Source organism: Gopherus evgoodei, chromosome 2 (assembly GCF_007399415.2).
Source record: "Gopherus evgoodei ecotype Sinaloan lineage chromosome 2, rGopEvg1_v1.p, whole genome shotgun sequence".
NCBI classification, from domain to species: domain Eukaryota; kingdom Metazoa; phylum Chordata; order Testudines; family Testudinidae; genus Gopherus; species Gopherus evgoodei.
Window position 1 is genome coordinate 208,534,622 of NC_044323.1, and position 72,089 is coordinate 208,606,710.

A 72,089-nucleotide genomic window follows, 5' to 3' on the forward strand; every position below is an offset into this window, starting at 1 on the left:
CTCCTTTTTCGGGGCTTGAAATCATTTTTTAAAGGAACTGAAACAGATGGCAGAACACTTCCATCATTTGCAAGATACAGAGATAGTTACATGCCAGTAATGCATTATGGACCCAGTTCTACAACCCTAACTCACACTGAGCAGAACTCACCAATAGTCCCGGGGTGACAATGGGATGACTCCCACACCACCCAACATAAGGATGGCAGAAACAGATCCTCTAGAAAAAGCCATGGATGAAGTTGTCCAGCATCCCAGGAGAGTGGACAAAAAAAAAAGGCCAAGTTCACCACTGGTGTAATTCCACTTCTGCCAATGGAGTGACACCAGGGATGAATTTTATCCTTTATCTTATTTAACTGGAGATGTAATGTTTGATGTCACATATACAAGGAGGAGCTTGGTCCAGTGAGAAGGGTATTGGACTGGAAGGCAGGAGATGCAAATTCTATGTCCAGCTCTGCCATTGACCTGATGTGCAGCCTTGGGCAAGTCATTTACTCTTGCTGCCTATTACTCCTCCCATCTTTTGCCTGTCTTGTCTATTTGGATTGCAACCTTTGCAGGACGGGGCCTGTCTCTTACAGTACATTTGTACAATGCTGTGGCAGCCCAATCTTATTTGGGGCCTCTAGACACCAGAGTAATATAAAATAACTATGTAGAAACAAACTTAAAAGAAGATTAAGGTTGTAAATTCAAGCACGGAAATATTAGAATTATGGTTGTCTGTGCAGCCTTAATTCTGCCCCCTTGTGTGCCTGATGATGCAGTCTAATATTTTTCCTATAGCCTTTTTCATTCGGTGTCCTCTCTATGCCTGTTCTCTAGACTGCCCTCCTTTATCCTGTTCCCCATTCCCCTCTGGTGGCACTATCCCTCTCTTCTTTTGTCCCATCTTCATCTTACCTACCCCTCTTTCACCCTCCCTCTGCATTCCTTCCCCTCCACTCTGCCTGGGCACCAGAATGTGCAGAATTGACAGCACAAGAGAGTCTCCCTGCTCTTAGTTTCAGTGACAATCAGGGCTGGTGCAAGGAAGTTTCGCGCCCTAGGCAAAACTTCCACTTTGCACCCCTCCCCCCAGCACTGTGGCAGCTCCCCGCCCCCCTTTCTGCCCTGAGGCACCCACCCTTGGCAGCTCCCCCCCTGCCCTGAAGCACTCCCCCGCAGCAGCTTCCCCCCACTCCCAGAGCCATGCGGCACCTCTCCACCCCAGCTCACCTCTGCTCTGCCTCCTCCCCAAGCACGTTGCCCCTGCTTTAATTCTCCTCCCAGGCTTGCGGCACCAAACAGCTGATTAGTACTGCAAGCCTGGGAGGTGGGAGAAGTGGAGCAGTGACTGCGCGCTCGGGGAGGAACACTGTAAAAAAAAATTGTGGGCACCGCTTTTTGGCACCCCCAAATCTTGGGGCCCTAGGCAACTGCCTAGTTTGCCTTAATGGTAGTACCGGCCATGGTGACAACCACAGCAGCCACTAGGAGCAATTCCAGGAAAAGTCCAGTTCAGTAACCACAGGAGCATGCTCAGTGCAGAAGGAATGTTCTGAAGACTGAACTACCAGTCTTTAACAATCTGCTTCTGACCAAACAGTAATTTACAGAGGCTTATATCTTGGCTACATTTGAGTGTATTTTCATGGGGCCTCTGTCACTCTGACCTTTTCCCTTTGATCTTGCCAAACTTCAAGTCTCTGCTTTAGAACGTCAAGATGCTAGAGCTTCTCAATGGAATGGTAAAAAAAATTAAAACTTCTGGCAGAACAATGTCTTTTTTAACTCTTTCTCCAGAACAGCTGATTTTATTGATGTTTTAAAAAATATATAAAACAAATCAGCCTGAGGCAGACACCCAGAATAGAAAATTTCAACCTGAATGGTTAAAGTTTGGCAAACTTTTAAGCAGCTGAAAACAGCAGCTTAATGTGCATGTTAGGCAATCTGAATTATATGCAGTTCTGGCTAGTTCCTGCTATAAATAAGACAACTGCAACATTTACTAGTATTATTCTGTGGTCATCTGTGTGTTACACTGCTCAGCAAGTGAAACATTAAATTTGCTCTGGTTAGGATGAAAATATTATCCTAATTTCCAAGAGTTCAAAAGGTGAAGGAGCTGTAAAGGAATGAATCCATTCTATGGAACAGAAGAGAATTGAGAGGTCATAGATCACAACTACTCTGATTTATTTGCAATAGGCGAAGCATTCAAGGTGAAAAGAAACTAAGATAGATAAAAGATCAAAAGCTTTTACAGGTAACTATACTTTTCCAGAAGTGTGTTTATATATTTCAAAACCAATGGCCCGAGAAAAAACATTTTCTCAACACTTCTACAACCTATTTAAAAATGCAAGAAAACACATTCTTACAGGAAAAAAAAGAATAATGGTGCCTACAGATAGAGGATGTATTGTGATCATAAACTAATTACAAGTCAGATATTACCCTAGGTCTTTATCCAAAGATAAGGCTTTCTAGAAGAGTTTACATCAAAGCTGTGATAGATTGGCTAGTAGATTGCCTATAATGAAAGGCAGAGAACTAGCATGGTATCGCAGAGCTAAAGTAGCCCAATACTCACTTTCAAATATTTCTCTGATGTCAGCTTTAAGAAAGGGAAGCTCTGCCATTAGAATACATTCCTCACTTCTTAAGTGATTAACTGGAAGAGACACAAAACAATATTATAGCCTACAAATTAAGAAAGCTGTTAGTTACATGCACACAACTGCTGAATAATAGATTTATGCCTACATGCGACAGGGTAAGCGGATGGTGACATGATATTACCTATAACTACACACTCTTTCTTCCTGTAACTCAGCTCAACTTTTTGCTGAAGCACAGAACACAGTTCTGTCTTAAGCCAACAGAGTTTAGCCCTGAGGTTTTTCTATAAGTCAGCTTCAGGGAGAGTAAACAAACATTTAATACATACAAAAAAATTGTAAATATTCCAAATTCTGTTATGAATAACTTCTTAAATAAAAGCTACTAGGTAGTAGATTTATTACACCAGTAGAAACACCTTCTTATTAGTGCTGCCATGCAATTAAAAATCATGATTAATCACGCAATTAAAAAAATTAATAGTGATTAATCACACTGTTAAACAATAATAGAATGCATTTATTTAAATATTTTGGATGTTTTCTACATTTTCAAATATATTGATTTCAATTACAATACAGAATACAGTGTACAATGCTCATTTTATATTTATTTTTGATTACAAGTATTTGCACTGTAAAAAAACAAAAGAAATGGTATTTTTCAATTCACCTAATACAAGTACTGTAGGGCAATGTCTGTCATGAAAGTGCAACTTACAAATGTAGAATTATGTACCAAAAAATGCATTCAAAAACAAACATCTAAAATTTTAGAGCCTGCAAGTCCACTCTGTCTTACTTCTTGTTCAGCCAATTGCTCAGACAAATAAGTTTATTTACATTTGCAGGAGATAATGCTGCCTGCTTCTTGTTTACAATGTCACCTGAAAGTTCTCATGGCACTGTTGTAGCTGGTGTCACAAGATTTTACATGTCAGATGTGCTAAAGATTAATTGTGTCCCTTCATGCTTCAACCACCATTCAACAGGATATGCGTCCATGCTGCTAACAGCTTCTGCTCGATAACAATCTACAGCAGCGCAGACTGACGCATGTTCATTTTCATCATCTGAGTCAGATGCCACCAGCAGAAGATTGATTTTCTTTTTTGGTGGTTTGGGTTCTGTAGTTTCCGTATCAGAGTGTTGCTCTTTTAAGACTTCTGAAAGCATGCTCCACACCTCATCCATCTCAGATTTTGGAAGGCACTTCAGATTTTTAAATCTTGGGTCAAGTGCTGTAGCTAGCTTTAGAAATCTCACATTGGTACCTTCTTTGTGTTTTGTCAAATCTGCAGGGAAAATGTTCTTAAAATGAACAACGTTCACCATGTCACCATCTAAGACTACTATAACATGAAATATATGGCAGAATGCGGGTAAAATAGAGCCAGACACTAACAATTCTCCCCCAAGGAGTTCAGTCAGAAATTTAATAAACGCATTTTTTTTTTTAAACAAGCATCATCAGCATGGAAGCATGTCTTCTGTAATGGTGGCCAAAGCATGGAGGGGCATACGATGTTTAGTATATCTGGCATGTAAATACCTTGTAATACCAGCTACAAAAGTCTCATGTGAACGCCCCTGTTCTCACTTTCTAGTGACATTGTAAATAAGAAGTGGGCAGCATTATCTCCTGTAAATGTAAACAAACTTGCTAGTCTTAGTGATTGTCTGAATGAGAAGTAGGACTAAGTGGACTTTTAGGTTCTAAAGTTTTGCATTGTTTTGTTTTTGAGTGCAGTTATATAACAAAAAAAATCTACATTTGTAAATTGCACTTTCACAATAAAAAGATTGCACTACAGTACTTGTATGAAGTGAATTGAACAATGCTATTTCTTTTATCATTTTTACAGAGCAAATATTTGTAATAAAAACAACACACACTTTGATTTCAATTACTACACAGAATACAATATATACGACAATGTAGAAAAACATCCAAAATATTTAATACATTCCAATTGGTATTCTATTGTTTAACAAAGTGATTAAAACTGCAATTAAAATCATGATTTAAAAACGTAATTGTGATTTTTTTTAATCGCATGAGTTAACTGTGATTAATTGACAGCCCTACTTCTTATACAGACTTTCCCATTTTGTTGCTGTTTTACATACATATATTAGTTCCAAAATAATATTTACCATTCTGTACTTTAGCACATACATCCGAACACATTTCCCTGTGATCTTCTTTCAGAGATCATTTCTCAGTCTTTATAGCATGACCATAATACATAGTGTCCTGTGGCACCTTATAGACTAACAGACGTATTAGAGCATGAGCTTTCGTGGGTGAATATGCATCCAACGAAGTGGGTATTCACCCACGAAAGTTCACGCTCCAATACGTCTGTTAGCCTATAAGGTGCCACAGGACTCCGTGCTTCTTTTACAGATCCAGACTAACACGGCTACCCCTCTGATACATAATACATAGTCGGCATCATCTGGACTCTTCAGTGCTTGAGAAGAAACGCAGCATCTCAATTCTTTTCTCAACACTTCAGAACCCTGTCAGCTAACCAAGTTCTATAGGCTCTGTAGCCTTTAGGGATAACAAATGCTCCTGTCCCTGATATTCCTCTAGTTCCATCAAATTCACCACAGCAGATCAAACATTATCCTAATGGATAAAGTAAGTAAAGTTGGAATAGCACTTACCTGTATCCAAAAGGCTACAGGTATTGGGACCCAGCCTTCACAATAATCCAACTGCTCAGTCCATTAGGCTGTCTTTAACTCCTATATTTATAACCTTCCTCACCCTATCTGAGCTTTGATTGGCTCCCCTCTCAGATAGTGAATGTGTGGCACTGCTTGCCCTCAATGTAATACCTTGCATAGCTTCAGAAACCGCTACTGAGTTTGTCCTACTTCTAGATATTTCTGGGCCCTTCTAGCCAAGTTGTCATGCTCTGCACACTATTAAATCAAAAAATGTCTGTCTCCTCCCTACTGCTGCCCTCCCTTTCTTTGCACTTAATCCAATGCTACAGAATAAGGCATGTAGGTTACATACATAATTAAACTTTATTACTCTAAACTTAGGTTTGTTTAGTGTTGTCATAAACAGATAGCTAAGGGTTAATGTCTCTTTCACCTGAAGCACCTGACCAGAGGACCAATCAGGAAACCAAATTTTTTTCAACTCTGGGTGGAGGGAAGTTTGTGTCTGAGTCTTTGTCTGCCTGCCTGCTTTCTCTGAGCTTTGGAGAAGTAGTTTCTGCTTTCTAATCTTCTGATTCTAAGTGTAAGGACAAAGAGATCAGATAGTAAGTTATATGGTTTCTTTTCTTTGGTATTTGCATGAATATAAGTGCTGGAGTGCTTTGATTTGTATTCTTTTTGAATAAGGCTGTTTATTCATATTTCTTCTAAGCAATTGACCCTGTATTTTGTCACCTTAATACAGAGAGACCATTTGTATGTATTTTCTTTCTTTTTATATAAAGCTTTCTTTTTGAGACCTGTTGGAGTTTTCTTTTCTGGGAAATTTCAGGGAAATTGAGTCTGTACTCACCAGGGAATTGGTGGGAGGAAGAAATCAGGGGGAGATCTGTGTGTGTTGGATTTGCTAGCCTGATTTTGCATTCCCTCTGGGTGAAGAGGAAAGTGCTTTTGTTTCCAGGAGTGGAAACGGAGAGGGGGAGTCACTCTGTTTGGATTCACAGAGCTTGTGTCTGTGTATCTCTCCAGGAGCACCTGGAGGGGGGAAGGGAAAAAGGATTATTTCCCTTTGTTGTGAGACTCAAGGGATTTGGGTCTTGGGGTCCCCAGGGAAGGTTTTTCAGGGGGACCAGAGTGCCCCAAAACACTCTAATATTTTGGGTGGTGGCAGCAAGTACCAGGTCCAAGCTGGTAACTAAGCTTGGAGGTTTTCATGCTAACCCCCATATTTTGGACGCTAAGGTCCAAATCTGGGACTAAGGTTTGACAAGTGTGAAATTCATCTCTACACTTTTGGTTGACAAACTGCACCCGCTGTGTCAGTATGAAACCGTTGCATGTTGGAGAGAAATCCATCACCAGGAGCAGGTAGGCAATGTTTACACTGACACCCTTTCTAGAAATTCAGCCAGTGGTCAATCAATTTACACTGTAGTCGGGACTCCTGGCACCCTGCAAGTGGAAGCTGTCCAGGGAAGGTACTGAACTAGCCTATCCCTACGAGGCCTTGGTCACCCTTGAGCCCCAGCCAATCCTAGCTAGTATCAACTGCCTTCCTGGGCAGACTAAGCCAAAAAGCAGCTTTTATGTGGCTACTCTATGTCAGGTCAGACAGAATGCTCAAAGCTGTTTGGGTTACTGGTGAGACAACCGTTTGCCTGGCCTAGTGCCTGGGGATTTAAAGAGCTCTATTTAGCAGGCCTAGAAAGGTACCTACACTATGCCTTTTTTGCCAAGGGTTTCCTATTGTTACTACCACAGTCTCAGCTCCACCAATGGTAGGAACAGTGGGGCAGCTAGAATAGGAAGGGTTCCAGGTGACTGCTTGTGTTTTAAGCATCATGTCAACTTACCCTGTTCAGGGCATGCCTCAATGACATGGGGAGATTTTCCAAGATACAAATAGGAGTTAAGCACCTAACTGCTCTTTGTCTTTTTGAATTTCTTCCCTCATGGCTGCCTGGAGTCCTGTCTATACTAGTATCCCACCAACTCTGGGGAAACAAGGAACCAGGTCATGCCTTACCTCCCTGCCATATGGCCTTGGGAAAATATTGTAGAGAGGAATCAGCCAGAGACTGGCAACCTTTGGCACGCGGCCCGCCAGGGTAAGCACCCTGGTGGGCCTGGCCAATTTGTTTACCTGCCGTGTCTGCCGGTTCGGCCGATCATGGCTCCCACTGGCTGTAGTTTGCCCCTCCAGGCCAATGGAGACTGCAAGAAGCAGCGTGGGCCGAGGGATGCACTGGCCTCTGCTTCCCGCAGCCCCCATTGGCCTGGAGCAGCGAACCGCGGCCATTGGGAGTTGCGATTGGCCGAACCTGCGGACGTAGCAGGTAAACAAACTGGCCCAGCCCACCAGGGTGCTTACCCTGGAGTGCCGCATGCCAAAGGTTGCCGATCTTTGGTCTAGCCCATAGAGGTAGCTGCAAAAGCGGCCAAAGCAGGGATTGCTGCTCTTGGGGGAGAGGCAAAATAGGGCCACCTCCTAAGACTCCAAGCTGGGCAGGAGAAACAGTCGCCGCCGCCCCCGCCCCGCGCGCGCACACACACACACCCACACACACCACTTGGGGGAAGCTAAGACCTAGGTGGTGACTTCCTTTGGTACCTTTTAAAATCTCAATTACATATTATGTGGCATAGGGGAATGATGCCCCTCCCCCCAGCCATGTGGCCTGCAGAGACTCTAGCAGTAGAAACAAAGCAGGGGCCTTTGGACATATGGAGACATTCTACAGTTTTAACTGAACTTTCTCTGCCCTATGCTGATTGGCTGTTTGATCCAACCCTCCCACTCCTCTTCCCTCCAGCTCTCTTCACCTCAGCTTTATTCCATACTGGATCTTTTTACCCTCTTCTCCCTGCCCTGTCTCCCCTCACCCCTTTTCCCAACAATGTCCCCTCTCCTCTCTTTTTTCTTTCCATTTACATATCACATAACTAAACCTCTTCCCCATAAAAAACAAAAGTTGTGGCACCAACCTGGTGTTTGCCACCATCGCATTGTTCTCTCTGCTTGTGTATTATGCCCCTTTCCCCACTCCACATCTCTATTGTCTATTTAGAATGTAAATAGAGGTAGAGACTGTGCTCTAACACAATGGGGCCCCATTTTTTACTAAACGTAATTAACAATAGTCATCACTAGTGAAGCTGAAATGGTGAAAACAATGTTGAGAAATCTTAGCAAAGCCAAAGGTAGGGAATAACCGAGTCAGGAAAATAAGCCATTTTCTGAAACACTGTTGGCCTCTGTCAGTCCCTCGTGGATGGTCCAAATCATGCAGTATTTGTATGACTCATATGATACCCACAGATGGGAGATTAACATATATTTTAGTTTACAGTCTAGGGAGATACTTTTTTTCTGTATTTGTATAGATAGGGTCCTAGTTTTTTCAAGGAATTTTTACAGTGTTACATTAGATTGGAAGTCTAGTAGGCACACACATAATATGTAATTGATTTGTCAAGATATTACAATTTTGATAGTCATATCCTTTCCTATCAAAAAAAGGAGAGGTGGGGGTTAGGGAACCAATTGTTAATAGTCTTTTAAATTGCATGTTTTCAGTACTGAGTTCTGTAGTCCTCTCTAATTCACCACAGTAGGTCACAAAATATCTTCCATTTGGTTTCCATTTAAACTTAAATAGAAGGCATGTCAGCAGATGTGAATGCAGAATATTTGTGAGAGAGCTGTTAATAGTTACTAGTTTATTTCATCCTGAGAAGAGTGAAAATTTGTCACTGATAGACAAGACCTGGTATAGGAGAGAGGAACTGGGGAATTAAGCTTAACAAAATAAGCCAGCAAGTCATCTATACATAATGGAAATTTAGAATTTGTTTTACCACTCATAATGCCTTCTAGACCTTTGTCATTTCTTCCTGAGTTGTCAGGGGATCCAATATCCAAGTAAAAAAGAGTAATAAGAAGAATCTGGTGTCCCTGACAAGTAACCACAATGAGATAATCCAACTCAGTCTATGTAAAACTCAAGCTCCCAAATTTGTATGTAATACAGAGATTTATTCAAGGTCTAAGCCAAACCATTTCAGGATGAAGACATTCCATAAATGTCTTCTCTGTTATATGGTAATTGAGAGATACTGAAAAGAGGTTCTTGATGGTCCCATTTTAAGTTTAGTTCCTTTCCACTCATATAAAAGTAATAACGTATACCATCTTATACCTCTTATTTTCAAATCTATATTGTACTGGAGTACATCTATATTTGCCAGATTGCTAGTCCAAGTAACAAATGCATAATCTGTTCTAAATTTCTATTTAATATAAGGCCACCAATTAATTACAGTGACAGCCAATTTATAATGTTTGTTACCTGCTGTTTAATAGAAGTGGAGCCCTGAAGAAAATGGGGGTTTTGAATACAAAGAAATAGAAGCTATAAAGAATGAAGATTCAGCCCAGTAATTAAATTATGGTTGGTCAAAAAGTGTTGAAATCAGATACAACAGGCCTACTGCAAAGGCAACAAGTACTTTATGAAGCCAGTTTTTCCTCCGTGACATATTATAATGCAATGCATTATTAGACCACACTGAATGAGCTGATCATAGAGTACCTTTTAAAGACATATAAAGCTTGACTTGTATTTAATAATGCACCACGTAACGTATTGATATCTGAACAGAACTTTAGCAGTTTTATATTGATACAGTAAACATATGATGATTATTGTTTTTAACAAAGCAGAACAGTTTAGGACATGATGTGAAGAATACCCATATCCTCTTAAAATTGGACAGGCAATTCAGTTATTAGCTTTTAAGAGATGGCAAGTAATTTGATTTGTCAGCAACTGTTTCAATACAAGTATTGAGAGATGTCAGATGTGCAAGACAACCCATCTTCATTCAGTTCACACATACTCCTTTGAGTTACAGTAAGATTATGTAGTGTTATTATAGATGTTTGTCAGATTTCTTTCCACAAATTAAAACATGTAACCATGATGCCTGTGCTATTTCTATTTTAGTAAAAACAATACCCCCTTTCCATTGAAACAGGTACTGCAGGCACTACCTACTTTCGCACAGGCCACTGAACAGCTATTACATAGCAATTATCTTTGGAACTAGGCTGGGCTTTAAGTCATGACAGAGGCAAAGGCTCTATATTTCATCACTGATCCTATGAACCATCTATTCCTTTGTTATTTCATTTTTAAAATAAAGTGACACCTCTTGGTCACAGCTGTAACTGATATAATATTGCTCATCTGAGGTTTAGCAATATCGTTCGACTTGCTCTAAGATGACAGTCTTAGCCCAAGAGAAATTTAAGACTATTTGCATAAGAAAGTCAGTTAGCACACACCTGAGATTATGCTAATATTCTATATTTAAGACACTTGTATAACTCAGTATCATTCCTTGAGAGAGAGGGAGATTAACATACTTCTGGTATTTTAAGGAATTGAAACAATAACTGCCCTCTGGAGATTTAAAAATCAGCTACTTATCTCATATGATTAGAGCTCAACAGAACAGCATGCCGTTTCCTCAGAGCCAAAATGTTTTGCAGAGTTGTGCTGGTTTCCAGAAAACTTTCATCAAGAAGATTTTTGGGCCCGGGGGAGGGGGAAGGGGGGAAACAAGGACACACACACAATAGCTGGATGGTTAGGGTACTTGCCTGAGATATGGGAGACTCAGGTCTAAGGTCCTGCTCTATCTGATTTGGAGCCATCAAAGATGAAAAACTGCTCTAAATAAGGCAGTAGAGCAGGGGACGGCAACCTTTGGCATGTGGCTTGTCAGGGTAAGCACCTGGCAGGCTGGGTCAGTTTGTTTACCTGCCATGTCCGCTGGTTCGGCCAACTGCAGCTCCCACTGGCCGTGGTTCACAGCTCCAAGCCAATTGGGGTGGCGGGAAGCAGCGTGGGCCAAGCGATGTGCTGGCTGCCACTTCCCACAGTCCTCATTGGCCTGGAGCAGTGAACCATAGCCAGTGGGAGCCATGATCGGCTGAACCTACAGACACAGCAGGTAAACAAACCAGCCTGGCCTGCTAGGGTGCTTACCCTGGTGATCCGTGTGCCAAAGGTTGCTGACCCCCTGCAGTAGAGACTGAACCCGAGTCTGCCACCTCCTAGGTCAGTGCTCTAATCCCAGGCTATATAGACAGACTGACAGACACACACTCCTATCTCTCTCACTTGACAATTCCCTGTTTTCACAGGATTGGCTTTTGTTCTAATTCAGAATAAAAACACATCCAAAACCTCAGAAGTTGCCACAAAATGGAATTGTCATCCTCTGGTCAGCTCTACGTACAATACATTTTTCAGAGGATTTCTGCCTTTGTCTTTATACTTTGAGATGAACTAAGAGTGCTGCGCTTTGTTTTCACACCATAGAAAGCCGGCCTTTTTTAAGCAGGCAGAAGTATAATCCAGATAACATCTGCTAGATGCTCTATTTCAGACAGATATTCTTACAATTTTAAGGATTCCATTATGTCAGTAGTTTTTCACAAACCAATAGTATTACTGCTATAGGTGTTTCATTTCAAGCTGTCTTTTAAAGACATGACCTTCAAGCAGAAATAAGGCATGAGCAGTAGCTGAAGTGAAACAGTTTTATAGTCTTCATTGGAACTGGCTGCAACAGTAATCTGTAATCTAAAGGATTTACTCTAATGGTTCCTCATAAGTACCAAATATCCCCTCTGCAAGGAGCATCTAAAATGTGGATTACATATTCATTTTATATATTTAATTCTTCAAACGCATAGAAATGTCTAAGCACCCATTGTTTTATCTGGGAGCCACATGTTAGAACACAATACATCTAAAGAGTCACTACAACCTGTCAGTAAATATGCATTTCCAAAGCTAGCTTAAATACTAAGGTCCATATACTGCCAGACACTCCACAGACTGTGCCTGCATGGAACATCATTGATTTCATTTGGGGTCCATCCACACAAATCTCATTGAAGGATTTGGAATTAAGCTTAAATGAATTCAGGAGCTAAAATGCTCAAGTCATTTGTGATTTAGGACATTGGCACTTTTGAAAATTTTACTCTAAATGTGTACTTAACTGGTTAAAGAATATAATTATCAGCTGCCGAGAAAAAAAAGGCCAATGAAGTTTTCCTGGGATAGTCTTCCTAGATATTTACATACCCAAGAGTCAACAGATTTATTGAGCAAAATTTCCTAAGTGGCCCTCAAGCTGGCCTCCAGTTCTAGCTGGCATAAACATTAACATGTAGTAGTTTAACTCTTGATTCACAAGAATGAACAGGTAGAATTCTAAATTCTAGCACTGGTGCCTAGCTGATTCATATAGTCCATTAACCTATTGCAGAGATGGGCAACTTTAAGGTAGCAGAGGACCATAAGATCCACTAAAACCCTTCGGTGAGCTGTCCTGACTGAAGAAGTAGTGGCCCTGGCTATCCCGAGGCAGCTTGCCTGGCTGCTACTGTGAGAACATACACCAGAGCAGTGAGTCCCACACCAATACCAACATGCTGCACTGTGTCACATATACCTGCCCACCCACATTCACCCCCATGGTCTCCAGGTCAGCAAATGAGCCTGCACCCCCTGAATACTGCCTCTGCCCTGGTCCCTACTGCTAGTGTCACATTGGCCCATTGGTAGTCAATGGGTGCTGTCCACCAGCGCCATTACAGAGCAAATCTGCTGCAGTCAGGGAACTGACACCTCCTGCCCTTACTCCATGAGGTGCCAAGTAGCAGCCTCCTCTTCTCCTCCTGGTAGTGGGAAGAGCAGCCTCTTGCCCTCATTTGCCATCCTCTGCACTGGCAGAGCTTCTCTCCCCTGCCCTCCTTCCAGGGGCCTGCAGAGCTGCCTCAGTCTCCTCTTGTTGGTGCGCCAGACAAAATGATCTGGCATGCCAACTGCCCGTCTCTGACCTTCTATATGCTTTGTGTAAACCCAGAACCATCAAAATCTGAGATCCCCAGGCCATATGCTGTTAATTCATCTACCTAACACGGTAAACTAAGAACAGAGTAGGAAGCAAAAGATAAATTATCAGCCTTCACCTTGAATTTCCCAATTTGGATACAATGTTCAACCTTGTTTTAAGGAGAGAAGCCTAAAATTTGTAATATTTCTTTAAAGTAATATCTGCCCTTTTAAAAAAAATATGCAAGTGAGCATTTCAAATCTTATTCTCTGACAAATGAGAGAAAGTGAAGGAGCTTGTGAGCAAAGAAAATACCTTGTAAATTGAGATCTGTGGGCATACTTAAAAGGAGTGAAAGGTGAACAGAATAGAAGGCAGAGTCTTGCCCAAAGTTCAATGACTAGCAAGTAATTTTGCCAGAGGTAAGATTTTTACTTATTTTGTTATTTATTATTTGTATTAAAGTAGCACACAGAAACTATGCAGCTTTGGGACCCCAGTGTGCAGACGGTTATACAAACACAATAGAAGTCAATCCTTACACTAAAATGTTTAGAGTGTTAGGTCCTAATCTTGCAAAGATTTACATACAAGCTTAACTTTACACATGTGAATAAGAAGGGATTTGCTCCAGTATTTATTTTTTTAAAGCATATCCGTTCAGCCAGTCCCAAGAGCTTTAAAGATAACAGTGAAACTTCATGGAGTCTGGCTGATCCTCAGTGCACAAGGGGTTCACTGCAGCTTCACTTTCATCTCACTTTGTACATGTACTCAGGGGAAGAGCTGTGAGGAAGGCAGCTGAAGAGACAGAAAAGGGAAAACTCCTGATGCGGTAGAAAGCTGTGCTCCATAATCAGGTACAGAATGAATCTTAGGATGGGGCAAGTCCTTGATCAGCTTATTTGTCTTTATGTATGCTGATAACTGCACTTTTATTTCTGCAGAATTACCCCCACTATTTTACAAATATTTAAAAATAATTATTTATCTCTTTGGCCAACTCAAGTCAATTTCAAAACCTGTAAGTCTCTTAAATAAATCCTGCATAGTAAGAGTTGTTTTAGATATTATGCATTTTTTCATTGTATAAATCAGGGGTGGGCAAACTTTTTGGCCCGAGGGCCACATCCAGGAATAGAAATTGTACGGCGGGCCATGAATGCTCACAAAATTGGGGTTGGGTATGGGAGGCGGTGAGGGCTCTGGTTGGGAGTGTGGGCTCAGGGGTGAGGATGAGGAGTTTGGGGTGCAGGAAGGTACTCTGGGCTGGGCCTAAGGGGTTTGGAGGGCAGGAGGGGGATCAGGGCTGGGGCAGTGGTGTGGGAAGGGGTGCAGGCTCTGGCTGGGGGTGCAGACTCTGGGGTGGGGCTGAGGATGAGAGGTTTGGGGTGCAGGAGGGTGCTCCAGGCTGGGACTGAGGGGTTTGGAGAGCAGAAGAGGGGATCAAGGCTGGGGTTAGGGTGTGGGGAGAAGCTCGGGGTGCAGGCTCCAAGCGGTGCTTACCTCAAGTGGCTCCTGGAAGCAGCGGCACATCCCTTCTCCAGCTCCTATGTGGAGATGCAGCCAGGTGGTTCTGCATGCTGCCCCATCTGCAGGCACTGCCCCTGCAGCTCCCATTGGAGTGCCAGAGGGTATCACTGGAGCGCATATGAGCCAGAGTGGGACAATGTCACAACTTCTGGGAGCAGCATGGTGCTGCCTCCAACCCAGCGCCCCGGCCAGAGCGAGGCCAAGCCACATGGTGCAGCCCTGGCTCTGCACCCTGGCAGAACATCAGACTGGGCTAAGCCGTGTGGTGCAGCACCCTGGCTGGAGCGCCGGAGAGGAGCCAAGCCATGTGCTGTGGCCCCCAGCCCCACTCCCCAGTGGGAGCTCATGAGCCAGCTTAAAACGGCTTATGGACTGGATCCGGACCAAGGGCCGTAGTTTGCCCACCCTGGTATAAATCAAAGATGTGTCAATTATTCATCTAACCCGAAATAAAAATAATCCCAAATAAAATGTAAACATGCTGAATTTAAGGAGTTACATTAGAAATTAGATATAAAAGATTGCCAAGGTCTAACATCTTTATAAAAAAAATTGTCAGTGCCTCAAAGATTTTTCTGCAAAGAGAGCACAAAGGAAGATGAAATATACAAAGGATGTAACCCCTTTGAAACTTTGCCTTCCACATCAGTAATTTAAACCAGGACAGAATATGCATCAACTAAAACAAACATTCAGAAAGATATTACGTCAACATTGTGTATGCATTACACACACATTTACTTGTGAATGTTTTAGAGGTGTTTGGAGAGATTATGGAGAGATGTTGGTTTCTAGCAGCATAGCATGCATACACAAATTTAAACCACTACTTGGACATTTTTTTCACCATATAAACAAAAGCTTCGGCAGTGCCATACTTCTGCTGCAATTCATCCTGAATAGGCCAATGTCTCCCCTATGGCAATTATGCAAGTTACTGCTTTTCTACAATAACTGAGCACCGCTCCCCTCCCCACACTGCCATCACCCATGCCCTGTGCTGCTCATAGAAGAGACTAGAAAAATCAACGTAAAGGTTTCTTATTCAAATTAATGATGCAAGTAATTGCTTCTGGTTAAAGAAACAGGAATACTGTAGATACTGCTGGAGTGCATGGTTTTTGTCATTATTAAAGGAACAGAGCTCCTTTTTCCAAATAAAAATATCTGCACTGTGAGCAGAGAGTGATGGAAATGTGATGGAAAAGACAAATGCAGGTGAGAAAATAAAAGCAATGGGCCTCTAAATGTCAATAAAAGCAACTGGCAAACTTTGCTTTGTTCAATATATCAAGGCACAAAGACTCCATCTAAAAGTAAACACCAAGAGCTGCTATTTTATTCTCCTCTACAAAGTGATGCTATTACAGTAGTATCTTTTAAAGACTGTGCAGCACAATAAACGATTTTCTTTAGTAAACTAAACATAAGCCTTTCCATTTTTGGTGCAAAGCCAAAACAAGTGACAAAAGACTCCAGACTGCAATGAAAGTACATGATTATGTAGTACAATTGTATAACACTGCAAGTGTAAATTAGAAGCTTTGATGGTCAATTTAAATGTAGTCTTTGAACCCTGTGAATATCTAAATGGGGAACTGAACAAAGGAGTGTGTTTTGTGACAATAGTTAAAAAAATAAAGTGAGCTTCTCTTGACACTGAATGAGCAATAGCAGCAAAGAATCCTGTGGCACCTTATAGACTAACAGACGTTTTGGAGCATGAGCTTTCGTGGGTGAATACCCACTTTGTCAGATGCATGAATGAGCAATGTTAGCAGAAATAAGGAAAACAGGATTATCCCTAAAGCTACTTTCTCTCTTTGCTTAACTGTGGAAAGCTGCTGCTTAGAACGTTTGTCAGACCTTCCTGTGTGATTTCCTGCTATAGATTTAAAGAGTATTTACACATGAAGTTTGCCAATAACTCTGGCTGAAAAGGTTAAGATTCATTGTTCTTATTTCCCCATGGATTGTGTGCACCTCATGTTTCCATCACACCGTTTGTTAGGTGTTTTTTATGTCCTTTTATTTGGAAAAAATGGAACTATATTACTTTAATGATGACAAAAGACATAAAAACTATCTACTCATGTTTATCAGTACCAAAGCAGTTACACTTTGATAATAAATCTGAATAAGAAAACTTTCTATTGATTTTTCTCATTGCTCCTGTGAACAGCACAAGACTGAGGGAAGGAAGAGAGCATGTGGGCTCACCTATTGAAAAGTAGTAACCCTCACAATCTGCATAGGTGATCTTGACCTGTTTAGGATGATCTGCACTGGTTGTGTAGCAATGCAGAGTTGCATTTGTTTACATGATGGAAAGTTATCCCTATCTCACTTAAAATTTGCATTTTTTTTTTATTCGGATACAAATAGTTTTACTGCACAACCAATACATGGAAATAGGGAGATATGTGTGTGTGTGTGTACTCTGCAGACAGTCTTCAGAAAAAATGAGGAACCTTTTACTGCACCTCACACATTCCAGGAGGGATCACCTCAAATGAGAAATCACCACAGGCTCCCACATGCTGGAAGTAAAAATGCATGGAAAGTTATCTGGAAACATGCAAGAAATCCAAAACAGCGATTAAAAAAAGACCCTGATGGCATTCATCCTGCTACAACTACTCCACAAGGCACAGAACACCACCTCCAAGAGAAACCATAGCACCAGTAACCACCACATAGACATTACATGACACCCCATCATCATCAATTTATCAAGACTACCCCTAACTAGAGCTGAATTATCCACACTCTCTACGGGACTGAACTTCTGTTCTGCCACAGAACCTGAAACTCTACTAATGGAGAGCTAGAAGAATTCTTCCACCAACTACACCTCAGAGAATTCTTTCACAATGACAACACCACTCCTAGTTATAACAGAAGTTGGTCCAATAAAAGACATCACTTCACCCACCTAGTCTGTCTAAGAATGTCAGATTCAGTCAGCAGCTTCTAGGGGTCCCGCCACGGATTCCAGCCTCTGACAGTTGTCAAAAGGACTTCACCATAACCAGGATCAAAGCAGTTGCCCTGGGGTGCCACATCACTTGGCCAAGTAATATTTATTTTTTTCCTCCACAGCTGAGGATGGAGGTCATAGCACTGAAAACATTTTCCACACATGATAATTGTGAGCATGACAAAATTAGTTCAATGCAGTTCAGAGTTCAGTTCTGTTCAGATCAATTTCAGCTACTGGAAAAATGTTCTTTGGCATCTCTTTAAACAAGCAGTTCATACTTGCCGTGGTTTAGTGTACATCCAGAATGCTCAGATGCACTGGCCTGGATAAGCATGGATAATAAAAGATAGCACATACATCATACAGTTCTTTTCCATTTACTATGCCCCAAATCCTCCTATGCAATTGTAGAAGCAAATCAGAGAGCTACACTAGAAAAGTCCACTAGCATCTCAGCCAGCTGCACCTCATCATATATGAACCTCCATATATACACCTCAAGGTACAACAATGAGCATAGTATATCAGAAGGAAGACATGGGAAGATCCACAGTACTTGCAGAAGTGATTACAGTGTAGGTATATCCAGTGGGCTATGTATGTAATCCATTTTGGATATTATGACCTGTCCCTTTGGATGTGCGCCTGAGAGTGGTCTAGACCTTTGAACTGGGAAGCCAGTTTCCATAAAAAAATTTTAGCAATGAACTTAAGAACATAATCATTTACTGTCAGGAATGCCCACAGGGACTCTAAGATGTTAACTAATGTCAGATAAGCTGTTACTAAATGGTTTGTGCAATACCCATTCTGAATTCCTAGGGACAAGTAGTCTCACTGGCCACAGATGTTAACAGTTGTGCCCATCCAGTCAAGAACTACAAAATCCACCACACACAATACTTCAAGTGTCCAATCAAAACAAATGAAGTTTTGAATATAAATATTCTCAATGAGTCACTCAAATGCATGACAAAAAACAATTATTTACAAAAATTATTCAGCCTTAGAGATTTTTTTAGAAGGCAGTACATACTAACATATGATGGATGTAATTCAGCTTTCTGCAAGAAATTATCGGGGGCATGGTAGCATAGTCACATAAAGCTATATTTGCACTATTAATTGCAGAATATAGGATTAAAAGGAATGACTCTGTCCTGTCTCCTTTTGTTCTACTGGTTTTTGACAAGTAAGTTGATTAAGATGTAGGAAAATTAAACCTTTCCATCAACATCCTAGCCTGGATTAGATCTGAGCTCTAAATAAACCTCTATTGATTTTTGATGCAACTGTAGCAAGAATTGAATAGATTTATGGGCATGGAATAATCACACAATCCCAGACGAAGGACATATAAATACATATGATCAGCAATTTCAGAGCACTCCGAAGAGATCTATGACAGAGGCATTCACCACCTAGAGTTGAATTTTAACATGTGTGATAGGATCGAGAGACATGGAAAACTACAAATACAAGAATACAAATTTGTTAGGCAAAAAAGCTGGATGAATCTTCTGTGGCCTTTGTTCTGCGTTCAACATTTCAAGGCAATGTTTTGATACTGTCTGTTACAGCTATCCCCCTATTCCATTTTGTTTCTTACAGCTGTCCCCATACTCCATTTTGTTTTTGTTCGCCTCCTGTGGCCACCCTTCCCTGGCTGTTAAGTTGTTTACCAGGGCCACTGCCCTTCTCAAAGGGAGGGCCCCTTGAGTTGTTTAACAAGAGCCACTACCCTTCTCAAAGGGATTGCTACTTGTGCTGCATGCTAAATGGGACCACTACCCTGTTCAAAGTGTTAGTCCTGTTATCACCTCATTGAACCTGGGCTCGGTGTAGGGCAGGCAATGTCCAGAGCTGCAAGACCTATTGCGTTTTTAAGATCCTGGGCATGAGTCATAGGCCTCATGTGCTTCTGAGTCACCTGTTGCACAGGACTCTGCCCAGACATGTTTCTGTGCTCACCTGCAGTCTTTTCCCTGTGCCTCCTCCCCTGTGACAGAGGGAGCCTATCAGGATTACTGGCAGAAACTGCCTGAGTTTGCCTTTGAAAACAGACATTTTTGAAACAAACATCAGAAAGGTTCCTGCATTGCTGCCTGGTCTGATCAGCCAGGGGTTCTGAGGGGTCCTTTCTCGGCTCTCGTTTTATTTTGTGAGCGTACCCTCGTTTTTTGAACTCCCCCCAGGAAGAAGGAATTGCTGCCTGAGAGATCTCCTGATTATCAAGACCCTACCGAGCCTTCTGATGGTCTTGCTGCTTCTGCCTTTGCTGCTGCCTTGGGGACTGGTAAGAATCCCTCTGTGAAACTTTCCCTACTTTTATTTTATTATTTTAGCTGCTGGCTCTGTTTCCCCAGCACACAGACTCAAGCTAAACCTTGGTCTGTGTCTTAACCTCTCTTAAGCTCCGCGGCACTTTGCTGCTAAAAATAAATTTGTGCCGCTGCTAAGCTCTGCTCCTGTGGGCTTTGCCTCGGAGCTCCTTGCTTTCAGCTGTATCCCTTGGCTTCAGCCACTATCCCTTGGCTTCCTTGGGAGCTGTATCCTGGGCACATACCACTCTGCCCTCTGTGACTTCCCCATAGCATAAGGTGCACCATAGGTTTTGGTTTTTTTAGTTTAATAAGTCATAGTTTGTTAAGAGTGTAGAGCTTGTAAGTTCACCTGCCTTGTTATAGTTTACTGTTTTGTTGCTCCGTATAGTTGCTTGTTATAGTTTTGCTTAGAATTGTGATATTTGTTGTTTTGCCTAGTCGTTGGTTAAGATAGATAAGGTTTTTGCTGCTTAAATTCGTCTTCCCGCTGTCCCGATCTCTCCCTGAACTTTCCCGTGTCCGTTTTTCCCCCACTCCAGTCTCCCCCTCTGTGTGCTTCTCCGTGTCTCCCTGTTATAACCCTTTGCTGCTTTTCCCCCCGCATCTGCACTCTCTCCGAACTTCCCAACTCCTTGCTGCTCCCCCCCGTGTCTGCATCACCCTCCGAACTTCGCAAACCCCTTGCTGCTTCTCCCCCTGTGAGACTTCCCAAACCCTTTGCTGCTTTTTTTCCTTTGTTTTTGGTGTCCGCTTGTTGCTTAAACCTCTCTCCAGCCCTTCTTTACACTTCTCCGCTGCCCTTCCCCTACCGAAGATCACCATCATGCTGCTCCGTTGTCCTTACCCTGCAGGGCTTCAGAGTCTCTCGCTGCTTCCAGCCACACTCTCCTCTCATCAGTTGCCACTAATCATTCACTCCCCCCCCCACCTCCTGTTCCTTGACCCAGCACAAATTAAGCCATTAACTTTCTTTTAAACCATTGCATTGCATAAGTTCACTTATATTCACATTTTACTTGTAATTATAACACCCCATTGGTTGCTTCCACTTTTCTGATATACTTTGTATTTGCATTGATACCATTGTGTTACATTGTGTATAAGGCCACTAACCACTTAATACATTCTATCTAAGATTGTTGACCATTTTATACAGAAGCTACCATTTTATTTTGCATTTCTTTTTGATACGCTTATTGACTGTACTGTATCCCATTGTGCTGAACCCCACTTACTGTACCCCACTGTTAGAACTCCCTACACTGTTCAACAACAAGAACCCCCCCATCATTGTCTATTGTAAACACCCTATACACCCATCCCATCGTATTTCATTGTTAAATTCCCACCACTTCCTTTTTCCTTTAATAAAGAAATTAATTGGCACCCCACCTGTGTGGTAATTGCTCCCCAAGATCCCATATACCTGTAGGCAGGGACAGATACCACTGTGTACAATGGATCAGTCCAATGCAAAGACATCATAATGATCTCATGAATCTAACATTTAATAAGGAAACATAAGTAATTTTTGGACGAATAGTAAAAACGGCATTTCAACTAACACTTGAATAACAGAGATGCTAAAATAAAGACAATTTGCTTAGTAATAAGAATATGGTTCAAAAATTATCAGTGCAGCCCCCACAAGAGATGCATAGTAAATATTATTTACACCAATCAACTGATGTGGATCAAATATTTCCATAGTATAGTGAATCCACTGGTTCCAATAACGATTGGAGAATTCCTCGCACATCCTTTCCTACATGCCTTTTAATAGAAACTGCACAAAAAGGCTACCAACAGGGAAAGTTTTGAATCATACAAAAAGACTAATAAACTTTTTCATTTGTAAGATGTGCTGAAAACCCTACAGTCACAATGGTATAGTACAGGGGAAGAGCAGCTGGCAGTTTTAAGAAAAATGAAGCACCCTATCACAAAGAAAGAAATTATAATTGCTTTTGCTACTGCTGTAGGAAAAGAGACTGAAGGAAAGTCATTGGCAATTGACTAGGATTTTGTTCTAGAACTGGCTGAATATGATCCGCAAAAAAGATCAGATGAAGGATAGTCATGGAGATGGGGGAAAAACTAAGGCTAGAGGAGGTTTTTATCTGCAATAACTTTGAGAGAGCAGAACACTCGCATTAAAGCCAACAAAGGGCATGGGAGTGAGGCAGACCTATTTAAAGCTATCTACTAGCATTAGGGTAGCAACTTATTAACAGTCAAAATGATCAGCAATAAAGCACTGGCATAAATCTCACAATTGCTATATTCCTAAACATTCAAAGAACAACCAAAGGAACAAAGTGATTCAGTGCATTAGTCTTTCAACTCTGTAAAACTATGGAGTTGACTACACTGGGATACTCAGAAAAATTAATGAGTTAGAACAAGATGTGAATTCAAACTGGATTAGTTAAAACACAATAAACCCTTTAGTGGACAGTCACATTCAGAATTACAGTGGATTTACTTCAATTTCATTTTAGAATTAATTAGTGACTTGAATTCTGAAGGAGAACATCTACACAGGAATTTAATACCGTTTAACTAATCCACTTTAAATTCACACCTTTATTTAATTTGGATGAATGTTGAGTATAAACCCTAGATGAAAGCAAGCTACTAGATAAGATTACAACACAATTATATGTGCACATCACAAAACTATTGGAGAGTTTTGGACAACTCCACATAAGTGGTGGCCTCTGCTCAATTTTTTGCAATTGGATTTAAGCAACTCTGTATTTCCTGTCTTCTCTTTCTGTTATGGATTTATTATTTCCCCTAAAATGCCCACAATTCAGTCTAGCAAAATACATTATTTATACAAAAGGCAGTGGCTGCTTGGCTACAGGTATCAGAGACCATTCCCAACCTGCCCACACACTGCCTCTTAACCTCACCCCTGTAGCATGACCAAACAGAGTAGATACATTTTAGGGTCAGTCTAGAGATTGTCCCTCCAGATCTGGATTGTGGTGTGTTGGCAGGGCAATTTGGGGAGGTCTGTACCACTGCTGCTCATTCTGCACTTGTTCTGTGAATAAAGTAAGGACTTTAGACTTCAGGGCTACCAACCCTGCATTTTTCATGAGTAGTTCAACAAAAGTTATAAAAACTAGGACATGTTTGGATAACATAACTCTCTTTTTCTCACGGTTAGGACCGTTACTTCAGAAAACCCAGCAATAGGTAAGGCTCAATCACAAAAGACAGAGACGGTTGAGAATAAAGCAATCTTATCAGGATTTCACAACAGTGAAAAGCTGAGGGTGTGGTACAGTGGAGATGGGTGAAAGGTAGGAGGAAATTTAAAGATTTACCTGCTTTGGACTCATTTTGAATACCCCATCAAGTCAGTGTCTACTACCCACAAGCTCTTATATTCTGTGCACCTAGTATTGTGCTGGGATACAAGGGGACACCATCTATCCAAAGGCAGAATTGGATCCTATTTGCAGATAGATTAAATTTACTGCTCATTTGAATGCAATAAGGAAATGGCATGTTTTTCAAATGTAGTTTCAAATGACTCATTTATTGATCTCTGACTTGCGACTCTTAAAAACAAGCTGTTTTTTAAAAAAAAAACTACTAAAACTAAATGCATAGTAGCCCAGTATACTAAACATTTACTTTTTAGTGGGTCAGCTTTCTATTCTTATTTGTCCCAGTTTTAGTCTCCATCAGGTTTTTAAGCTCACAATAATCAACTTCTAGGTATACGCTGTATGGCTGTGGTCTCTCAGTGACAAGAACTGTTGTCTTAGATGGTGGGTGGAAATGAGAACAGAACAATGATGTTCTTTATCATCATTGGTCTAGAACATGCTATTGATTAGAAGCAAATATTAGCTAAAAAGCAGTTTAAGGGAATCCATAATTGCTTCAACCCTGTTCCTCCCAGAAGATGCCAGCACCGTTTGAGAGACAGGGTTAGGAATTAATTTTGGGGGTGGGGAAAAGGTGGGAATTAGCCAGAACCACCTTAAAATAGCCAGTTGAATGACTTTGACATATGTCCTTGACGGACCTTTATACTATGTGGTGACAACCACAAAGTGACTCTTAACAATGGCATATCACTATTAACAGTCTTTGAACACTCAACATAGAGCATCTCCTGGTATCTAGCTTGCTCCATGGGTAGGGCAGAACAAGGCAAAGGTGGCTTAAAATTATCCTTGCATATTTCCAATTACAGATCTGTACTGTAATTTGCTATACTACCATTCTGATAGTTTTGTACTGTATGAAACACCCTCTTTTCCCAGTTTGCTATATCAGTGACAGTTTCTTAAAATAAAAGTTACAATAAAAATTGTGCTGGAAACCATTATTAGCAGAAGCTTCAGATAGATTGTTGCCCAGGGAAGGTAGATTTCTTTCTGGGGTTTCCCACTCATTCCTGTAGTTCTGTATCTTGGTCTGCAATCTGCTCAGTGCTGACTTCATCGATTCTCTAACATATAGCAGGGACTACAGTTTACTTAGTCTTGAATAATTTATTGTAAAGTGCTTCTAATTGTCGGATCACTCTTGCGGTCTCCTGGACTGTCCTTAGCAGGAAAGGTGTTGACACTTAGTGCAAGGCCCACAAGTGGCATAGCAGGCCATGATTTGAAAAAAAGGCTTATTTATCATGTGGCATGTCCCAGAACAAACTGCACCTTCATCTATATTATCTGGAGCTCTGCACAAAGTGTCCTTCTGAACGACTCACTCTCAGTGTGTTCTGATACATTAGAGTACAAGATTTGTATTGGAACTGGTCAAAAAATGAAGGAAAAAATGGCGACACCACCATTAACTTTTGTTGTTTTTCAGTGAGAATTTCAAAATTCAAGAACATTGACTAATCTCTCTTTACTAGCATACACCCAGGAGCTAGCCCACTTTGCAGCCAGTCTATGCTACATTCTCAACTCATATAAACAGTGTCAGCTTTCCTATTTGCTGAGGCACTCTATTTAAGAAAAGAATCTATTTCTACATCATAGCCCTCTTTAAAAAGAGAGAAAATTTAACTGAAATACACAGTACTAAGGGTGTCTAAATGTAGTGCTTAGCTTCAGCAGAATTAAGCCCCATAAAATCTACATTTATAATACAAACATTGCTTATTCCAGTACTAGTGGCCAGCATTACAATACACTTCATATTTCAAGGAAGACACTCTAAGGGGATCTCCCCTTGCAAAGGAAAGCAGCATACCACACCACTTAGTATCATATCACACATTGCTGAACTCAGAAATCAACCACTGACCAAGTGATAGGTTTTTCCAGGCTTAAAAGGTCCATTCAGTTCTAGATAGTATCAAGTCATTTGTTAGGCCACAACATTTTTCAGTGAAATCCTACTAGTCTTAACCATTTCCCAAATAATGTAAAAGTAACTCTTGTTGTGAGTTGCATTTTTTTTGTATGGAGTATGTTTGTATAACCACATAAAGTTCCTCTAGAGACAAGGGCAGTACAAAGAGGAAGTTATAAAGCTACCTAAGTGCTTGCTTAACTACCTACCTGCTGGTAATGGTGCTGTGTTTTCATTGTATGAAGTCTTTACACTGACATGAACATTTCTGTCCGTAGTCCCAGTTGGGCACACAAACATTGCCATGAATTGTTAATTAAATCTGATCGTAGCTAATAGGAAGGGTTGTTTCCCTAAGGTGGATTTTTATACCAAGCGCCCTCCTACATGCTCTAATCCTGCTCATAATCATGACCTACCTGCACCTGTGAGGGATGAACCAGTCAATCAGGAAAAGAACCTATAACTGAGCAGGCTACTGTCTATTTGGGTTCTGAGGGAGTGCACACATCTGGATCACATCAAAGGATACAGCATTGAGAACTTGCAGTGCATCATTTATATACAAACATTCATTACAAGGCAGTTCCTATTCTGATCTTTTTTCTTGGTTAGATCTTGCAGACCTCACTGCATATAGTCAGATAGCAGTCATTAAATTGGTGTTTTGGCTTAAGATCCTATCAGGTGTCAGATAAATGTTAATGCACTGATGCTTTAGGCTGGTTGTGATCCACTTCCATAAAAACCTCTCCCAGAGCCTGTTCTTTTTTTACTCACCACTCATTTGTTTGATATTCAAGAAAAGGCTCATATTGCATTTGGATGTGAAATAGAACTGAGCTGAGATGTCAGGAGAAAACAGATGCTGTAGAAAAATACAGGGAAAAGGTTAGGGGTTTTTTTGTGTGGTTGGCTGGGTTTTTTTTTTCAAAGGGAGAAAATTATCACAGCTGATCAGAGTAGTTTGAGATTTCTCCAACAATCTGAGATATTAGCAGATTGGCAGTAAAATGTGTTTCCCTCAGCCAGCAATATGAGTGGCCAAAGCAAAGAGAGTCTGGGCAACAATTACTACACAACTAGTTTGACCTTTTGGGTAGGAAAGCAGCATAGTAAAGATGATGCAATGTATTATGACATTTCACAGTCTGCTGGTGCTAGTAGATTGTGTTCTCTCTGTAAATACATCACAAGAGAAGGAATGCAAATTACTAGTCCCAGAAAAATCAAACATTAGATCAATCTGCTATTGCTACTTTTTTCCAGTGTATCAAGAGTGTTATGATATTTTTTGCCATGATGGTGCACAAGCACATTTTAATGTAATAGGGTTTCTATGCAATACCACCAGGAGCCATTGCATCAGAAACACATCAAAATCATCATTACAGGCAGTTTTGGTCAAAGGATTGCCCTATAATACAGGGAAGATCTTGAAATCGTCTCACACAACATATGAAAATAGTTACCGATGCTAGGGGCACGGTACCAATCTCCGTTACACTGATACAAATCAAAAGTAATTTCAGTGAAGTCAAAAAGCCTAAATCTCCCTTCTATTACACCATTTTTACACTAGTGTGACTCCACTGACTTATACAGAGTTACGCTAATAAAGAATTGGTGCAACAGCGTAGAGAGTTGGGCCCAAACTCAAGGAAATCAGGGTGAGACTAGAACACATATTGTGTCCTTATGGTTTCTTCCTAGGCCCCACCTTTCAAACATCATTCTTCGCACTCAAAGTGATATCAATGGAAAGTCTCAGAAAGCAATAGCCCATAACTTTCACAAGATAGGAAAAACAACATTCCTTAGAAGCGTTGAGGTTGATTGTGTCTTCTTTTGTCTTGTCCTGTAATAGGAACAATATTTGTGCTTTGGGATAGCCTCAATAAATTACTTTTGTGGCTATCCAAATGCATTGCACCAGAATTTAATCACCCACTAAACCCTCATCTGTTCTTCCATTTTTAACGCTGTCATTTAAACAGCTGACTCAATGACATTTGCAAGTATATACATTTAAAAAACAAAATCTATGTATGGGTGTTTGAATAAATGCTGCTACTTCTTCCTCTGTCTTAAACTTTAGTTGTTGTGCAGAATTTGTGCTTGAGGCCTAAAATTAGCATTTGTGCAGCATGGTCCATGTCCCAAGTGTGGTGTGAATGATCCTCACCTCAGTGAGATATTTTTGGAGCATTTCTGGGGGTTTATGTTCTTCTTATAAATGTGATACACCCATTTAGAAACACTATCACAGACATTCAGTCTCAGGCATATTAACCTTTTAAATACATGCAATTTTATTAAAATTTAAGAGGTAAACAATTTTCTTTTAAAAATGCCTGTGCTGTTCTATAGATGGGAGTTAAAATATAATGGCCCAACCTCCCCAAAGGGGCTTAAGTATTGAATCACAGAGTCACAGTGCCTTACTTTTAGGTGCCTAGAAAATCATAGGGAGAACACTGCAATCCACAAAGCCTGAGTTAGGTGCCTAGACTCCTATGCAAATAATAGGAAATGAGAGGTGCCTTAGACTATGATCCATAAAGCCAGCACACTAGGTGAGGGGCTGCCTAAAGTAGCTAGTGGGAGATGCCAGCGAAAGGGGTGCATGCTAAGCCCTTAACCCTCTCTTGGAGTACAGTGACTAAGTCTGGTCTGCAGGGATGAGCCTATCTCTGCTTGTAATTCACAAAGTGGGAAGAGAGGCATTTGGCTGCCTAAGTCATGTGTGGGGCCTGATCAGAGGCACCTAACTCCATACAAAACAGCTGGGGGTGAAGGATGAGCCCATCTTCCTTTATAGCCTGTAGCCCAGTGGTTAGGGTACTCACCCAATGTATGAGAGACCCCCAGTTCTGCCTGACAAAAAGGGACTGGAACAGAGATCTGCCGACTCTTAGGTGAGTGACTCTGTATGCTAGAGCATTCTAATAGGCACTGGACCAATTAATTATTATTCAGTTAATGTGGAAGAGGTTGAGGGAGCCCCACATCAGAATATGCCACAGCCTAAAGGTTAGAGCATTAACCTGAGATGCAATGGACCCCTGTTCAAATCCCTCCTTCTCAACAGGTGGGGTGGGGCTTGAACCGACGTGGGTCACCCCCATCTTAGATGAATACCTTAGCCATTGGGCTAAAGGTTATCAAGGAGGTGATTCTTCCCAGCTAGCTGTGTATGGAGTTAGGCAGGGTGTGTGCATACCTCTATTGGATCACATGGAACCTGGTGGCTGCACAGTTTGTTTTCTCCTGGTTCACAAATTGCTCTAGGGATTAGGCAGGAAATGGGCACCTGAGTGCCTAGACCAAGGCAGTAGTGCACATGCCAGAGACAGAAACATGGGGAGTTAGGAAACTCTGTGCCCAAGTTTTTGCAGTAAGAGTGAGTTTGGCACATGCAGGGTTAGACAACAAAGCAAGAGCTTTGCAGATCACAGGGGTGCTTAAGAACCTTTATGGATCCCACCCAAAGTAACTAGTTTAGTAATAGTGATTGGTACTTCTATGCAAAACACACAAGTAATTCTAAGAGTCAAATCTTTTACTGCCTTGCCTGTTGGGTAGTCACTAGCATCTCTGCAAAGTAGAAATCACATGCTATCAAAGCAATAATCACACACCAGGGGTAGCATCAGTGCTCAATTTGTAATGAAAGAGGTGCTCAAGAAATTTTTTTACTTTCATAACTGACATGCCAAGCCCAGAGGTACAGGGCTATGAACTGCCAAGACAAGAGGTGCCAGGGCTCAGTCCTGACCAGACCTGGCACAAATGAAGCACTGGGTAATATTGATTTAAGCAACTAAGCAAAGTGCAAGAACCAAGCTTTAATATAGTATTATCTTGCTTCCAGAAATGGCAAGAGTCTTGATATCTCAAGTGCAGTGGTGAGAGACAGAATACTAAAGCAGTCCCTTTCCCCAGAAGCACCTCCCTTGTGGACTTTCTGGTCCCTACTCTCTCTCCCCACACTCAAGTTTTGGGAACCACTACCCCCAGCATGCCTTTCTGGAGCTAACTCTCCACATTTAGCAGCAAAAAGCAGCCAATTTGCAACTAGCTGCCTATTTTTCTCTTCCAGCTAGCAATATGTTACATTTTCTCTCTATTTTACCTTTCTAAACGTTCAGTTGCTAGAATATTCTTAAGCAAAGCACTTCTCTCCTTTGGGTGACTAATAAGTGGTATTGAGGATGGACACTTCATCATGTATCTTCATTATGTGAAACTATTCTCAGCTGGCAGGATAGCAGCAAATGTGTGGCACCTAGAAAGGGGTAAGTCAAATCTTCAGGGCTAGGTCACTGCTTTTAAGTTTAAGAAGGTTCAGAAACTCATGACTTAACCAGAAGGCCCAACAACTGATCCATTTTTTAGCTGAAATTATCTCCACTCCTGATATTATTTCTATGGTTCTCTTAAGTTCCCAGAGAATCACTTGGCAAGCCAGAGCTAGGAGATATTCCACAGCTGCAGATCCCCACTGATATTTAGTGACAAGCAAAGCACTGCATTTTTTTCCTTAGAGATCAGCTGTTGGAAGTACACTGAATGCAAAATCATAGGTAAGTTACAATGTGTTAATTACACTAAATGCTTCTGTAGTATGACACAGTTCATGATATTCCTTTGAAAATTATAGCTCATGCACCTACTATGGCGAGGAGGCATAATTTCTTCATCTTTTTATGCAGAAATTAAGAAGAATGGAAAGAATCAAACCTTTCAAGTTAATTGCATCCCAGTCAGGCTTTTATTATCTGAAATATTTTGATAATCTTTGGGCACCTCTAAAATCTGACAAAGAGGTAAATGGCTGGCATGAATGGCTTTCACTGACTGACATCAGGAACTGACCTGTCAGTCAATGGGAGCTTTTGGCTGCTCCTACTGTTATGTAAGGGTTTGGCTGGAAAATACAAATGGTCACACTTCACATTGCAGTGAATGGCTTGATGAATGCTGTTCAGAACAGAGCGCTGCTTGCTGCAGCTAGCAGAGGCTAGTTGTGTGGTCTGAGGTAGATGTAAAGATAAATAATGCATTTGTTTAACACATTTTCTTTGTGTTAATGGGAAGAAAAACACAGTGGTCCCTGTGAAGTTCTTCCTCTGATGAGAAATGGCACAGAAAATGTGTGGGGCTCCCTGAGTATGTTCAATGGGGTTCCTCTCAAAAAGTTTGATTTTTATATCATTTTGGATGAATGAGATGGGTAGAGTCCTGGATTCTGCTCTTGTGAAAAATCACAACTGATATCCATGACTGGAGAATTGCAGCTGGTCTCTGTCACTGTGGAACTTCCAGGGATTAGCAGTCTGACCAATCTACACTTGAATTTTACAAAGTACTTACCCCCTTCTTATATGTAATTCAAACGTGATAGCAGAAGATTTGATAGATGTAGCAAAATAGATGTAGAACTCTTTGGTTAAGGAATATGAATTGATTGTTTTATAGTACTACTGTGTCATACTATATGCATAGGAACCAAATCCTGGTCACAGTGTAGTGAATGAGAGTTTTGCCATTGATTTAAATGAGACCAGGTGTTAAGAATACTTAAGACTTTCTAAATCTGTCCGGCAAGAACACTAAAGAAAGGAAGATCCACTGAATATATACTAAGAACTGATGTTACAACATGAAGTCCTCTGTCTTTTCCCTAAAATGCTTTCATCTGACTGCAAAAATACATTTTTACAATTTTTGCATAAAATTTGTTTAAGAATAGATTGCTTTTGCATAAAATTTGTTTAAGAATAGATTGCTTTTAAAAATAAGTCAACATGCTTCAATACCAAACTGAATATTTTATGTGTTTTTCCTTTAGTTACACAGGTGCAGTATAATGGAGTCTCACACATACACACTTTTGTTTAGAAATAAATCACACAGTCTGCCCTTCATGGGTAACTTACTTGCAGCAGAAGGAAATGAAGAAATAATCTTCATAGTTCTTATTGATCTTGCATTGCATTATCACAAGCTGGGAAGTCAAGCTATTTATTGACTGCACTCTGGATAGCCACCTTTAATTAGCTCAGCTTTTGCAAGCAAACGTTACAGTGCAGTGAAAATACAGCAGGCTGTCAAAGTGTAGGAAGATGCGATATTACAAAACGGCTGTCATTTTATTCTTTACTAAATACATTTAAAATAAATCACAGTTAACCTGACTGTATTTGATGCCTAATCAGAAGGTGTTGGCTAACATGTTCAAGATGACACTTTTCTCATTCTTAATGGTAAAAATATCTAACAAATTTTCAAAAATTCTTCAGTATATTTCATCTTGAAAAAATATGGCAGAAATCAAGGAACTGGAGACACTGAAAATTTGATTAATTAATCTGGATGAAATCCTGCCTTCACAGACTTCAACAGGGCCAGGATTCCACCCTCTAAGTTAATATTTAATACAGGCAAATATAACCATGCAGAATAAAGTCACTAAAGCCTACCCTGCATTCCTTGTGCACCCAAGTCTCACACTGAATCCAAGCTTTGGGTGTGCAAGGAGTACAAGATTGGGTCTTGCACTGGTAAATATAACAATTTAAGGCCCCCAAATCCTCTAAGCTCTTCTGTTCTGGCCATTGCAGAGCAGAGTCACATAGACATCCCTGGAGAACTCCAATTAGGATTGAGGCCTAATATTAGGCCTCCTTTTCTCTCTCTCAAGTTTCTCTTAAGTGTCTGGGTTCTCTCTCATTCTGTTTCAAGGGGACATCTGTAAGAGCATGCATATTTTCAACCATAAGTCCTTCCTTCCTAAATAAATTCATTTCCTTTTTTCATGTCACATTAGTTGCACTGTTAGAAACTTGGTGGACTTTTGGTGGCATTTTTCTAAGCTTCTTAAATTCACTATGGCTTAAATTTATTAGATAAATATTCACAGGATTTTCTGTTTAAAACTGCAGTTTTCTTTGGTTTTTTTTTTTTTTTTTAAATGAGAAAACCTACAAGAGTTCAGCCTGGATTGAAATGCCAAGTAACAACATCTGGGATTAACAAACATCAATTTTAAAAATAGCTCCTTTCAATTACTGAGCTGGAAATCAGAAAGTCAGTACAACATCAAGAGGATGTTGTAACAATTATTCACATTCAATAGGGAAAAAAAACACAAGTGAGATGTGCTCTAACCTTTTTAATTTACACCTTCAAGACATTTCACTGAATCTCTTACAATTCTAACTTCTTCCTGTTTATTGTATATGGTTTGCAAACCAAATTTTAAAGCCCAGAATAAACTTTGAGACCTGATCCAAAATTCCTTGGCAACTCAAATGCCCATTGAAAGGAGCTATAGTTGCCAAGGCTCTGATACTGAATTCCTTAGGACCAGATTTTCTTTAGCTGCCTAAATAACTTTGTAAATCTGGCCCTTAGTTAATACTAATCAGCTGGATGAACTGTGCCACAGTCACATTTTCTGATGATTTGTTCTCCCCCACTATTAACCTAGCTCTTTCAGAAAGTAAAGAAAGAGAGGTGTTATTCTCCATATGGCTTTACCAGGACATGTATTTAAAATTCATATGGAAAAAAATGAGGTGCCTGTAGGAAAATTCCACAATGTAAACTTTGGTTTCCCTCCAAGATACAAATTCTAGCTTTATCTAATTAAAATATGGCAACCTAAGAAAGCATTTTTACAGACTGATACAGTAACATCATTGTAACCACCCATCTCATTCTAAATAGTAAGTTTCTGTTTAGTTAAACTACATCCTATTGAGAGCTCCTCATTTTCAGCAGGTTATTTTTTTTTAACAATAAAGAAAAATTATAGCCCATCCCAGTCTCACTGAAGTACACTGGCAACTCGTGCATAAAGCTGGATTTGTTTGAGGTGATGACCTGCCTCTTTGAAGTACCCCCTTCCAAATAAGCCTTAACTTGACTCTTCATTGTACGACACCCAGCCAGAATAGTTTCCACTGTTGAATAAGCAATGTTAATTTGACCAAAACTTGACTTTGAAATTTGCTGTCTATTGAGAACATAATCATTAAAACATGAAAGTATAGTCACTTAGTTTTACAAGAAATTCCAACAGAATATTCTATATTCTCTTTATTTGGTCAATTTTCTATTGCATTGTTCTTTTACAGAGTGCTGAGAAGTTTGTTGTCTTTTTTAATTAGTATATTTCTTAAGTGTATTTTATCAGCCCTATGTGCCCACCCTGATTTTGTGAAGAAATCACTTTGAAGACATCAAGGTGGAATAAATATCCGCTCACTAAGGAAACAGCAGACTCTTTAGGACAAATTCTGATCTTTGTTACACCAATGTATATTTGGAGTGACTCCATTGGCTTGACCATATCATCTGAGACAGATGAGATGGAGACACAAAGCTTGTCCCTAACTCCAACCACATGTTGGACAAGAGTGTTGATAAGATAGAACCAAGCAATAGAGAGTCTTGGGCAGAGGGTTAAACATCTTACAAAAGTGATGACTAAGTGGACATATGACAGAGATCTATCATTCATGAATGGTGTGAAGAAAGTGAATAAGGAAATATTATTTACCCCTTCACGTAATACAAGAACCAGGGTCACCCAATGAAATCAATAGGCAGCGCATTTGAAACAGACAAAAGGCAATACTTCTTCACACAATGCAGTCAACCCGTGGAACTTGTTGCAGGGGATGCCTTGAAGACCAAAAATATAACTGGGTTCAAAAAAGAGTGAGAGAAGTTCATGGAGGATATATCCCTCAATGGCTATTAGCTGAGATGGTCAGGGACACAACCCCATGCTCTGGGTGTCCCTAGACCTTTGACTTCTAGAAGCTGGGCTTGGATGACAGGGGACGGTTCACTCCATAATTTCCCTGTTCTGTTAATTCCCTCTGAAGTATCTGGCATTGGCCACTGTGAGAGGATGAGGCTCTGGGCTAGATGTACCATTAGTCTGACCCAGGATGGACTTTCTTATGTTCTTAAATTCTTAGTCCTGCAGGATCTTTCAGAAAAAAAAAAAAAAGAGCTACTCCAAGGCAGTTTCAGAGTATTGGATGCTGTAAGTGCTCCAATGTTTTCCTGGCCTGGAGCCCTATTACCCCATTCATAACAAAATTGAGGAAAGTGAGGATTATGAAACATTCTTCAAAAGTTACCTCAGGCCAGATTTTGCATTTCCACACATGTAGGAAGGAGTAAGATTGCATTAGGGCATCCCATACTGCAGTTCTAGGTATTTACGGGAGCTGAAGGGCTATACCTGAGCTGCTTCTTCCTCCCCAAATCACTGATGGTGAGTGGACATAGCCATGACCTGCCTTTTCTATGTACCAGGCAGCAGAGTTGGCTGGATGTATGGTGGGGAGCACAAAGGAGTGTCATAAGACCAGCCATATGGGCGCAGACCAATGGCCCATCTAGCCCAGTAGCTTTCTCTGACATCTGGCACTGGCTGCTGCTTCAGAGAGAATCAACAGAACAGGGCAGTTTCGAGTGATCCATCTCCTGTCACCTTTGTCTAGTCCCAGTTTCTGGCAGTTGGAGGTTTAAATTATTCTCCGACTCCTTCCTATTTTTCCTCTTTAACCAACTGGAAGTCCTAGAGGGCCTTAGGCTTGGTCTACACTACGCGTTTAAACTGATTTTAGCAGCGTTAAACTGATTTAACGCTGTATCCATCCACACTACGAGGCCCTTTATATCGATATAAAGGGCTCTTTAAATCGATTTCTGTACTCCTCCCCGACGAGAGAAGTAGCGCTAAAATCGGTATTACCATATCGGGTTAGGGTTAATGTGGCCGCAAATCGATGGTATTGGCCTCCGGGCGGTATCCCACAGTGCATCACTGTGACCGCTCTGGACAGCAATCTGATCTTGGATGCAGTGGCCGGGTAAACAGGAAAAGCCCCACAAAATTTTGATTTTCATTTCCTGTTTGCCCAGCGTGGAGCTCTGATCAGCACGGGTGGCAATGCAGTCCCAGATCTAAAAAGAGCTCCAGCATGGACCATACGGGAGATACTGGATCTGATCGCTGTATGGGGAAACAAATCTGTTCTATCAAAGCTCCGTTACAGAAGACGAAATGCCAAAGCGTTTGAAAAGAAAACTAGAGGCTACACAGTGCTGCGTGACAAGCCTAACGGGAAGCCAGAGGACACTCATGGAGGGAGGGAGGGAGAGGGTACTGAGGACTCCAGCTATCCCACAGTCCCCAGCAGTCTCCGAAAAGTATTTGCATTCTTGGCTGAGCTCCCAATGCCTGTAGGTTCAAACACATTGTCCGGCATGGTTCAGGGAATAGATGGTCAATTTACTCCCCCCACATGTGAAAGAAAAGGGAAAGAAATCTTTTCTTGACTACTTTCAATGTCACCCTATGTCTACTGAATGCTGCTGGTAGACGCGATGCTGCAGCAGTGAAGAGCAGTATCCACTCCTCTCCCCTGCCCAGTGGCAGATGGTGCAGTAGGACTGGTAGCCGTCCTTGTTATCAACCCGTGAGTTCTCCTGGCTGGCTTCAGGTGAGGCTGGGCGGGGGCGCCTAGGTGAAAATAAGAATGATTCTCGGTCATTCCCAGTAGATGGTACAGAACGGCTGGTAACCGTCCTCATCCTAGCAACTGGGGGCTGAGTTCCATCAGCCCCGTCCCTTTCCTGTGTAAAGAAAAGATTCTGTACTGCCTGGACTGTCATAGCAGCGGGATGCTGGGCTTCTCTCCCCCGCACCGCTTAATGTCCTGCCTGGACTGTCATAGCACGGGGAGGCTGCCTCCCCCTCATTTTATCTCACTAACAAGTCACTGTTTCTTATTCCTGCATTCTTTATAACTTCATGACACAAATGAGGGGGACACTGCCACGGTAGCCCAGGAAGGTTGGGGGAGGAGGGAAGCAACAGGTCGGGTTGTTGCAGGGGCACCCTCCCCGTGAATGGCATGTAGCTCATCATTTCTGCAGGATCTGACACAGAGCAGCTGTGCTCTCTGATACACTGCTTCTCTAGTACACTTGCCCCATATTCTAGGCAGGACTGACTCTATTTTTAGAAACCATAAAGGAGGGATTGACTCGGGGAATCATTCCCAGTTTTGCCTTTGAACCCCCGGCTAATCTCAGCCAGGGGCACCCATGATAGCAGCAGACAGTACAGAAGGACAGATAACCGTCATCTCATTGCCAATTTACACAGGCAGTAGACAGTACAGAATGACTGGTAACCATCTCTATCATGCAAAAGCAAATGAATACTGCTGTGTAGCACTGGAGTATCGCCTCTGTCCACGGCATCCAGTACACATACGGTGACTGTAAAAAAACAACAACAAAAAAAAGGCTGAACGGGCTCCATGGTTGCCATGCTATGGCATCTGCCTGGGCAATCCAGGGAAAAAGGGTGCAAAATGATTGTCTGCCGTTGCTTTCCCGGAGGAAGGAATGACTGATGACATTTACCCAGAATCACCCTCGACAATGATTTTTGCCCCATCAGCCACTAGGCTCTCAACCCAGAATTCTAAGGGGCAGGGGAGACTGTGGAAATTATGGGATAGCTACGGAATAGCTACCCACAGTGCAACGCTCCGGAAATCGACGCTAGCCTCGGACCATGGACGCACACCGCCGAATTAATGTGCTTACTGTGGCCGCAGGCACTTGACTTTATACAATCTGTTTTATAAAACCGGTTTATGTAAAATTGGAATAATCCCGTAGTGTAAACGTACCCTTAGAGAGGATTTCCTTGGGCCTGGCCTGATGTGCCTGTTGGATGCACTTTAGGCTTGTCTAGACTAAGACGAAAGATGCGGTGTTGGAGCATATTTGCTAACATGTTTTAAATAGGGTGTTTGAAAAGTCAATTGTAGAAAAGGCATGCTGTCTTTAACATGAGCTAAAATGGTTGGTTGAATTAAAGTTTCCCCACAAATTTTATTTTTGCCAAACACCTATCCTTCCAAATGGAGAATATGTTTATGGTGGTCTGTAACTGCAATGTTTAACTGCAGTAATGTCATTTAATCTTATGTTTGAAAAACACCATGCAAATGATGTATAAAAGATCTTTAATGTTAGTGACAGTAAATTACCCCAGCCAAAATCTTCCCCATCCAATACAGGTATTTATCTCAGCAAGTAGAATTTGTTAGGGTAGATGTGAATTAGAAATTATTTAATGCAGGAAGCACATTTCTAAAAGTAGATTGAATTTTCAATGAAGCTTTAACATTCTCTTGCCAAACTTCACACATCTCATTTGATTTCAGAAGAGAAAAAGTAAATGCTGAAATTTCCCTCACCACTTCCCATGGAGTACTCACAACAATAAAATAGAAGTAGGTCTAACAATGCCAGCATGCATTTTAAGTAGGAAACAACTGCCCATTTCTTTTACAGGAGAGGAAGTCAAATTCCATACTTGTACCTAGAAGCCTCCTACTGCAAGACAAACCCAAGAAAGAAACCAACAGGACTCCACTGGCCATCACATACAGTCCCCAGCTAAAATCTCTCCAACGCATCATCAGGGATCTACAACCCATCCTGGACAATGATCCCACACTTTCACAAGCCTTGGGTGGCAGGCCAGTCCTTGCCCACAGGCAACCTGCCAACCTGAAACTTATTCTCACCAGTAACTGCACACTGCACCATAGTAACTCTAGCTCAGGAACCAATCCATGCAACAAACCTCGATGCCAACTCTGCCCACATATCTACACCAGCGACACCATCACCGGTCCTAACCAGATCAGCCACACCATCACCGGTTCATTCACCTGCACCTCCACCAATGTAATATATGCTATCATATGCCAGCAATGCCCCTCTGCTATGTGCATCGGCCAAACTGGACAGTCGCTACGGAAAAGGATAAATGGACACAAATCAGATATTAGGAATGGCAATATACAAAAACCTGTAGGAGAACACTTCAACCTCCCTGGCCACACTATAGCAGACCTTAAGGTGGCCATCCTGCAGCAAAAAAACTTCAGGACCAGACTTCAAAGAGAAACTGCTGAGCTTCAGTTCATCTGCAAATTTGACACCATCAGCTCAGGATTAAACAAAGACTGTGAATGGCTTGCCAGTTACAAAACCAGTTTCTCCTCCCTTGGTTTTCACACTTCAACTGCTAGAACAGGGCTTCATCCTCCCTGATTGAACTACCTCATTATCTCTAGCTTGCCTGCATATATATACCTGCCCCTGGAAATTTCCACTACATGCATCTGACGAAGTGGGTATTCACCCACGAAAGCCCATGATCCAAAACGTCTGTTAGTCTATAAGGTGCCACAGGATTCTTTGCTGCTTTTACAGATCCAGACTAACACGGCTACCCCTCTGATAAATTCCATACTGAATTTCATGCCATTTTTTTCTCTTTATTGGGAGAAATGTAAATTCTCTGTGCCAATTGAACTACTGCAGTAGTTCAGATAAACAGTGAAATAGAACTGAGAAGGACGGAACTAAATTACTTCTGTCCATCTTAATATGGCTTTTTAATGAATTTTACTTATACAACCCTGAATCTTGCCACATTAAATTATCACTTCAGCCATGTCCACATACTTGTTAAAGTAGTTTAACCAAGGTACAGCAGGTTATGGTAATGAGAATCGTTGAAAGCAGAATGGTCACAGAGAGACTCAATAGCTCCCTGAATTTAAATAATTTTTCTTCTAAAGTGACAGCCCATTAAATCCCTAAATTGTTTTATTTGCCACTTATAGGAGTCTTTGCTTAGTCTTTGGGGCTGACAGACTAATAAAACAGGCTTTGGAAAATGTTCAGCTTCTATAAAAATAGGGCTAATGTGACACGCACAGCTTGTGCGATGTGATTTTTTTTTTATTTAGCTTAGTAGAAAGTGAGACTGTAGATCATGCAGTGTTTTATTTCTCTGAGAAGAAATAACATTTATTACTACATTTATAAAACGGTTGAAAAATGTAGCCATAGCAAAATGTTCTAGACAGTCTTAAAAAAACCAAACCTTTTCATCAAGAAAATTTCAGTATATTAATTTTATTTCATAAGTGACTGCTGCTTGAACTTTAGATGTTAACCCATTTTAGTAGTTCACCAACTGTCTTTTAATTCCTGTCAGAGTTCAATACAAAGAATATTTTGAAATATCTGGTTGATAAAATTGAAACTGCTCTTATTTTAAATTAAATTGTGGGTTATCCTCCTCCCCCTTCACATATCTTCTGAGTTGAATTTCACTCCCGTGAAAACTCCAGCCCTCATAGGCTATGTCTTCTAACTTATTGAGAGCTATAATCATGGAGATATTTCATATTCTTCTATAACATACCAATTTTAAGGAGTTTATAGCATGTGGTAATGTTAATTTGGTAACGTATCAAAATGACAAATGTACCATTTCATTTGCTCCAGAATTAGAAATATTTTTCCAATTTCCCTTCTCCATATCAAGCTCTAACTCCCATGTCTTATCCTAAGTATTCATTACTAACACCAGTAGAAAGGCTATGGAGATTGCTGAAATTATTCAATAAAAGTGCTTTTCCAATTCTATTTCACCAAGAGGGTAAATCATCTACTTCTTTGAACAATCACTAGTTAATCTTCCTCTGCATCCTATATTCTTTTGTTTTCATACGGGCCAGAGTGTTGCTTTCAGCAGGACTTACTTATAATCTGCATTGAGATGGGCCAAGATTTTCAAAAGTGATAAGAGGTTTTGGATACCCCACTTGAGATTTGCCATGAAGGGGGCCTGGTTTTCATAAAGTGCTAAGTAACCACCCTCAGAAAATCAAGCCCCTGTTAAGGTGTCTCAAGTTGGCCACCTAAAAACTGAAGCACCTACAACCACTAGTCACTTTTGAGTAGCAATCATGTTAGTCTGTATCCGCAAAAAGAACAGGAATACTTGTGGCACCTTAGAGACTAACAAATTTGTTAGTCTCTAAGGTGTCACAAGTACTCAGGGGCAGCGCTTCCATTTAGGCCTAGGGTGCCAGGATTATTGGGGGGCGGCATTTTGCCCCGGGGGGGTGGGTAGCAGGCTGCTTCAGTGGACCTGCCGCAGGCATTTCTGCGGACGGTCCGCTGCTCCTGCAGCTCTGGTGGACCTGCCGCAGGCATTTCTGCAGATGGTCCGCTGCTCCCGCGGCTCCGGTGGACCTCCCGCAGACACGCCTGCAGCAGCTCCACCAGAGCCGTGGACCAGCGGACCCTCTGCAGGAATGCCTGCGGCAGGTCCACCGAAGCCACAGGAGCAGCGAGCGGGGCGGAGAACTGGCCATGCACTTAGGGTGCTAAAAACACTGGTGCCGGTCCTGCAAGTACTCCTGTTCTTTAGTCACTTTTGAAAAGCTTGACCCAACTTTTTAAAAATTCTATGAATGCAGACAGCCCTGACATATACTGTGTGTAACCAAATTGTTTTTACTAGGGTTGTATGAGACTTACATTGGGGAAGAAAATGGCCCATAGGGCCAGATCCTCAAGAGATTTTATGGAAGTTAAGAGCCTAAATACCTTTAGGGATCTGAGCCTCAGTGACTACAAGAGGCATTGAAAAAACAAAGGCCATCCATTTTTAATCACAGCTCCTCATTGACTTCAAGATGAGATGCAATGCAAAAATGAATCAGCCAGTAACTCTGCTAAGTAAATGTTTTTGGTTTTTTGCTTGTGATATAGAAACAGTAGGATTTACTCATACCCTGCTGTGGATAAATGGGCCTGTTTTTATTTTAAAAAAACCAACAAAAAATAGTATTAAAATTTTCTTTAGAGGCTAGATAGGGGACATTTCACTTATTCTGCAAATTATAATAAAGTTTAAGAAACTTTTTTTGTGGGAGTGAGAAAGCTTTTGCATTGTCCACAAATCCAAAGAATGTTTCAGTAAAATTTACAAGTGAAGCATTTAGTTTTATTTTTAAACATAGCTCATTTTAAGAGTCACAAGTCAGAGATCAATAAATGAGTTATTTGAAATGACATTTGAAAAACATACCATTGTAATTTCCTTAGATTAAATTTAATGCTTATTTGAACACATTATCTGTAAATAGGGTCCAATTCTGCCATTGGATACAAGGTGTCCCCTTGCATCTGACTGCAGTACTGGGTGCACAAAATGTAAAAGCTTGTGGGTAGTACACACTGGCTTGATTAGGTAGTCAATATTAGTCCAAAATCTTTCCATTTCCTCCTTTCCTTCACCCATCCCCACTGTATCCCAGCCTCAGCTTTTCACTGTCATGAAAAGCAGATTGATTGCTTTATGCTAGACTTAACTTCCCCCGTGACATTTTAGCTAAACATCCTAATGAAAGAAGATAGCAGTTGCTAACAGTTTCTCTGAAATGACTGCTGCAAGGGGTGGAAATATGATTTCTGCCTGAGACTGGGCTTATTCCAGGCAATAAATAGTATTATGAAATGTATCGTTTATTTGATCTGATGTCATATCATCTGAGGCTGTGACTATTATTTTATGAGGCATCCCAAGTCAAAAGACTGGATGGATGTAAAGTATATTTTGGTATGACTGTGCTGTATCTCCATAGGAGCTACAGCAATTAAAGCAATCATGCATGAAAGGATATGAACTCTTTGCTGTACCTAAACCCATCCTGAATGCTGATCTAGACAGAACTTAGTTTTCTGCAACTCTATTTTGGTGCTTCAGTTTTGTATCAATATTCAGTCAGCAAGCACCTAAGCAACCAGTAAAAACAAAAACAACTGCTTGACTAGCATAGGTGTTTTTAAGTTGCAAGACAAACAAAATTTGTCTGGAAACCTGGAGTATAATTCAAAGATAGGTGTTGCCTCAGTGTAGTGGGCTTAGTGCAAATTTCATTTACAGATTAAAACCCTTTGTTAGACAGCTACTATGATGCGATCTTTACTGTAGGCAGAAAGTTAAGATGCCACCACTGATATCAGCACAAATACTGCTACACCAATTGTCCAACCTAAAGAAAAGGGAGCAATGTTGTATGTTTGCTGCGGCAATGACACCTGTGACATAAACCATCATATCTAGTTTGTGGTGGTGGTGGTTTGGGGTGTGTGTGTTGTTGTTTTTTTAATTTTTTTTAAATAAAAATTTATTTTTGTCACTCTGGACAGTCTGCTATAGAGAAGGGTTCTCAGTGCATTTTTGTAACTTTGGTTTTCTGTATGTACATTGTAATGGAGTCTGCATTTTTATTTGATGTTTTTCCTCGTAACGGATTAAAATATTGTGTGCTATTAACTTTTCCTTTCTTAAAATGACTTTTTCCTTTTTTTTTTTTTACGCTATACCGGACAACCAGCTTTATGCATTATGGATCCAGTTCAACACAGAGTATTTAAGCATGTACTTAAGTCCATCTCTATTCAGCAACACAATGGTTCTTAAGCTCTTGCTTAGGTGCTTTGCTGAATCAGGATTGACAGTCCACAGAATCTAAAAACATTACCTCCAGCCAGAAAATCTGTGGCCAATAGATCCTCAGTTGGTATAAATTGTTCTAGTTCTATTTCCACAAGTTGACTATCTGCCCCTAGTGTCTGTTTACAGGCTGCTTCTGTCATGCTGCCTCTAAGCCATTAAATTGAAACTGGTCCATAATGAGAGATCCTGAAAATCTAGTGCAATTCTTCCAGCTTTGGGTAAATTCTCCCCCAGATTCTATGGAAGATTTTGGAAAATCCTTAGATTTTTGTTAGCAGAAAATCACTCAAAGCACATATGAAAGCAATTGTTTAATGTAATTGTATCTTTGTGGAGTAGCTTTAAATAAAATTGAACTTCATCTAAGCCTAATTCTTTTTTCTTTTAATATAATCATCTCTAGAACTACAGTGGTCTCCCAGTCCTGCTAGATTTATTTTTTCTCATCCCATCTTTGAAGACAAAAAAATTATTTGCATCTTTAACATTTGCTGCCTTATTCCAGTAGAATGTAGTTTTAAATTAATCCAGCTGTTATGCACAGAGCACCCCTTCAGCTGTACGGAGGAATGAAAAGGGGGAGAAGGCAGCTGGGATGGGGAGGAGGTGGTTGTTAGTGGGTTATAGAGAGTTGTAGTAACCCATAAATGCAGAGTCTCTGTTCAGTCCATGATGTTTAGTGTCTAGCAAAGTTATGATTTAAGCTCTGAGGCTCATCTTTTGAAAGAGTTGTGCAGATTTCCTTTGAGGATGAGAATTGATGGGTCTGAATTACAGCAACTGCTTCGTGAAAAGTGTTCACTCACAGGTGAAATGGTGTTTGTCTTATTTTCCTGTGTGAGTTCACTCAAGAGCTTAGTGATTGACTGACTGGATTAATCCACATAGCTGTTATTGAGTCATTTAGTGCCCTGGATGAGGTACATAACATGTTGTGTTAGGCATGTGTATGGCTCTTGAAAGGTGTGTCGTAAGGGGTGTTGACTATTTTACCAATGGAGATGTGTGAGGTGGTAATGGGCTGCCTCACTTTGAAATGTCCCTTGAAATACATGTTAACTACTTATGCTAAACAATCTGTTCCATCTTGTATTTAGCTGTGACACTCTGAGTATATTTCCCAGACCTGAAGAAGAGCTCTGTGTAAGCTGGAAAGCTTGTCTTGCTCACCAACAGAAATTGGACCAATAAAAGATATTACCTCACCCACCTTGTCTCAGCAGTGACATAGTTAATATTGACATTTAAATTGCTGCTATTCAGCTTTAATGTCAACATCCCACTGAGACAAACAAGGAAGGTCGCACCTCCCCGTTATTTCATTGTGCATGCATGCTCAGAAAGATACCACACCCCTGCTTTACATTCAGAAGGGTAGCTACACAATAAGAGAGGTTTTTTATTGAAGAAAAATCGGTATACGTTTGGCAGACAACAATGGGGGGAGACCCTTAATCCATCCAGCTCGGTCCTGTGAGGTGCGGTGGACTATATGGCATGATCATGTGCTTAACTTAAAGCATGTGAGTAGTTCCATTGAAGTCAATGGGGACTCACGTTTAAAGCTAAGAAAATGCATAAGTAAGTTGCTGAATCAAGTTGAGGTGCTTAGGACCTGGCAGGATCAAACTCATAGCATGGAATTTCTGTAGCACATATTTCCTGTGGCTCTGTCCAGAACTACTCTTTGCTATATTGTTTTCAGCTTCCCCCATTCCACATTTCTTATCTTCCTCATCCCATATACAGTAACAGTAGGGAGAGATTAGTACTGGGGAAATTAGCTTTAGGGTTTGTAATGATCCAACCACTCCCAGTCTTTATTCAGGCCTAATCTGATGGTATCTAGTTTGCAAATTAATTCCAGTTCTGCAGCTTCACGTTGGAGTCTGTTTTTGAAGGTTTTTTCGTTGAAGAATTACCACTTTTAGGTCTGTTATTGAGTGACCAGAGAGATTGAAGTGTTCTCCTACTCGTTTTTGAATGTTATGATTCCTGTCAGGTTTGTGTCCATTTATTCTTTTGTGTCGAGAGTGTCCGGTTTGGCCAATGTACATGGCAGAGGGGCATTGCTGGCACATGATGGCATATGTCACATTGGTAGATGTGCAAGTAAATGAGGCCCTGATAGTGTGGCTGATGTGGTTAGGTCCTATGATGGTGTCCCTTGAAAAGAGATGTGGACAAAGTTGGCACTGGGGTTTGTTGCAGGGATTGGTTCCTGGGTTAGTGTTTCTGTGGTGTGGTGTGTAGTTGCTGGTGAGTATTTGCTTCAGGTCGGGGGGCTATCTGAAGTGAGGACTGGCCTGTCTCCCAAGGTCTGTGAGAATGAGGGATCGTCCATCAGGATAGGTTGTAGATCCTTGATGATGAGCTGGAAAGGTTTTAGCTGGGGGCTGTAGGTGATGCCTAGTGGCGTTCTGTTACTTTCTTTGTTGGGCCTGTCCTATAGTAAGTGATTTCTTGGTACCCTTCTGGCTCTGTCAATCGTTATTCACTTCACCAGGTGGGTACTGTAGTGTTAAGAATGCTTGATAGAGATTCTGTAGGTGTTTGTCTGTCTGAGGGATCAGAGCAAATCTGGTTACCACTGTTTCTTTTGCTCTTTCTCCACTTTCCTATTTTTTCTATATGAGCATTTTGAAAAGCTCCAGCATTTGCAACAGGTGTGTTTTGCAGAGATTACTTTCTGTGAGCCTTTTATGTGAGGAAGAACTGCTCTAAGCCATCAGGCCCTCTTCTTTCCTAGCCCAGCCTGACACAATGCTAATTTAATGCAATTAATGTACTGGTCCAGGAGGAATAGAAGGCTTGCATGCATGTGTGCACCTACACACACATTATTTGTTTTATTTAGCTGCTATGTTGCTCATTGCATTACTTTTAAGAGTTCCTGGCCTTTACCAGCATGCACAACTTTGTACTGGGCAATCCCATATACTGAAGTCCAACATTAGGAGGCAAATAAAGCCTTTCCCAGCTACTGAAAGTAGAGAATCACATGATGTATCAAGTCGAAACAGCAGGGATCCTTAGGCGACTGAGTTTTTCTTGCCGCACATTCTGCTTCTCCTCTAGTCAAGCTATCCAACATGCCCAGCTAAAATATTGCCCCTTTCCCATTGCTTCAGCTGTCACCCCTTTTACTTTAACTCCCCTCACTGTTTCACTCCCTCTCGCCATATAAAAATCAAACTTCTTTTCCTTAATTTTACAGCTCTGTGCCATCAACATCTCAACCTCCATTTCCTCCCTCCCGTGTCATTCTGCTTTTTCTTATCATTTATTATTAGTTCTGCTATGGTAACTCCTTAAATCTCAATCAAGGTTTAGGGTCCTACTGTTGCTAGACACCGTACAAACAAGTCATAAAGAGAACTCATTCTCCAGCCAGTTTGCAGTCCTGCCCTCACCTTCTGACAATACTTCATGGCATCAATGCCACACCTTCAGCAGCGCAGCTGTACCTATGCAGCTGCACCGCTGTAAAATCTCTTATGTGGCTGCTCTATGCCAGTGGGGGAGAGTTCTCCTGTTGACATAGCACTGTGCACGCTGCCACTTATGCCAATGAAACTTGCGTCACTCAGGCAGGTGCAGCAAAGAATCCTGTGGCACCTTATAGACTAACAGACGTTTTGAAGCATGAGCTTTCGTGGGTGAATACCCACTTCGTCAGATGCATCAGGCAGATGGTGTTTTTTCCCCGCACCCCCAAGCAACATAAATTTTGCCAACACAAGTGGTAGTGTAGACATGGCCTTACTCTCTGCATCATCCCATGTGAAGGTACATGCCCATTTTCATCCTGTAACTTCCCTTTCACAGTATCACTTCCTCTCCAATCCCACTTCTGTTGCTTTCCACTGCTGACATCTGTGCATGCGCTAGCTTTAATCCACCCCCTTGCCATTATCAATATTACATTAAAAATAATAATCAGGGGTTTCATTACATCAGGTCTTCATACTGGGATTATCTTTTTCATTTCTATGTGTCATGCTAATTTTATGATCCCACATCAATGTTTAATGGAGTTGGTTGCAATATTTTGCATATTCTTTTCTTCTTAGAATTGAAATATTTTGATCTGCCCAAATATTCAAATCCAAGCCAAGTTGCTATTATTTAATAAGTGACCTACAGATTAAAGATTACATTGGCCATTACCAGTGCCACACACTGAATTATCACATGAGAAACTTGATTGGAGCTGCAAGGTTCCAGACAGCTTAAAGATGAAAAGGAGAGTGTATACAGGGATAGACCACTCCTCCCCCGGATGCTCTGCTTCCCATTGGCCAGCTAGAGAGATGTAAACTGTTTAATTCTTCCTTCCCACATTTATTTAAACCCTGGTCTGCTGTTTCTTAGGCCTCTTGCCTCATTTTTAGTTGAGCTCACCATTCCCCACTGGGGACAAATTGCTGGGACCTAGTGGGTTGTTTTATGGGGTTGGTTTGTTTGTTTGTTTTTTTGCCTTCCTTATAACATCGTGGAGATACAGGTTAAGCAGTCATAGGATTTAGGAATTGAATATGAGGAACTGTATTAACTGTTTGTTCATCGCAACTTACAGCCAGCATCCAGCGCAGCTAAAAGGTCAAAGGACCAGCAACCAGTAAATTAGAGACATGGGATTTTCTTGGTGGACCATATGTCAATTGGAAAAAAGGAGACCTGAGGTTCTTGCAAACCAGGGTCCCTCTTCACTACGTTCTTTACCTTTCACAGTGGGGAAGGTGAGAGGATTCAGCAGAGTTAACTGAATCCTTGGGCTAGGCATTTGGAGTGTCTATCCTGAGTTACGAGCTATATGCTTAGATGCCTGAAAACACCACACTGGACAATCAGCCACTTAAATGCCCAATCTGGGGAGATGAGAAAATAGCACCCCCTCCAATTTTACAATTTAATAAAATGGCATCTGCCATTTAAAATCCATTCCTGTGTCTGTCCTCATTCTCTTTCATGTCCTGATCAATGCTAGAAGCTACTGAGCTCCATCAAGTGCCACCTGCTGCTTTTTTGTTGTTTGTTAAATGACTGCTGTGTGAGCCTGACAGTAGTATAATTCTGAAAATATTTTAACACTGAGATCAAGTCATAGCTTTGGAATTTTCTTCCGTGTGATTCTATAATGTGTGTTAGTGCAGATTAGTAAGAACAATACTATATCATTTGCATTCCAAGAGCACTGGTAAAGTACCTGTATCAGACTCCTGAGCCATATCTGCAAATGAAATAAAAATCTAATACCAAGCAAGTAAATATAACTGCACTTGCTTAATAGTAACCATCTCCTTGTAACCCACCATTTTCTTTTTCCTCTTTGTGACTTTAAGAAACATTTGGAAAAGGTGTTTATGAATTACTTACCTGTGTTGAAGCTATTAAATTAGAGGCGCTTCTCTTCAGTATAAAAAGTAGATTAAAACTCAAGTCATTTCATGGTCTGAATCGGCCAAGAGTGTCAATAAAAGAAATAGTGTTTGTACAGTTTAGTAAAGCATGCCAACTTTCTTAGCTTCACAGCAGTATTTTTGTAATATATCATGAAAGAGGCAAAAATATCTGTATTGAGCTGCATGTATTCTTATCATTACCACTTACTAGATTTAAGAAACAGAGCAGTCAAAGAATCCAACAGAACTGTCTGAAAAATCAGTTACGTCAGTCTCAGCTTCTTTTTTGGAGGAATTTTTGTTCTCCTCTGCAGTACTATGATAGTCAGTATAGAGTAGCTTTAGAAGTTTTAGCTACTGTGTGTCTACTTTATATTATGCTGAGTTCACTGCTGGTTTTAAGTGTCAAATGCTGCTTGAGACATTTCTATAAGCCTATTTCCTTTCACAGATGATTCAAGACAAGACTATGGGAGAGTGAAGTTCTTCTGCAAGATTACATCCATTGCTATATTAAGTGGCACAAAATCTCCTAGTCATTCTAGCCTTTGAAAATGAGGATCTAAATTGAATGATTGTGCTCATATTCTTTATTTGACTGGGTGGCTGCCACTCATAATCTATTTTCGTTGATACCAAATGACCGTGACCGCAAGAAATGAGGGGGGGGGAAAGCATACAAAAGAACCCTACAAGTGTGTATTTAAAACAGAAAAAGGTAGCGTATGTGATGCAGTGTGAAGCATTGTGTACAGTTAATCATTTTCCTTCATACATTTGTTCTGTTACATGTAATAGCTTACTTGTAATCTAAAAATTAGCCAATTAAGAATGTGGTTTTTCATTCTTTTAATTTTAGAGGGACTTTTAGAATTCTTAAATCAAACCCATTTACTGTGGAAAAAGCTGCTAATTAAAGATAACACATAAAACAATCACATGCTGTACTGAATATGGTAAAGCCACCAATGTACTGAATAACCTCAGATAAATTCAGCTGCTGATGGGAAAATATCCTGCTGCCTCTTTCATATTGCAGATATTTCCCTGTCAGTTTCACATCTATCCATTATTTTAAAATACCATAGTCCCAATGGCTTAATACTTGGCAACCAGCCCAAACCAAAGCATATTCCTCTTCATATTTTGGCTGTGACTTTCCCTTATGATGCAGCACTTCATGTTGTGCATCATAGTGTAAGCTGATGTGATACATAATGTAACAAAAACATTCACTCCACCAGTAAATGATGCACAGCAACCACAACCATATATTTTTTGTTTTCCTTTTCCTTTCCAGTTGATATTGTTAATTTAAACTGCTAGAGGCTGGTCTTTCAACAAACTGTGATAATAGGTAACATACCACTCCCACCTATATATTTCAAATTACTGTTCATTTTCTTCATGACTCTCCTCTTCAATTGTTTTCCTCATTAATGGACATAGCAGCCCAGGATGAAGTGAAGTCAGCTAATATGCCAGCCATAAAACCTGAAGAGCTCTGTGTAAGCTCAAAAATTTCTCTCTCACCAACAGAAGTTGGTCCAAGAAAAGATATTACTTCACCCACTTTATCCCCCAGGCATAAAACACTAATTTATTCAGTTTTTGAAACATACTCGATCAGTTTGGGAGAATTTCAGGATACTTAATTAACTGATTCAAATCCAACCTTGCTTATATCTCCAAAAAGTCAGACCAATCCAATTATGCTCAATTCCCCCATTTTGGTGTATGCAGAGAAACTTACTATCTTGGCATCAAATTGCATGCCAATTTAGGGATGCTAGCTAAATCCAGTCTCATCTTCAAGAAAAATCTCTGATATGAACAGATGCTCATTGAGACACAGGTTCAAATTCATCCTTTGTATAACTCCATTAAAGTTGATTATGTTTGCCAGGGATGAATTTATTTCAGGGAGTTCATTGTTGACACCAAGGCAGATATTCATGATGACTAATATACCATGTGATCTCAATGGAATCAACAGGGATGCACAAGTAGTAAATTAAGCAATGAATCTGATCTAAAGAGTTGATTGGAATTAAAGAGGTGGTGGGTATATACATAAACCAGTGTAACATGAACACCACACCAAGATATATTTAAAGGGATAACAGCCCTCACACTTCAGGATGTGGTTGCCAGCAGGGACTTCTTAGAATGAGAACAAGTACTATTAGTCCATTTCTTTCCTGGGTATATTAGGATTGCTTTGAAGTTGTTTTGACCAGTGGCAGGATACTAACCCGACGAATGGTCTGGTCTACAGGTGGCTCTATTTACAGATGATATTTACACTTCTAATTTGTGGCAGATACATTTCTCTGTGTTTTAAGTGTTATACTTGATGACAAAGACACTCTCATATGAAGAATATTTCCCTCCCCCTTTAAAAACAAACATTGGGCCTTATTCTCATTACATTACGGCATTGCTCTGGGAGCCTTGAGATGAATGTAACTGTTTCATTACACTCTTAAGGCCCCTTTACCCTGCCAGAGAGGTGAAGAGACTTTAGTGTTAAAAATAATGGACTTGATTCTCATTAATATCATTAGGAGAGTATTAGAAAGCTACTTGCAGATTAATAAAGGAGATTAGTAAGAAAGTTAAATATAATTATGTTTGGAATATATCACATCTCCCAGATAAAGGATTTTATGATTAAAAGTTAACTAAAAACTAAACTTTCCTGAATATTAAATATTCCCCTGTCTGCCTGTCATAAACAGATAGTTAAGGGTTAATGTCTCTTTTACCTGTAAAGGGTTAAGAAGCTCAGTGAACCTGGCTGACACCTGACCACAAGAACCAATGGGGGGACAAGATACTTTCAAATCTCGGTGGAGGGAAGTCTTTGTTTGTGCTGTTTTGTTCTTTGTTCTCTCTTGGTGGTAAGAGGGGCCAGACGTGCAACCAGGTTTCTCCAATCTTTCTGAAACAGTCTTTCATGTTCAAAATAGTAAGTACTAGCTAGAATGCGGATTAGTCTTTTGTTTTCTTTATTTGCAAATGTGTATTTTGCTGGAAGGATATTTTGCCTCTGTTTGCTGTAACTTGTAACTTAGGCTAGGGAGGAGGGAGTCCCTCTAGTCTATATATAAGCTGAAAACCCTGTAAACATTTTCCATCTTCGTTTTACTGAGAGAGTTTTTAACTTTTTTCTTTCTTTAATTAAAAGCTTTCTTTTTTAAGAACCTGATTGATTCTTTTTCTTGTGTAAGACCCAAGGGGATTGGGTCTGAACTCACCAGGGAGTGGTGGGGGGAAAGAAAGCGGGGGGAAAGGTTAATTCCTCTCTGTTTTAAGATTCAAGGAGTTTGGATCACAGTGATCTCTCAGGATAACCCTGGGAGGTGGAAAGGAGGGGGAATGGTTTATTTTTCTTTGTTTTAAGATCCAAGGGGTTTGGGCCTTGGGTCCCCTAGGGAAGGTTTCGGGGGACAGGAAGTGTACCAAAACACTATTTTTTGGTTGGTGGCAGCGCTATCAAACCTAAGCTAGGAATTAAGCTTAGAAGGGTAGATGCAGGTCCCCACTTTTTGGACGCTAAAGTTCAAAGTGGAAATAATACCTTGACAGCGCCTCAGTTCTATTTTTGACTTTAATTATTCATCACAATCTATGCCAATCTAAGAGTGCTTAGCTTTTCAGTCCAAAAACTGCCAATATAACTTCATTAAAAATATGGCAGCAAAGGATAATTTGGCAGAAAACTGTTAGCGCTTTCCCCAGTTTATCCAACTACCATGATAACCAGATGGAAATGGAAAATGAAATTGCTCACTAGGCTGACCAATGGGGATGAGGGGGGAAGGTGTATCTGTATGTGGTGGGTCTCTGCAGGAGGGTATAATCCAGTCCTCAGTAATTACTCTATTCTGATATAATGGAGTGAACAGTAACGACATGTATCAGCCATTCTATTGCATCTGCTTTGCTCAAACAAGCACATGTAACTTATATGAACAGGTGAGGATAGAATATCTACCTTACACAAACTACAATTCACAACAACAACAAAAGTTACTTGATTCAAAGGCTGTCTTAAAAGACAAAAAAGGTCTAGCAACATTTCCTCAAGATTTTCCAAGTCACGTCTATTTAAACAAGTCAATGAAATAGATGGAATTTTACTCACGTTTCTCAGAATGTGTGATTCCAAGAGAACGGCATTCTGACTGAGGATAGAAGGGAGGGAATCCCCTAGTGGTCAGAGCACTAGCTCACTATATCCCTTTTTCAGTCAAGTCCACAGGTTGGTGGTAGGGGAGCCCAGGCCCTCATGTTCCCACCCAGACCGCTGGGGCTAGCACTACAGGAGTGAGTTCTGAGCAAGGATATCACCAAGCCTGTTCCCAGTCACTTCCTACTGCACCCCCTGCCTCTCCAGAGGCCCAAAGGGGGGCTGATTATTGACTTGCAATGGAAGTGTTGCGCTGTTTCTCCAGCGGCATTCTGCAGCTTCCTACTGAGGTCAACTCTGGGAGGCATAGGACTCCTGCTATAGCCCTGCAGGAGCTATCAATGCAGGTCTGCTTCCTCACACTGACTGAGCTACGTTGCATCCTTTTAAGCTTAAGCTCCACCTCCACTGGAAGCACTCCCAGCAGATGAGAATGGACAGAGCCTCCTGGGCCCAGAGCTGCTCTGTAATGATCTTTTCCTCAATGTGGAGATTGTACATCTGACCACAGGTATAAGTAGAAAATGGCAACTTAGATTGTTACTAAATCTAAGGAGTAAGTTTTTGTGTCATGGAGTCAAAAACTGATGGATTCAAAAGCCAAAAGGGATCGCTGTGATCATTCAGTCTGACCTCCTTTATAAACACATGCCATAGAACACCCCCAAAATAATTCCTATAGCAGATCTCTTAGGAAAATATCCACTCTTGATTTTAAAATTGTCCATGATGGAGAATCAGCCACAATCATTGGCAGGTTAGTTACTCTCAGTGTTAAAAATGTACACCTTCCAAATGTACAAATTCCAGTCCAAATTTGCCTAGCTTCAACTTCCAGCCACTGGATCATGTTATACCTTTCTCTGCTAGAAGAGTCCATTATTAAATATCTGTTCCCCATGTAGGTACTTATAGACTCAAGTCACCCTTTCACCTTCTCTCTGTTAAGCTAAATAGATTTATTAAAATATGCTTTATAGTGATAAACTAGAGGAGCTCATTCTCCTAGCTCCTTTCTGAACCTTCTTCAATTTACCAACCTCCTTCTTGAATTTTGGATTACCAGAACCGGACACAGTATTCCAGCCATAGGCAACACTACTTTATACTCAAGAGTCTCCTGTTTTAAGTAACCCAGGATCACATTAGCCCTTCTTTTGGGCATAGCATCACACTAGGAACTCATGCTCATCTCATTATCAACCACAACCCCCAAATCTTTTTCAGAGTCACTGCTTCACAAGAGAGACTTCCCCATCATGTAAGTATGGCCTACATTCTTTGTTCCAGATGTATACATTTACCCATATTAAAATGCAGATTGTCTGCTTGTGCCTAGTTTACCACACAATCTAGATTTCTCTTGATCAGTGACCTGTCCTCTCCATTATTTATCACTCCCCCCCCCCCAGCTTGCGTGTCATCTGCAAACTTCACCAAACACAATTTTAAATTTTCTTCCAGGTCATTAATACAAATGTTGACTAGCATAGGGCCAAAATTTGATCTCCCCCCAGAATTATACTAGTAACGCACCCATTCAATGATGATTCCCACTTGTTAATTTTATACCTTTCTAGTTTTTTAAACCAAAATACGAGCAAGTCAAACAACTCACAGAAGTTTATTAGATCAACACTATAATTTTTGTCAAACAAATTTGTGATATCAAAATAAAAGCTCTCTAGTTAGACAGGATCTATTTTCCATAAACCGAGGCTGATTGGTGTTAATTATATTGCCCTTCTTTAATGCTCCCATATCAGAATGCTCCATTATCTTGCCCAGAATCGATGTCAGACTGACAAGCCTATAATTATTCAGATTGTCCCATTTACTCTTTTTAAATATTGGCACAGCTTTAACTCTCTTTCAGTCTTCTGGAACTTCCCCAATTTTCCAAGGCTTTTTGAAAAAAAAAACCAAAACAAAACACCAATATTAATGGTTCAGTGAGCTCCTCAGCCAGCTCTTTTAAACCTCATGGATGCAAGTTACCTGGACCTGCTGATTTAAAAATGTCCAACTTTAGTAGCTTCTGTTTAACATCCTCCTGAGATAGTAGTAGAATGGAAAGAGTATCATATAATATGACATCATAGTTCCCCACCCTCACAAATACAGAAAAGAAATATTTACTGGACACCTCTGCCTTTTCTGAATTATTATTGCTAATTCTACCGTCTCCATCTAGTAACGGATCAATACCATTGTCAGGATTCTTTTTGTTCCCAATATCCTTAAAAACTCCTTTTAGCCATAGATTTCTCTTGTGTCCCTTTGCTTTCCTTATCAATTTTATACACTTCCCCTTTCTTCTATTTCTTTACATCTGTCCATATTTCCATACCTACCTTCATTTCCTCTGTAAGCCAGGTCAGTTTTTTAATGAATATAGCCTTCTTCCTCAATTGTGGTTTTTGGGTATCTAGTAAACTGTTCTAAAACAATTCCCAATTATCATTCACATTTTTCTGACTAAATTCTTTCTCTCAGCTGATCTAGCTCATAATTGTTTTCAGCTTTGCAAAAGTGGCCCTTTTAGAGCACCAAGCATAAATACTACTGGTCTAGACATTATTCTGTTTGCACATCGTAAATGTGATCAAGCGATGATCACTTTACCTAAGCTACCATTATTTGGAGTTCTAAAATAGAATTTCTTCATGTTGAGTACACTTTTTGAGTTAGGAAACTGTCATGTATAATATTTAGGAATTCCAAGGATGTTTTATTTCTGGCAGTATGAGACCTTTAGCATACATCAATATAATTGAAGCCACATGGTTTTTTTCCCTCTACACTTTATCTATAGGTGTGTGAGGAGCTAGTCATCCTGTTCTCAAGTGTGATTTAGTGCTCTGTAGCAGACACTAACTAATACTCCATCTTGTGCTTTTTCTGTTAAGACATTGATCTATAAGCACTCAAGACCATTTTCTTCTGAATTATCAGTGACTCCCCCTCCCCTTTTGCCCATTCAACACGTCCTAAATGGGTATAATCTATTTATTTTCACATTCCAATCATTGGATTAATCCCACCAGCTTTCAGTAATACCAACGAGATCAAGTTTATGCTCATAAATAAGCAATTCCAATTGCTCTTGTTAGTTACTCACGCTGCTAGCATTGGTGTAAAGACAATTAAAGCATTTCTTCTCAGAAGCGGAAGGATCAATACTGCACTATAGTCTCTTGTCTTTTATTGCTCAGAACAGCAGCAGATTGCCTCTCAAATAAAAGACTGCTCAGCACACAGGATGTTGGGGCAGCACTGGGAAAAAAAAACTTCTCTACCTGCTTCTAATATCAAATCAGGCAACAATGGGCCAAATTCTCTTTTTCCATTGGCAAAACACAGCATAGCTCAGTAGGATGACACCAGGGTAAAGGAGAGGAGAATTTGCTTTTAAGGAGATCAACAGATTGATGCTTCTGACTGAGAATTTTTACCTATAATTTTTGTAAGAAATATCTAAGACTACTACAATTTAAAAAGAGTAGTGGGAATTTTTTTTCTGTTTTCTCAGTTTATTTAGTTAATTTGACAGTGCTTTAAGTATAGTCAGTTTCAACATTTCACACACATAAGCAATGATTGTATTGTTTATATTACAATATCACCCAAGGGCCATGTCATAGTACAAGCTGCCCCAGAGCACCCCCTTGTGGTCAGGTATGGTGCCGCTGGTTGGTCTGACTTGATTTCCCTTCACCCAGAGTATAAATACATCCACCACACAGGCTTCAGATATTAAGGATTGCCCTCTGGGAGGGTGGGGGTGGGGATGTCTCATTTATTTAACTGAAAGTCCACCACAAAGCATAAACAAAACCTTCATCCCAGCTAAGAGATGGAGTCAGATTCGGTCCATATACCCCTAGGTGAGTCTACATCTTGCCTCTATCTAGTCTCTTCACCTTGGGCTCTCTCAGCTCAGATCTCCTGCTACTTTGTGGATAGAGCCCTTCTCTAGAGACAGGGGTTTGTGCAGATCTATCAAGGGCAGCTCTTCCCCTGGACAGCTTTCAGTTCCTGGCAGGCCAGGCTTCCTGCCACTGTGACTCCCCCCTACTAAAGCTAGGTCTTCCTGGATCTCTGAAAATGCAACTCTTCCTCCAGAATTCTCCCATCTCTAGGAACATCCCTCTGGTAAGCTCCCCAAAAGTTCTCTGGCTCCAGAAATATATCCTATACTCTCCCTGCCTTAGTAGCACACGTTCTACTTATTTCCCCAGCTGGCTCACCTCCTCAGGAACTTACTTACTTTCTTTCTTTCTTTCGCTTCCTCCTTTAACTGAGCTTGGGTGACCTTTATTAGGTACCAGTGCTCATTTACTACTCAACTCTCAATTGACCACCTGGCCACTCAGTTGCCCAAAGATTGGCCTTCAAAAGGCAGTCACCGGCAGACTGAGGCCCTGATTCCCTTTAACAGGACTGTTGCCCTTTGACAGGCCCAATCAGGATTTGGGTACCATTGTGCTCAGCACTGTACAAACATATAGGCAGTGATGAGCTGCTAAAATCTTAACAACTGGTTCCCTATAAAAAGTTCTGATTTAAGGGATGTGCTAAAGTATGTATTTTTTGTACCACTAGGGTTAGCATACATCTGTATTTTCCCGGGAGGAATTTTTAAATTCTAAAAATTCCGCCCAGACAGAGATTTAAGAAACGAAAAGCCTGACATCTTCTGGAAAATACAGATGTATGTTAACCAACCTAAAGTTCTTTTTTTTGTTAAAGAGATGGGCCTGAACTAGAAATGAGCTCTGTTTCACATATGTGGATCCCCGCCACTCCCTTGGGGTGTACTAGGGTGACCAGATGTCCCAATTTTATGGAGACAGTCTCAATTTTTGGGTCTTTTTCTCATATAGGCTCCTATTGCCCCTCACCCCCTGTCCCAATTTTTCACACTTGCTATCTGGTCAGCCTAGGGTGTGCACGTATGTGGATCCCAGCTGCTCTCTTCCCCCCGTCATTGAAGCAGGTGTGCAGGGTTACTGCCCTGAGAACTGCAGGGCACCAGTGGACATGAGGCTGGCTGTAGACAGGGGGGTGGGGCAGGGCTAACTGGAGGCAGGGAGTGTGACACAGGCTGGCTGTGGCAGGGGGCAGGGGCTGGCTGTGGGCAGAGGGTGCAGGTACTCACATGACAGAGTGGCTGGGAGCAACCCGAGCATCAGGACACAGCCGGGGATCCACCAGGCAGCAGTAGGAGTTCCAGGATCAGAGGTCCAAAGACAAGCAGCAGCAACAGGTCCAGGAGGCAGCCCACATGGCGCCTGCAATACAATGCAGGGCCCCGAGGTGGCCGGGAAAAGGAATTACTCGCTTCCCAAAGGGATCATATCAAAGCTTCCCTCGCAGGGAAGCCAGTTAACAAGCGATTCTAAAACTGCTTTTAAATTTAACAACAAGTTCGTCTGAACCGGTGAGAACGGGCTCAAGCTAACCCCTGGTAGGGCACTTGGAGCCAGGGTAAGGGTTCCTATGGGTAGGGCTTCCCGCCCTAGGATTAGGGTTCCTAAGGGTAGGGCACTTGGAGCTAGGGTTAGGGTTCCTATGGGTAGGGCATTTTGAGATAGGGTTACGGTTCCTATGGGTAGGGAGCTCCACCCTAGCATTAGGTTTCCTATGGGTAGGGAACTTGGAGCTAGTGTTAGGGTTCCTATGGGTAAGGCTTCCTGCACTAAAGATAGAATTCCTAAGGGTAGTGCACTTGGAGCTAGGGCTAGGGTTCCTCTCTGTACGATGCCATGCCATAGGGTTAGGGTTCCTATGGGTAGGGTGACCTGCCCTAGGGTTAGGGTTCCTAAGGGTAGGGCACTTGGAGATAGGGTTATGGTTCCTATTGGTAAGGCATTTGGAGCTAGGGATAGGGTTCCTATGGGTAACAATTCCTGCCCTAGGGTTTGCGTTCCTAAGTTTAGGGCACTTGGAGCTATGGTTAGTGTTCCCAAGGGTAGAGCACACCATGCTAGGGTTAGGCTTCCCGTAGGTAGGCCACTTGGAGCTAGGGTTCCAAAGTGTAGGACTTCCCACCCCAGAGTTAGGGTTCCAATGTGTAGGGCTTCCAGCCCTAGGGTTAGGGATCCTAAAGGTAGAGCACTTGGAACTAGGGTTAGGGTTCCAATGGGTAGGGTGCACCACCCTAGGATTAGGGTTCCTATGGGTATGGCACTTGGAGCTAGGGTTAGGGTTCCTACGGGTAGGGCTTCCAGCCCTAGAGTCAGGGTTCCTAAGCGTAGAGCACTTGGAGCTAGGGTTAGAGTTCCTATTGGTAGGGCACCTAACCCTAGGGCTAGGGTTCCTATGGGTAGGGCACTCCGCCTGAGGGTTAGGGTTCCTAAGGGTAGGGCACTTGGAGCTAGGGTTAGGGTTCCTATATGTAGGGCTTCCCACCCTAAGGTTAGGGTTCCTATGGGTAGAGGACTCCACTCTAGGGTTAGGGTTTTTGTGGGTAGGGCACTTGGACCTAGGGTAAGGGTTCCTATGGGTAGGACGTCCCGACCCATGGTGAGGGTTTCTATGGGTAGGGCTTCCCATCCTAGAATTAGGGTTCCTAAGGGTAGGGCACTTGGAGCTAGGGGTAGGGTTATTTCAGGCACGGTGGTCTGCCCTAGGATTAGGGTTCCTAAGGGTAGAGCACTTGGAGCTAGGATTAGGGTTCCCATAGGTAAGGCACTTGGAGCTAGGGTTACGGTTCCAATGGGTAGAGCTTCCTGCTCTAGGGTTAGGGTTCCAAAGGGCAGGGCACTTAGAGCTAGGGTGAGGGTTCCCATTGGTAGGGCTTCCTGCCCTAGGGTTAGCGTTCCTAAGGGTAGGGCACTTGGAGCAAGTGTTAGGGTTCCTATGGGTAGGGCATCCAGCCCTAGGGTTAGGGTTACTATGGGTAGGGCACTTGGAGCTATGGTTAGGGGTCCTATGGTTAGGGGTTAGGGTTTTAAGGGTAGGGCACTTGGAGCTTGGGTTAGGGTTCTTAAGGATAGGGCACATGGAGCTAGGGTTAAGGTTCCCATTGGTAGAGCTTCCCTCCCTAGGGTTAGGGTTCCTAAGGGTAGGGCTTCCCTCCGTAGGGTTAGGGTTCCTAAGGGTAGGGCTTCCCTCCGTAGGGTTAGGGTTCCTAAGGGTAGGGTTCTTTGAGTTAGGGTTAGGGTTCCTATGCATAGGGCCCCCCGCCCTAGGGTTAGATTTCCTAAGGGTAGGGCACTTGGACCTAAGGTTAGGGTTCCTATGGGTAGAGGACACCACGCTAGGGACAGGGTTCCTATGGGTAGGGCACTTGGAGATAGGGTTAGGGTTCCAATGGGTAGGGCTTACGGCCCTAGGGTTCAGGTTCGTAAGGATATGGCACCTCGAGCTAGGGTTAGGATTCCTATGGGTAGCGTGTCCCACCCTAAGCTTAGGGTTCCTATGGAGATGACACTTGGAGCTTGGGTTAGAGTTCCTAAGGGTAAGACTTCCCACCATAGGGTTAGGGTTCCTATGGGTAGAGCTTCCCGCGCTAGAGTTAGGGTTCCTATAGTAAGTGCACTTGGAGCTATGGTTAGGGTTCCTATGGGTTGGGCTTCCCGCCACAGGGTTAGGGCTCCTACGGGTAGGACTTCGCGACCCAGGGTTAGGGATCCTATAGGTAGGGCTTCCCTACCAAGGCTTAGGGTTACTAATGGTACGGAACTTGGAGCTAGGATTCAGGTTCCTTTGCGTAGGGAACCCTGCCTTAGGGTTTGGGTTCCTATGAGCAGGGCACTTGGAGCTAGGGTTAGGGTTCCTATGGGTAGAGATTCCCGCCCAAAGGTTCGGGTTCCTAAGGGTAGGGCACTTGGAGCTAGGGTTAGGGTTCCCATGGATAGGTCTTCCTGCACTAGGGTAAGGGTTTCTAAGGGTAGGGCACTTGGACTAGGGTTAGGGTTCCTCTGGGTTGGGCGAACCGCCCTCAAGTTAGGGTTCCTATAGGTAGGGCACTTGGAGCTAGGGTTAGGGTTCCTAAGGGTAGGGCACTTGGAGCGAGGGTTAGGGTTCCTATACGTAGGGCTTTCCACCATAGGGTTAGGGTTCCTATGGGTAGAGAACTCCCTGCTAGGGTTAGGGTTTTTCTGGGTAGGGCACTTGGAGCTAGGGTTAGGGTTCCTATGGGTAGGACGTCCTGACCCACGGTTAGGGTTTCTGTGGGTAGGGCTTCCAGTCCTACAATTAGGGTTCCTCAGGGTAGGGCACTTGGAGCTAGGGTTAGGGTTAGTATGGGTAGGGTGCTCTGCCCTAGGGTTAGGGTTCCTATGGGTAGGGCACTTGGAGCTAGGGTTAGGGTTCCTATACGTAGGGCTTTCCACCATAGGGTTAGGGTTCCTATGGGTAGAGAACTCCCTACTAGGGTTAGGGTTTTTCTGGGTAGGGCACTTGGAGCTAGGGTTAGGGTTCCTATGGGTAGGACGTCCTGACCCACGGTTAGGGTTTCTGTGGGTAGGGCTTCCAGTCCTACAATTAGGGTTCCTCAGGGTAGGGCACTTGGAGCTAGGGTTAGGGTTAGTATGGGTAGGGTGCTCTGCCCTAGGGTTAGGGTTCTTATGGGTAGGGCACTTGGAGCTAGGGTTAGGGTTCCTAAGGGTAGGGCACTTGGAACTAGGATTTGGGTTCCTAAAGATAGGGCACTTGGAGCTAGGGTTAGGGTTCCAATGGGTAGGGCTTCTCACCCTAGGGTTAGGGTGCCGAAGGGCAGGGCACTTAGAGCTAGGGTTAGGGTTCCCATTGGTCGGGCTTCCTGCCCTAGGGTTAGCGTTCCTAAAGGTAGGGCAGGTGGAGCTAGTGTTAGGGTTCCTATGGGTAGGGTGTCCCGCCCTAGGGTTAGGGTTCCTATTGGTAGGGCACTTGGAGATACGGTTAGGGTTACTGAGGGTAGGGTACTTGGAGCTAGGTTTAGGTTTCCTATGGGTAGGGCGCCCCGCCCTAGGGTTAGGGTGTCTGTTGGTAGGGAACTTGGAGCTACGGTTAGGGTTCCTATGGGTAGGGCTTCCCGCCCTAGGGTTAGGGTTCCTAAAGGTATGGCACTTGGAGCTAGGGTTAGAGTTCCCATTGGTAGGGCTTCCTGCCTAGGTATAGCGTTCCTAAGGGTAGGGTACTTCGAGTTAGGGTTAGGGTTCTATGCGTAGGGCCCCCCGCCCTAGGATTAGGGGTCCTAAGGGTAGGGCACTGGGAGCTAGGGTTTGGGTTCCTATGAGTAGGGTGCTCCGCCCTAGGATTAGTGATCCTATGGGTAGGGCACTAGGAGCTAGGTTTAGGGTTCCTAAGGGTAGGGAACTTGGAGATAGGGTTAGGGTTCCTGTAGGTAGGGCACTTGGAGCAAGGATTACGGTTCCTTTTGGTAAGGCATTTGGAGCAAGGGTTAGGGTTCCTATGGGTAAGGATTCCCGTCCTAGGGTTAGAGTTCCTAACCGTAGGGCACTTAGAGCTAAGGTTAAAGTTCCTGTGGGTACAGCACGCCACACTATGGTTAGGGTTACTATGGGTAGAGCACGTGGAGCTAGGCTTAGGGTTCCTCTCAGTGGGGTGCCCCACCCTTGAGTTATGGTTCCGATGGGTAGGGCAGTTGAAGCTAGGGTTAGGTTTCCCATAGGTAGGTCTTCCCGCCCTAGGGTTAAGGTCCCTAAGGGTAGGGAACTGGTTGCTAGGGTTAGGGTTCCTATTGGTAGGGCGCCTCTTCCTAGGGCTAGGGTTCCAATGGGAAGGGCATTTGGAGCTAGGTTTAGGGTTTTATGGGTAAGGCACTTGGAGCTGGGTTAGGTTTTCTAAGGGTAGGGCACTTGGAGCTAGGGTTGGAATTCCGAAGGGTAGAGCTTCCCGCCCTAGGGTGAGAGTGCGCAAGGGTAGGGCACTTGGAGCTAGAGTTTGTGTTCCTATGGGTAGGGTGCCCCAAGCTAGGGTTAGTGATCGTATGGGTAGAGCACTAGGACCTAGGTTTAGGGTTCCCAAGGGTAGGGCACTTGGAGATAGGGTTACGGTTCCTATTGGTAAGGCATTTGGAGCTAGGGATAGGGTTCCTATGGGTAACAATTGCCACCCTAAGGTTTGGGTTCCTAAGTGTAGGGCACTTGGAGCTATGGTAAGCATTCCCAAGGGTAGAGCACACCATGCTAGGGTTAGGGTTCCCTTGGGTAGGCCACTTGGAGCTAGGTTTAGGGTTCTTACAGGTAGGGCTTCCTGCCCTAGAGTCAGGGTTCCTAAGGGTAGAGCACTTGGAGCTAGGGTTAGGGTTCCTATACGCAGGGCTTCCTGCCCTAGGGATATGGTTCCTAAGTGTTAAGCACTTGGAGATAGGGTTATGGTTCCCAAGGGTAGGGCACTTGGAGCTATAGTTAGCATTCCCAAGCATAGAGCATGCCATGCTAGGGTTAGGGTTCCTGTGGGTAGGCCACTTGGAGCTAGGGTTAGGGTTCCTATACATAGGGCTTCCCACCCTAAGGTTAGTGTTCCTATGGGTAGAGAACTCTGCTCTAGGGTTAAGGTTTTTGTGGGTAGGGCACTTGGAGCTAGGGTAAGTGTTCCTATGGGTAGGATGTCCTGACCCACGGTTAGGGTTTCTATGGGTAGGGCTTCCCATCCTAAAATTAGGGTTTCTAAGGGTAGGACACTTGGAGCTAGGGTTAGGGTTAGTATAGGTAGGGTGCTCTGCCCTTAGGTTAGGGTTCTTATGGGTAGGGCACTTGGAGCTAGGGTTAGAGATCCTAACGGTTGGGTACTTGGAGCTAGGATTAGGGTTTCAATGGGTAGCACTTCCCGCACTAGGGATAGGGTTCTGAAGGGCAGGGCACTCAGAGCTAGGGTTAGGGTTCCCTCTGGTAGGGCTTCCCACCCTAGGGTTAGGATTCCTAAGGGTAGAGAACTCTGCACTAGGGTTACGGTTTTTGTGAGTAGGGCACTTGGAGCTAGGGTAAGGGTTCCTATGGGTAGGATGTCCCGACCCACAGTTAGGGTTTCTATGGTTAGGGCTTCCCATCCTAGAATTAGGGTCCCTAAGATTGGGGCACTTGGAGCTAGGGTTAGGGTTAGTACAGGTACGGTGGTCTGCCCTAGGATTCGGGTTCCTAAGGGTAGGGCACTTGGAGCTAGGGTTAGGGTTCCCATAGGTAGGGCACTTGGAGTTAGGGTTACGGTTCCAATGCGTAGAACTTCCCGCACTAGGGTTAGGGTTCCGAAAAGGCAGGGCACTTGCAGCTAGGTTTAGGTTCCTAAGGGTAAGACATTGGAGGTAGGGTTAGGGTTCCTATGGGTAGGATTTCCCGCCCTAGGTTTAGGGATCCTAAGGGTAGAGCACTTGGAGCAAAGGTTAGAGTTCCCATGGATAGGGTGCCCCGGCATAGGTTTAGGGTTCCTAAGGGTAGGGCACTTGGAACTAAGGTTAGGGGTCCTATGGGTAGAGTACTTGGAGATAGGGTTAAGGTTCCTGTGGGTGGGGATTCCCGCCTTAGGAGTACAGTCCTAAGGGTAGGGCACTTGGAACTACACTTAGTGTTCCTAAGGTTAGGTTACTCCACGCTAGGTTTAGGTATCCTAAGGGTAGGGAACTTGGAGCTGGAGTTAGGGTTCCTATGGGAAGGGCTTATTGCCATAAGGTTCGAGTTTCTAAGGGTAGGGAACTTGGAGCTAGGGTTACGGTTCCTATGCATAGGGCACTTGGAGCTAGGCTTAGGTTACCTATGGATAGGTCTTCGCGCCTTAGGCTTAGGGTTCCCAAGAGTAGGGCATGTGGAGCTATGGTTAGTGTTGCTGTGGGTAGGGTACTCCGCCCTAGGGTTAGGGTTCCTATGAGCAGGCCACTTGGAGCCAGGGTTAGGTTTCCTAAGGGTAGGGCTCTTGGAGCTAGGGTTAGAGTTCCTAAGGATAGGGCACTTGGAGCTAGAGTTAGGGCTCCTATGCGTAGGGCACTTGGAGCTAGGGTTAGGGTACCTATGAGTAGGTCTTCTGGCCCTCGGGTTAGGGTTCCTAGTGATGGGGCACTTGGAGCTAGGGTTAGGCTTCCTATGCCTAGGGCTTCCCACTCTAGGGTTTGGCTTACTAAGGGTAGGGTGCCTAGCCCTAGGGTTAGGATTCCTATGGGTAGGGCCCTTGGAGCTAGGCTTAGGGTTCCTGTAGGTAGGGCTTCCCACCCTAGGTTTAGGTATTCTAAAGGTACGGAACGTGGAGATAGGGTTAGGGTTCCCATGGGTAGGGCACTTGGAGCTAGGGTTAGGGATCCTGGGATTAGAGCTTCTTGCCTTAGGGTTAAGGTTCCTATTCATAGGTCACTTAGAGTGAGGGTTGGGGTTCCTATGGATAGGGCACTTGGAGCTAGGCTTAGGGTTCCTATGGTTGGGGTGTCCCACCCTAGGATTAGGGTTCCTAAGGGTAGGGCCCTTGGAGCTAGGATAAGAGTTCCTATGGGTCGGGCTTCCCTCCCTAGGGTTAGATATTCTAAGAGTACGGAACTTGGAGATAGCATTAGGGTTCCCAAGGGTAGGGCACTTGGAGCTAGGCTTAGGGTTCCAATGGGTAGGATTTCCCGCCTTAGGGTTAGGGTTCCTATTGGTAGGGCTCTCGGAGCTAGGGTTAGGGTTCCTATCGGTAGGACTTCCCGCGCTAGGATTAGGGTTCCTAAGGGTAGGGCACTTGGAGCTAGGGTTAGTGCTCCTTTGGGTAGGGTTCTCCGCCCTAGGTTTAGGGTTCTACTGGCAGAGCACTTGGAGCTCGGCTTAGGGTTCATATGGGTTGGGCACTTGGAGCTAGGGTTAGGGTTCCTAAGGGTAGTGTTTCCCACCCTAGGGTTAGGGTTCCTATGGATAGGGCACTTGGAGCTAGGCTTAGGGTTCCTATGGGTAGTGCGCCTAACCGTAGGGGTAGGGTTCCTATGGGTAGGGCACCTGGTGCTAGGGTTAGGGTTCCTATGGGTAGGGCTTCCCGCCTTCGGGTTAGGGTTCCTAAGGGTAGGGCACTTGGAGCGAGGGTTAGGGTTCCTATGCGTAGGGCACATTGCCCTACGGTTAGAGTTCCTATGGGTAGGGTGCTCCGCCCTAGGTTAGTGATCCTATAGGAAGGGCTTCCCGCCCTAGAGTTAAGGTTCCTATGGATCTAGGGTTAGTGTTCTTATGGGCATGGCTTCTCCCGCGCTAGGGTTAGGGTTCCTAAGGGTAGGGAACTTGGAGTGAAGCTAAGGGTTCCTATGGGTAGGGCACTGCGAGCTAGGGTTAGGGTTCCTATGGGTCGGGCTTCCCGCCCTAGGGTTAGGTTCTCTAAAGATAAGGAATTTGGAGATAGGGTTAGGGTTCCCATGGGTAGGGCTTCCCGCCTTTGGGTTAGTGTTCCTAAGAGTAGGGCACTTGGAGTTGGGTTGGGGTTCCTATGGGTAGGACACTTGGAGCTAGGGTTAGGGTTCCTATGGGTAGGGCACTTTGACCTAGGGTTAGGGTTCCTAGGGTTAGGGTTCCCCACCTTAAGGTTAGGGTTCCTATGCATAGGTCATTTCGAGCTAGGATTCGGTTCCTATGGGTAGGGTGCCCAACCCTAGGGTTAGGTTTCCTAAGGATAAGTTACTTGGAACTAGGGTTCCTATGGGTAGGGCACCTTGACTTAGGGATAGGGTTCCTCTGGGTAAGGCGCTCTGCCCTAGGGTTAGGGTTCCTATGGGTAGTGCGCCTCAACATGGGGATAGGGATCCTATGGGTAGGACACCTGGAGCTAGGGTTATGTTTCCTATGGATAGGGCACTTGGAGCGAGAGTTAGGCTTCCTATGAGTAGGGCTTCCCTCCCTAAGGTTAGGGTTCCTAAGTGTAGGGAACTTGGAGCTTGGGTTAGGATTCCTATTTGCAGGGCACTTGGAGCTAGGGTAGGATTCCTATGGGTACGGTTTTCCACGCTAGGGTTAGGGTTCCTACGGGTAAGGCACTCGAACTTAGAGTTAGGGTTCCTATCGGTAGGGCTTCCCGCCCTAGGATTAGGGTTCCTAAAGGTACGGCACTAGGAGCTAGGGTTAGGGTTCCTATGGATAAGGCACATTGCCCTAGGGTTAGAGTTCCTATGGGTAGGGTGCTCCTCCCTAGGTTTAGGGTTCTATGGGTAGAGCACTTGGAGCTCGGCTTAGGGGTCCTAAGGGTAGGGAACTTGGAGCTAGGCTTAGGGATCCGATGGGTAGGGTTTCCCACCCCAGGTTTAGGGTTCCTATGCGTAGGGCACTCAGACCTAGAGTTAGGATTCTTGTGTGTAAGGTTTCCCGTCCTAGGGTTAGGGTTTCTAAGGGTAGGGCACTTGGAGCTAGGGTTCGGGTTCCTATGGGTAGGACACTTCGAGTTAGGGTTAGGGCTCCTATGGGTAGGGCGCTCCACCCTAGGGTTAGGGTTCCAATGCATAGGTCACTTGGAGCTAGAATTAGGGATCCCATGTGCCCCGCCCTAGGGTTAGGTTTCCTAAGAATAGGTCACTTGGAACAAGGGTTCCTATGGGTAGGGCACCTTGCCCTAGGGTTAGGGTTCCTATGGGTAGGGCATTTGGAGCTCGGCTTAGGATTCCTATGGGTAGGGCATTTGGAGCTCGGCTTAGGGTTCCTATGGGTAGGGCCCATGGAGCTAGGCTTCGGGTTCCTTTGGGTAGGGTTTCCCGCCCTAGGGTTAGAGTTCCTATGGGTCGCGCACTTGGAGCTAGGGTTAGAGTTCCTATGGGTACTGCGCCTCACCATAGGGCAAGGGTTCCTATGGGAAGGGCACCTGGAGCTAGGGTAATGTTTCCTATGGGTAGGGTACTTGGAGCTAGGTTTAGGGTTCCCATGGGTAGGGCTTCCCGCCGTAGGGTTAGGGTTCCTATGGGTAGGGCACTAGGAACTAGGGTTAGGGTTCCTAAGGGTAGGGCACTTGGAGCTAAGGTTACAGTTCTTATGGTTAGGGCTTCCTGCCCTAGGGTTAGGGTTCCTAAGGGTAGGGAACTTGGAGCTCAGATTCGGATTCCTATTCGTAGTGCACTTGGAGGTAGGGTTAGGGTTCCAATGGGTACGGATTCCCGCCCTAGGCTTAGGGTTCCTAAGGGTAGGGCACTATGAGCTAGGGATAGGGTTCCTAAGGATAGGGCACTTGGAGCTACGGTTAGGGTTCTTATGGGTAGGGCTTCCCGCCCTAGGGTTAGGCTTTCTAAGGATAGGGCACTTGGAGACAAGGTTAGGGTTCCAAATGGTAGGGCAATTGGAACTAGGGTTAGTGTTCCCATGGGTAGGGCGCCCCGCTCTAGGGTTAGGGTTCCTATGCTAGGTCTTCCCGTCGTAGTGTTAGGGTTCCTATGGGTAGGGCACTTGGAACTAAGTTTAAGATTCCTAATGGTAGGGCACTTGGACCTAGGGTTACGGTTCCTATGGGTAGGGCACGTGGAACTCCGGTTACAGTTCCTATGGGTAGGGCTTCCCTCCCTAGGGTTAAGGTTCCTAAGTGTAGGGATCTTAGAGCTAGGGTTAGGGTTCCTATTCGTAGGGAATTTGAAGCTAGGGTTACGATTCCTATGGGTAGGGTTTCCCGAGCTAGGGTTAGGGTTCCTATGGGTAAGGCACTCGGACCTAGGGTTAGGGTTCCTATCGGTAGGGCTTCCCGCCCTAGGATTAGGGTTCCTAAGGGTAGGGCACATGGAGCTAGATTTAGGCTTCCTATGAGTAGGGCTTCTTGCCCTAGGGTTAGGGTTCCTATGGATAAAGCATAGGGTTCCTATGGGTAGGGCACTTCGAACTAGTATTAGAGTTTCCCGCCCTAGGTTTAGGGTTCTTATGCATAGGGAACTTGGAGCTAGGGTTAGTGTTCCTATGGGTAGGGCTTCCCACTCTAGGGTTAGGGTTCCTAAGGGTAGGGCACTTGGAGCTAGATTTAGGCTTCCTATGAGTAGGGCTTCTTGCCCTAGGGTTAGGGTTCCTATGGATAAAGCACTTTGAGCTCAGCTTAGAGGTCCAGTGGGTAAAGCACTTGGAACTAGGGTTAGGGTTCCTAAGGGTAGGGCACTTGGAGCTAGGCTTAGGGTTCCTATGGGTAGCGCACTTCGAACTAGTATTAGGGTCCCTATGGTTGGGGTTTCCCGCCCTAGGTTTAGGGTTCCTATGGGTAGGGCACTTGGAACTAGATTTAGGCTTCCTATGAGTAGGGTTTCTTGCCCTAGGATTAGGGTTCCTATAGGTAGGGCTTCCCGCCCTAGGTTTAGGGTTCTTATGCGTAGGGAACTTGGAGCTAGGGTTAGTGTTCCTATGGGTAGGGCTTCCCAATCTAGGGTTAGGGTTCCTATGGGTAGGGCACTTGGTGCTAGTGTTAGGGTTCCTATGGGTAGGGCTTCCTGCCCTAGGGTTAGGGTTTCAAAGGGTAGGGAACTTGGAGCTAAGGTTAGCTTTCCTATGAGTAGGGCACTTCGAGCTACGGTTAGGGCTCCTATGGGTAGGGCGCTTCGCCCTAGGGTTAAGGTTCGTATGGGTAGGGCACTTGGATCTAGGGTTAGGGTTCCTATAGGTAGGGCTTTCCTCCCAAGGGTTAGGGTTCCTATGGATAGGGCACTTGGCGCTAACGTTAGGGTTCCTAGGATAACGCCTTCCCGCCTTAGGGTTAGGGTTCCTATGCGTAGATCACTTGGAGCTAGGGTTAGGCTTCCCATGGGTACGGCTCTTGGAGTTAGAATTAAGTTTCCTATGGGTAGGGAGCCCCGCCCTAGGATTAGGTTTCCTAAGGATAAGTCACTTGGAACTAGGGTTCCTATGAGTAGGGCACCTTGCCCTAGGGATAGGGTTCCTGTGGGTAAGGTTTCCTGCCCTAGAGTTAGGGTTACTATGGGTAGGACACTTGGAGCTAGGGTTAGAGTTCCTATGGGTACGGCACCTCACCGTACGGCTAGGGTTCCTATGGGTAGGGCACCTGGATCTAGGATGTTTCCCATGGGTAGGGCACTTGGAGCTAGGGTTAGGGTTCGTATGGGTAGGGTTTCCTGGCCTAGGGTTAGGGTTCCTATGGGTAGGGCTTCCAGTCCTAGAATTAGATTTCCAAAGGGTAGGGTACTTGGAGCTAGGGTCGGGCTTCCGGGCCTAGGGTCAGATATTCTAAGGGTACGGAACTTGGAGATAGTATTAAGGTTCCTATCGGAAGGGCTTCCCACCTTAGGTTTAGGGTTCCTAAGGGTAGGGAACTTGGAGCTAAGGTTAGGGTTCCTATGGGTAGGGTTTCCCACCCTAGGGGTAGGGTTCCTATGGGTAGGGTTAGGTTTCCTATGGGTACAGCACTTATAGCTTGGCTTAAGGTTCCTGTGGATAGGGCACTTGCAACCAGGGTCAGGGTTCCTAAGGGTAGGGCACTTGGAGCTAAGCTTATGGTTCCTATGGGTAGGGCACTTGGAGCTAAAGTTAGGGATCATATGGGTAGGGCACTTGGAACTAGGCTTAGGGTTCCTATGGGTAGGGTTTTCTGCCTTAGGGTTAGGGTTCCTATGGGTAGGGAACTCAGAGCTAGAGTTAGGATTCCTGTGTGTAAGGCTTCCCGACCTAATGTTAGGGTTTCTAAGGGTAGGGCACTTGGAGCTAGCGTTACGGTTCCTATGGGTAGGGCTTCCCATCCTAGGGTTAGGGTTCCTAAGGGTAGGGCATTTAGAGCTAGAGTTAGGGTTCCTATGCACAGGGAACTTGGAACTAGGGTTAGTGTTCCTATGGGTATGGCACTTTGAGCTAGGGTTAGGGTTCCTATGGCTATGGCTTCCCCCCTTCTGGGGTCAGGGTTCTTAAGGGTAGGGAACTTGGAGCTAAGGTTAGTGTTCCTATGGGTAGGGCACTTCGAGCTAGGGTTAGGGTTCCTATGGGTAGGGTGCTCAGCCCTAGGGTTAGGGTTCCTAAAGGTAGGGAACTTGGAGCTAAGGTAAGGGTTCCTATGGGTCGGGTTTCCTGCCCTAGGGTTAAGTTCTCTAAGGGTAAGGAACTTGGAGCTAGGGTTAGGGTTCCTATGGGTAGGGCACTTAGAGCTAAGGTTAGGGTTCCTAGGGTTAGGCCTTCCCGCCTTAGGGTTAGAGTTCCTATGCGTAGGTCACTTGGAGCTAAGGTTAGGGTTCCTATGCGTAGGTCACTTGGAGCTAGGTTTAGGATTCCTATGGAAAGGGCACTTGTAGCTAGAATTAGGGTTCCAATGGGTAGGATGCCCCACTCTAGGGTTACGTTTCCTGAGAGTATAGCACTTGTAGCAAGGGTTAGTGTTCCTATAGTTATGGCACTTGGAACTAGGGTTAGAGTTCCCATGGGTAGGGCTTCCCACCCTAGGATTAGGGTTCCTAAGTGTAAGGCACTTGGAGGTAGGGTTACGGTTCCTATGGGTAGGACTTCCTGCCCTAGGGTTAGCCTTTCTAAGGGTAGGGCACTTGGAGCTAGGGTTAGGGTTTCTATTGGTAGGGCGCTCCGCCCTAGGGTTAGGGTTCCTATGGGTAGGGCACTTGTAGCTAGAGTTAGTGTTCCTATGGGTAGGGCTCCCAACCCTAGCGTTACAATTCCTATGGGTAGGGCACTTGGAGCTAGGGTTAAAGTTCCTATAGGTAGAGCTTCCCACCCTAAGGTTAGGGTTCTTAACGAAAGGTCACTTGGAGCTAGGACAGGGGTTCCTTTGGGTAGGGCTTCCCTGCCTAGCGTTAGGGTTCCTAAGAGTAGGGCACAGTGATGAGCTGCTAAAATCTTAACAACCGGTTCCCTATAAATGTTCTGATTTAACGGATTTGCCAGAGTGTGTATTTTTTGTACCACTAGGTTTACCATACATCTGTATTTTCCCTGGCGGAATTTTTAAATTTTAAAAATTCTGCCCAGACAGAGATTTAAGAAACGAAAAGCCTGACGTCTCCTGGAAAATACAGATGTATGTTAACCCTACCTACAGTTCTTTTTTAGAAAAGATGGGCCTGAACTAGAAATGAGCTCTGTTTCAGATATGTGGGTTCCCGCCATGCCCTTGGGGTGTGCTAGGGTGACCAGATGTCCCAATTTTATAGGGACAGTCTCAATTTTGGGGTCTTTTTCTTATATAGGCTCCTATTACCCCTCATCCCCTGTCCCAATTTTTCACACTTGCTAGCTGGTCACCCTAGAGTGTGCACATATGTGACTCCCAGCTGCTTCCTGTCCCCCCTCATTGAAGCAGGTGTGCAGGGTTACTGCCCTGAGAACTGCAGGGCACCAGTGGACATGGGGCTGGCTGTCGACAGGGGCGTGGAGCAGGGCTAACTGGAGGCAGGGAGTGTGACACGGGCTGGCTGTGGGCAGGGGCTGTGGCAGAGGGCAGGGGGTGCAGGTACTCACACGGCAGAATGGCTGGGAGTAGCCCGAGCAACAGGACACAGCTGGGGACCCACCAGGCAGCAGTAGGAGCCCCACAGCCAGAGGTCCAAAGACCAGCAGCAGCAATAGGGCCAGGAGGCAGCCCACATGGCTCCTGCAATGCACCGGAGCACCCTCCGGCAGCCGGGAGGAGGAATTACACGCTTCCCAGCGGGAGCCCATCAAATCTTCCCTCGCAGGGAAGCCAGTTAACAAGCAGTTCTAAAATATAGTTACAAGGTAGTATGTAGAGATAATCAATTTAAACACTTCCAAGACAATCTCACTACGACGACTCTGGGCTTAGCTATAAACAGGGCTTTGAGAGTTCCA